At 41.4% G+C, this 72,089-nt stretch overlaps 2 protein-coding genes across 2 annotated transcripts; one reads left to right on the top strand and one right to left on the bottom strand.

Moving 5' to 3' along the window:
- The first annotated feature begins 16,111 nt into the window (after positions 1-16,111).
- LOC136942727 (VPS10 domain-containing receptor SorCS1-like) lies at positions 16,112-41,153 on the top strand. Its single transcript, XM_067235696.1, has 28 exons — positions 16,112-16,354; positions 16,616-16,831; positions 23,023-23,090; positions 23,746-23,845; positions 24,064-24,222; positions 25,476-25,549; positions 27,126-27,190; positions 27,958-28,076; positions 28,422-28,511; positions 28,862-29,041; positions 30,115-30,261; positions 30,371-30,473; positions 30,896-30,972; positions 31,416-31,507; positions 31,719-31,826; positions 32,022-32,139; positions 32,404-32,537; positions 33,624-33,737; positions 33,969-34,140; positions 34,474-34,660; positions 34,897-35,030; positions 35,531-35,654; positions 35,927-36,039; positions 36,843-36,977; positions 38,853-38,952; positions 39,606-39,714; positions 40,337-40,494; positions 41,095-41,153. The coding sequence occupies exons 1-28, from the start codon at positions 16,112-16,114 to the stop codon at positions 41,151-41,153; spliced, it is 3,498 nt and encodes a 1,165-aa protein (XP_067091797.1).
- Positions 41,154-44,902: 3,749 nt separating this feature from the next.
- On the bottom strand, positions 44,903-69,651 carry sorcs3b (sortilin related VPS10 domain containing receptor 3b). Its single transcript, XM_067235695.1, has 27 exons — positions 69,259-69,651; positions 61,909-61,976; positions 59,686-59,785; positions 59,035-59,193; positions 58,861-58,934; positions 57,694-57,758; positions 56,962-57,080; positions 55,275-55,364; positions 54,867-55,046; positions 54,495-54,641; positions 53,557-53,659; positions 53,076-53,152; positions 52,852-52,943; positions 51,822-51,929; positions 51,394-51,511; positions 50,757-50,890; positions 50,112-50,225; positions 49,763-49,934; positions 49,148-49,334; positions 48,698-48,831; positions 48,228-48,351; positions 47,786-47,898; positions 47,310-47,444; positions 47,068-47,167; positions 46,079-46,184; positions 45,692-45,852; positions 44,903-44,964 (listed from the first exon to the last, which is right to left on the bottom strand). Exons 1-27 carry the CDS (start codon positions 69,649-69,651, stop codon positions 44,903-44,905), a joined length of 3,435 nt encoding a protein of 1,144 aa, XP_067091796.1.
- Between the last annotated feature and the right edge of the window lie 2,438 nt (positions 69,652-72,089).

The following is a 72,089-nucleotide window of genomic DNA, read 5'->3' as shown; positions in this document are numbered from 1 at the left end:
GCTATTGTTCCACTTGCAGAACTTCAAATTATAAAATAAATACAAGAGGAACAAACTACACTTTAATTATTTAGTTCTTAAATGGTGCACTGGTACCCTTCATCAACCAGTACTGTAGGCAGCAACTTAATTGGGGACGAAAGATTAAACAAATTCTCTAATACTTACATCCACAGTGCACCAATTATTTTGTAAAAAACTAACAAAAGGAAAAACAGCAGTATTGTAAAAAAAAAAAAAAACGATCATACTTCTCTGCCCAGAGCCCGACAACTACGAAGCTATAAAAATGCTATGAAGATACAATCAACCCAGGTCCTACAGTAATTGACACCCTAGAACATGGCTGTTATTGGGGCTGACTTCGATGGACCGAACAGTCAGCACACTCCCCACACACTAGCATGGCTCTGGACAGGAGGACTGGCTTGCCTTTGTTGATCTAAATGGAGGAAGTGACCGTGGCTGAGGCTCCCCTGCTTGTGTTTGGATGTTGAGATGGGTGGGGCTGAGTTGAACTCGGCCTAAGGTACAGTAAGGGGTCTGGCAGAGTTGGGACTCCTGGTGGGTTATCAAACTGTATGAAGACAGATCATGATGAGACAGCAGCGCAACAGAGACAAGGCACTCTGACAGACTACTGTGCATGGACAAAAAGCCAACTCGGGTTATCAAACATGAGATGCCCTTGGAAAATAAAGCCGTTTTTATACTTGGTTGAAATGGTAACAACATTTTCTACTTAAAAAAGGGTAGGGAAATGCATCGGGTTGATACAAACGTTAACAATATGCCAGTCTGTACCATCCAATGTGCAATTTCAGATAGAGCAACATATTCTATTCCCACTCGCACCTCGGAAATGAATTGGCAACACAGAATTACAAGCGTAAAATACTGTGGGTTATGACCTAATTTCAATTTGATGGTTGCCTTAAACACACTTAGTGGGACACTCGTCTTGTGAAATCTCATAGTGTTCCAATCCCACATCTAAAGTCAACACATGCTAGCCCAGTGTTGTAATGTTACTGGAGGAAGAGACATTAATTGAAAGCAGCTGTTGGTAGACCAGCAGCTGGAAGTAATGTGAATTTGTGACGTCAGAGAGTGGCCAGCCAGACTACAAAAATACATTTGAACACTGATACAAAGGTGCAAGCTGCCAGGGCAACTAAAACAATTTGCACAATCAAACAGCCTGGATATACAGTGGCATTAGGAACATTGGCCTACATTACAGTGGTCGCATTAGACATGCACCTAGAATAATTTATAGAAATATATAAATCATATATAAGCCATGCACCTAGAATAGCTCTCAGAAATGGCTGGGTGAAATCAATAACATATTTGAAAAGTATCATGTAGGAAATATCTGAAGAAGTATTCCACTCGCATTTGCTCATAACCTCTTTCAACAACTTAAATACTTGGATAAAGACAACAGTAGAAGTAGTTATCTTGTTTTATCTTGCTTACCGTTCTAACAAGTCGGACCACCCGGGCATTTGTGGATCAGAACCTGAAGGAACTCAAAGCTGGTCCACCTCTTTGGGAGGGAATTCTTCACCTTCGAGGTCAAACTCCCACGGTTCTGCCAGTTGTCAGTCAGATCCCTGTTTACATGATCACACTGGGAAGGGTCGTCTCGCTCCAGCCAGGATGAGAGAATCTCATTTCGGACTCCATCAGTTCCTCCAGTGACATGTGCTGCCTTTTCTCACAGTCTGCCTGACATAATCTAGACAATTTGTCAGGGGAGGTTGGGGAGAACAGTCGGGTGCCTGAAACTATATTATTCTAATTTGGGAGGAGCAACAGTGGCATCAATCTTCCATTGCATATCCCCTCTAGTATGGATGACAGGTAAAAACTGTTGAACTTTTTTAGCCTCCCCCCCCCGTTTGTTCTTTGAGTTTGTTTTTGGTTCTAAGAGAAATGGCAACTCACTATTCAGGCAGTGCTTCAGGGAATACTGGCAGCTGTGTCAATATGCCTCCGTCTGTTATCAGTTTAAGCTGCAACCCACATCCATCCCCTCCCACCATTTCCATAGGATACCTATTCTCTTTCCTAGTCTCTTAGAGCAGGCCCGCGTTCGACATTCTGCCACTCGGAGGACATTATACAAGGAGAGTATGCTTGCCTGCTATCACCTCCTCCCACACGCTCTGAGAGGATGAGTAAGAGCACCCTGCTCTCCCTCTTCAGCAGTCTGCATGAACACATCCGTCATCTGCTGGAGAGCCATCGCCACGGGGAGGAGGACACAGCCGCGGCTCCAACATGGAGCCCCTTTATTATGCAGCGCACCGTGGTCAAAACTAGCGTCACCAGATGCTTCGTATAGAATAGGAAAGAGAGAGAGAGAGAGAGAGAGAGAGAGAGAGAGAGAGAGAGAGAGAGAGAGAGAGAGAGAGAGAGAGAGAGAGAGAGAGAATGGAGGAAAGTGGTTCAAAGGTAGTCAAGTGTGGGAGGAAACTATGAGATGTGTATTGTATGCTTGTCACGGATAGATCCAGGCACTTTTGATTGTCATGGGTAGGACCGGGCACTTTCAAGGTGTTAGCCTTGTCGTCATTGCTGTGTGAGAAAATATATTCCTATGAGTGGGTTGTTATACTCTATGGGGTCTATGAATATGTGCAACATGAATACAGTATTAGAGTTGGAAAATATTGCTTGTACAGGACTCATAGATTGTTATGGGAACATCTGTGTCTACATTTTCTTTAAGAATAGATTTTATTTGGCAGCAGCTGAGGAAATAAATTTAGTTTTTTTTTCTTCTGCCCACCATGTTGTTGTTGTTTTAAATCGGCTGATAAGATGTCATTTCCTGAGCATCATCAATGACACATGCACGCAGCAGGATACCAATCCAGCCAAAGAACACACCCGTGGAGGTCAAAGGCCAGAGTTGACCTCGGCCATGTTAATGTGAGGAAACACATTCTGGATTCAGAACTGTTTATGTTTCAGGCTCAGTTAAATACATTTAACTTAGGTTTCGGGATATGTTTCATTTGGGACGGTCCACCATCAGAGATGATTCTACTTCAATATGAAGACATGGATAAAAGTATAATCATAGAGCCCACTAGACTGTGAATCATTTCTGATTACAAACAGACTTTATTTAGGGTAATTAAGTCACAAGTATTGCAAGTAGAGGTGACTTCTTACTGTGTAAACAGTGCCATCTAGTGAAGACAGGAGGTACTTGAGTTCTCCTTTAATACTCTTGTGAAGACCATGAAAGATGGATTTTATTAAAATGCATTTCAGAAAAAAAAAAATGCCATTAACTCACAAAAATAATGTACACTTTATATACCATAGCTTTCAATTATGGAAGTAGCTGATCTTTGCTTTGTGAGAGATGCATGGTTCAGAGTCCTGGGTACCAGAATGGTTTGTCAGCTTGTTGCCGGATTAAGATACTTTAAACTGTTTCTGAATAGGCCTGAGCCAAGCTGTGATATGGATATTTTGGTTCAAAGAGAATTTGTACTTAACATTATCTACATTCTTAAAATTTAATTGTCTGAAGTCAAAATTAGAAAGGTTACAGGTAAGATTCTTGCAAAGGTTAGATGATGTGGCTTGGTATTCTCTCTCTCTCTCTCTCTCTCTCTCTCTCTCTCTCTCTCTCTCTCTCTCTCTCTCTCTCTCTCTCTCTCTCTCTCTCTCTCTCTGTGTGTCTCTGTTTCTGTCTGTCTCTCTCTTTCTCTCTCTCTCCTCTCAGCAAGTACATTTATGTATCCCCACTTGTTCAACTGATGGGAAATGTTGCAGGTCAGATACTGCTGTAAAGGCAAGGCAAGACAAGTTTATTTGTATAGCGCATTTAAACAACAAGGCAATTCAAAGTGCTTCACATAAAACCATTAAAAGCATCAAAACATAATGCAAAAGAAAACAAGATTTAAAAACAATTAAGAACATTCAATAAAACATTAAAAACAGTCAAAAAGCAAGAAATAAAATACAAGTTGCAGTGCAGTTTAAAAAATCAAATGCTGGAGTGAGATGCAGAAATATAGTGAGATGCGTAATTGTAAAGGAGGAGAGGCTGCATGATGATAGCATGTTCTGTACCTAATGTATGAGGAACTGGTCCCAGACACTGCTTCATGGGCAACTCCAAAGTCAAAATATACATTTAGATAAAGTGGTGTCTTCCATTAAAAATCTGATTGATTTAATAATTTAATGTAGCCCATCTGATGATCTGAACCAAGAGTTAAGTTTACTCTGAAAGAGGCGTAATTGTAATTAGCAGAATCAACATCTGCGTTTTCATTATTTCTGTGCTGCCTACTTAGAGGGGAGTAAATACCCTTTACTATTTTACTCTTGTCAGTGCAATTTCATTAAACTGAGACTAAATTCTAAAATGGGCCTGGCAATGCACACATCTGTAGATGTATGGCTCTTTTTGCTGCTCGCATAGGCAGAAATAGCCTGACATTTCCGGACAATTACAAGCATTTCATTACAAACAATATAAATATGGATGGACATGCTCACTCCAGAGGACACGGGGAACTTTCACCAACTCCAGCACTCACTCCTAGCCTGTCTTTGAACTCGGTAAAAGCTTGTCATTTCGTCACTCAGCCCACCTCCAGAGCTCTCCTCAGAACACCTCTAGTCAACAGCAGAGCATTTCCCCCCACCCCCCTTCTGTTCCACAGATTGCCAAAGCCAGCTAGTTCAGAAGAGCCCATTCCTCCTGAGGTGACTCGAGACCTTAATTACCCCTTGAACGAAGCTGTGGATGGATATCAGAAGCAAAGTCGCACCGCGCACTCCGTCTGATCCTCCTCAGGCAATTACAACTTCTGCCAAGGCTCTGGCGGAGGAAGTGAAAGGAGAGCAACAACTTAATTTGAAGAGCACATTCAAGCTCTGATCATTCGGCCTTCCTGTGGTGTCCTAAACTAAAAGTCTTTAAAATACTTTAAGAACAGGATATCTGATGCAAGTCCGAAATTCAGAGACAAATTATCGGGGTAGTGAAGACCTACTGGTCATTTCTCTTTCTATGGCATGTTTCTGTAGAGGGCCCATTCTAAATAGGTGTTGGGAAAAACTGAAACAAATTAACAATAGATCCAAAAGGAACCTTGTATTTTACAGTCCCCTGATGTGAAATGTATAATTCTATTACTGGACATGTGGGCTCTGTCTAGAAACCTGTTATAGTGAACTCTTGAGCTCTGTAGTTGGGGGAGTGTAGAGTAGCAGTTCCAGAGACACGCAAACCTCAGGCACGTTCAATGCACTGTAAAGAATCCCAGCATGTAAAAATCTCATACCCTTCTCCTGAAATGTTTCCCCTCTCTATCACTATAGGTGTCAGGACACCTGCAAACCAGAAGCATCATCACTCCACAACCTGTTTTCCACCTGCACCATCAGCACATTGCAGGTTCACTGCTGATCCTGGTCTCAAGCCTTGATGACATTGTCATGGTGGAGTTTATGAGGCCATTCACAGCTCAGCACAAAGACATATAAAGTTCCTGTGTCTGCATCATTCAGGCCCGGGGCAGTGGTTAGTGTGGGGGTCACGGACATAAGAGGTTGGTGTAACCTCTATTTGATGTTATCTGTTTCTTGTTATCTGCTGGGTGTCATTGTTCATCAAACTGACACTTGCTCAGAAACCTACTGGCCTATTAGGCAGCATACACACACAGATGCTCCTGTGTGTCAAAGCGAAGTGACATGTGGTAAAACATGTTGAAAAGAGCTCTTGAACTGGAGACCCTCCGTAGTAATTGCTTGTCAACTGTATTGAACAAACGGAACCTTCTGGACTTAGTAAACCTTACTAGCACTATTACTTACTCAACATTACAATTCACCTTCCCCCCCCCCCCCAATACATTTGATTTAGTAAAAAAAAAAAACTTTTGAGAGGTGACTTTTGAATTTGGGGATTGAGCGCCTGCAGAGCAACAATTCCCCTCTTCTACCTGCTGTTCAGCTTCACCTTGTTGACAGAAAACATGCTACAGGCCTGATGACTTACCACCAACCTGTTTTTGTGACCCTCTCAGAATAGTCCTGTCAAATTGGTGCACCGCATTTCAGGTGAGTCACGGTGGTGTAATTGTTAGATGATGGCACTCCCACCAGTGGTTACAGACGTGGTGACCCACACACAGTGCTCAGACTATAGATTCGAAATTGGTTGAATGGAGCCAGAGTGCCAGAAGGTAACTTGTTGTATTTCACAATGAGTCACACTGACCTTTTCCATGTAACTTTCAAAACAAAGACAGACCAGAGGTACCAGAGAGAGAGACAGTGATGTTTCCTCAGCTTGACGCCGAAAACCTCGAATGGATACAAGCCTCAGTCCAAGTTTGAAACACACAACTCCTTGGCCATGCCAGGTGATTTGAACAAAAAGACCAAATTTCTCTATCAATACAGTTATCCTGCATTCCAAAGTGGGTACAGAGAATAGCTTTAATAACTTTAGGACCTGAAAGGATTGTCCATTCAAGTGTGAAGCTAAAGTGAAGAATCTGAAAGTATTCATTATTTAAAATACATTTGATGTTCCAGTTATACTATTCTTGACATCAGACTTTTTTTTGTTGCAATGAATTAGCCTGTCCCAAAGTCACAGTTTAAAAATGATTTTGTATTCAATGCAGTCTTTAATAAAGACACTATATAACTTTGAATAGTCTATTTGAGCCCGCAGCTAGCAAAGTGGCTTGTCAAAGAATATTGCTGCTTCTCTAACAAGCTCTTTTCCTTACCAACTAAAGAATCCCTCCTTCTCTGGGTTTAATCCTTTGTGTACTTTTCTGTTGGCAGACTTTCTGGTAAGCTGAGGGTTTAGCTTTGCCAAACCTGTGTCCTGAATCAGCCGAGAGGACACTCAAGGCCTGCATCTAAATAGTTTGTTACAAAATATAAACCCTTTAAGTTTGAATATAGAAGTTTAGTTTGGATACTCATGCTGGAGTTGATGCCTCTCTGTCTTGGCTTCTTAGCCTATTGTGCCATGACCAATTGAATCATTATATTGTAGCTCTCTGTCACAAAATGACTTCCTTCAATCATCCTAATGTGTGCATCATATTGGAGCTGGGTGAGACATGTCTGAGCTCAGATGACAGACGCCACAGAAATGTAATCCATCACATTAATTATAGATTTTTTACACCCATCTTGCCTTGCATTAGTTAAAATGAACATAACTTTTTTATCTGTTATATACCTTCAAGATGTATGAATAGTTGTGTGTGAAGCTAAGCAGATTATGCATGGTCCAGCAAAAGACTAGTAGAGTAAACACACACAAAAATCCAACTCTCCAGAGAGCTTACATTTCCAACTTCAAACTCAGCACAAATGTTATGTTCTTCAAAAGGAACATTTAATTGACATCCCATTAGCAGTCTTTGGGTATCCATTTTGTTATTGGCACGCTGACCATTGGCCATAAATGTGAGGTTTCGTGAAATTGAATTAATTACATGCCAGAGGCAGAGGATCCCTTTATCAATTACACACCAGGCCCATCCAGCAAATAAAGAAATCAATTTGGACTGCATTACGCCTCAATCGAGTCATTAACTATTCAATTCAAGAATAATGAAGACCAAACACAGAGAAACTTCACTTTTGACAGGTTCCTTCATGTCAAAGTGGGTTTTTTTATAGCGCGGTGACCATTTCATATTTCAGTGAACCTTATCATTGGATAGTTACAATGATTACTTCTTTTTTAACCATGGCTCCATTTATAATTATGGCAGACAATCCTGCCAGCGTTTTCTTTTTTGTTGCTTAAGCATACCCATGTGAGTGGCCATATTTTATTCATAAGTCTGAAAAGTATGCCACAGAAAAGGCTCGGGCCTCCAATGCCGGGCTTCAAAAAACGCTTTTGGATAGCACTCATGAAAGATTTAACCGTTCTCTCAGAATGGAGAGTTCAGATGTGTCGTCTTTTAATTATTTCATTTTGCAAGGAGAGTTCCAAAACATTCACTTTGAATCCTAAAATGATCTATGTTTTTACGGTGCTGTCTAAGTATGTCTGAGTATCCCCAACTGGACTCCATCTAAATGTGGTAAATAGACAAACTTGGAGGTGGTCGACCTCTATACCTATGATGTTTTCTCAGACAAGCTGTCTGTCATTCAGGGGGTATGAGCAGCTGGAGTTGAGTAGAAGTTGGTTTCAAACTTTCCGGACTGATGACTTCTAATTAAGTGGCATACTTAATCATATGAAATGTGCCTCAAATGTTCTTTATATTGGAAGATCAGAGCTGTGGTGTGATTGACAGAAAAGTTTGAAACTGTTGAACCGCTTGAAACCTTGTGTGACAAACACTGCCATTTAAGTATATCACAAGTGCACATTTCTACATGTTTTTTTCTTCGTTAGATAGTCTCAATTGTTGCCTCTAAAAAGTGATACCTTTGATGAAGGCAATCATTCCAATACTTTCATATAGAAAATGTACAACCAAGATGAAAAATCACCATCCTCATGCATTCCATTTTAGCTTGACATCACAGGAAAGAGCAGCAGGTCTGTTCATTGTGTATAGTTTCATATTCCTTGAGTTCGGGTTGAATTACACAACATAAAATGGTCATGATTGTAGTCAGTCTGTATTTGATTGGCACAATAAAGGTATGGGGATCATGAACTCAATCTTGATAACAATAAGCCAATGGAGAATATGAATGTATACACAGATAAATACAGACACAGACAATATACATTTTCAGGACAGAAGATGAAAAGTAACAATGTGAAATTTACATTCAAGCTTCAGGAATATATTATTGTAGCCTTGACAACTTGTTTCAGAGCCAAAAACCGCTTCAGAGGAGTCAGTGAGCTTTTATGTGCGCTCTTCAGATTAATTCTCTAAGGATCCGCAACTCATGACTGTATGACAGTCGAGGCTAAGGCAAATTTTTCTCTCTTCCTACTTTACTTTCTCTCTCTTTCTCTCCCTCTTCCTCTCTCTCTCTCTCTCTCTCTCTCTCACTCTTTCTCTCCCTCTTCCTCTCTCTCTTTCTTCCTCCTCTTTTCAGAACAAGCAAAGACTCCAATTAGCAGGTTTTTGGGAAAGGTGTTATGACAGCGGCGAAATACAATTTACAGTTCTGAAGGCCTAGCTAGAACCTTCTGCCTTCTGTCGTTATCAGTGAGCTCAATTATAATCCACTGAACTTTATGAGTCAGACGACTGCCATGATTGAATTGACTCCTACGGGTCAAGGTTGGCCTAATCTACGTACACATCTGTCCAAACTGCTGAAATCCTTCCTAAAACTGTTGCTTGGTGCCAAAAATGGGGACCAGCCACAAAACACACGTGGTCATCCAAGTCTGTCCCAAAACCTTTCGCGGCTTACAGGAGAGCTGGACTGAGGTATGGATAGTGTGGGGATTGGCTCTTTCCAACCCTATGTGGAGCCAATTGCAGGCAATTGCAAACAACTGACAGTACAAAAAAACCACTATTCTACAGGATATATCTCTGAGACTATTGTTCTGATAAACAACCCAGAAGGAAGACTCAGGATTAAATATAATGTGACTGATTTGATGTGTTGTGTTCAGATCTTTTACACAGGTTACTCTACTGTACTGATGTACTGACGCAACAAGAGATCTGATTGAACATTGTACTAAATGAAAATGAATTCATTGTACCTCAAGGCCCTGCTTAGAGGCTGCCAGAAACATATCTTGCCAGTGGCATCGGAAGAAAAGTATTGATTTCTCATAGTGGCTTTAATGTGAAATGACTGCCTTGCATGAGAGCCATTATGTAGAAGCTGCTTCAACAGAAAGCATTGATTAATTTTGTCTTTTCAAATGGCAGCTCGAGCTATTCTGGGAATATTTCATTTATACTGAAACTTTGTCAATATGATAGCCTCTGCTCCACAGTTCAAGGTTTTATTCTTCAGAGTTTTTTACACCCGGAGCTGTGTTCTGTGTGCATCACACAGGGCTACATGGACTTCATTTTTGTCAACTGAATGCAACATGAATGACCTGTTCCTAATAGAGTCATGGCCCATCTCCCAGTATAGAAGTAACTGAAAAGCTCAAAGTAAATTTTTTCAAATGTAGTTTATGACGTCATTTTGCTTTCTTGAGGCTGGCAGGATGTGAGAGGTTCAGTGGTAACCAAAACACCAGCCTCTATAGCTGCTTCGTAGCCTAACACAATGCCTCACCAATTTTGCATAAATAGAGATGTTAAGCCTGGTGTACAAATCTCTGTTGTGCATTTCAGACTATCAATTCATGATGTGTTAGCCTTCATGGCTCAGGATTGACAGGCCTGCTGCTGGTGTGTGGTGGTGTTGGTGTGGGGGGATGTGGGTGGGGGGCAGGGGTCTGTCTTGTGGCGGCCTTAATGCCCACTGCTGTGAATGTGTCCCTGAGCTATAGTGCAGGGTCGTAGCTGGAGACGACCACCTGAGCTGGGTGTTAAATGGGCTGTAAATCACAGAGGATATGGGTGAGTGTATGAGAATGTGGGTGCGTGTATGTGTGTGTGTGTTTGTATGTGCGAGTGCCTGCATGAGTGCAATTTCCTGTGCATGTGTAGTGTCTCTGTGTGTGCCTATGCTGTAGATATGTTTGTGTCATTTGGTGTAGGCCTGTGTGCATACATTTGCATATGTTAGCGACATGGGTGTGTCTATGTGTGTGTGCGTGCTGATGTGCGTGCGCATGTGTCTGTCTATGGATGTGTGTGTGTGTGGATACACTATTTGTATATGTGCAGGCAGGCAGGCATGTGTGTGTGTGTGTGTGTGCGCAGGTCACCCTGGCTCTGCCAGACCAGATGTGCATAAGTCTGGATTGTGTGGAGTGATGAGTGGCTCCCTAGCTGACTCTGCAGACTTGGAACAATGCACACAGGTCTCTCGTCCTAATGAGCTCCTACACAGCACATGCACGGAGAGCAGCCACTCTGCCTTGAGTTTCAATCAGGGCCTCCATCATATCCGGGGGCCAGGGCTTTATTATCGGTTTGTTGGCACCACACCAAAGATCCTGGCACCAAGAAAATAAAATAAATAAGATCAAAAACAGAGTACAGCACCTGAGGTGGTGCTTGTGAGTTGATGTTACAGAGCACAAAGTGACAGGTCCTTCTGGATCAGGGTGGAAAAGGTTTAGCGATGCAGGAGGACAAACAAATGGGTGTTGTTTTATTCATAGCTTGATAACCTCACACAAAAAGGTTTAAACAGTTATCAGGCATTCAAAACATTTAAATATACCCTATTTACCAGATGGCATCCTTCAGTATTATGTTATAATTGCAAGCTATGCTTATCAGAACCTTCTTGCAAGAATTTATGTTTGGTGAGTTGGGCTTATTTGTATTAGGCTTGTCCAGATCAAGGATAACAATATGCTGGTTAGTTGTAGTCTGTGTGCAGGTGCGAGAACTTTATCCACTGCGAAGCATAGTAATTATAATCTTCACAAGCACCTAGTAAAACAACACGCTTCTACAAAGCTAATCGCAAAAGAACCCAGTGCTAGCTCCACTGATCAAGCAGTCGGAGCCACTTCATCAAAACAGCCGAGGCTTGATTTTAAACAGAAGTATTTCCAGTCTCTAAGCCAGGCAGAACTAAACAGACTGATTGCCAGGTATGTTGTCAAGACATGCAACCTATGTCAACAGTTGTGTCCGTTGCCTTCAGGCAACTAATTAGCAACATACAATGATATAACATTTTACAATTGTCTTGTCCCACACTGTGCCACTGCAACACTAAACTATTATAACTATCTGTGTGCGTTAATTTGATAATAGAAGCAGGGAATTAAAAGTAACGCAAACATTACTTTCCCTTGTAACTAATTACTTTTCTATGCAGTAACTAGTAAAGTAATGCAGTTACTTCTGAAATAAGTAACTAGTAACTGTAACTAATTACTAATTTTCGGTAACATTCCCAACACTGTGCATTAGTAGTCCATATACACAACATATGTACAAACATACAGGCACATGGAATGTTCCACTGCCCTGTGACTCAGCTGTCCAGATTCCTTTCTGAGGACTATTACATTATTCATTTCACCATGTCTTCTAAGTCTCTGGGGCATTCTTTGAGCAACTGGAGATCATCTCGAGAGCCCTGGAAGCCTATACAAACTAGGAAAAACAAGCAAAGTTTTACAGAAAATTCAATACATGATTTCAATCTACTGATATGAAGACATATATTTATATTCACCTCCAGGCAAATACTTGACAATGTACTTATTCATGCTTCATCTCAACGATTTATGAGATTTTCTTTATGGGATCTCCTGTTGTATCTAGACATTCTGCTAGACTCTTAATACTTGATTCAAGGTCTAGTCTTGCAGAGACTAAAATGGCTCCGATGAGTCATAGAATAGCTAGTGATTAATTGAGGGTAAATATTTTTACCTGCCTTGTGGTTTTTTACCTCGGGGGAAACAGTCACAAACTCTAGCCCACACCCTCTAAGAGTGTTAGCATTAGTACTCTTATCCAAGGTTGATAATGATGAAATTTCTGCTCAGGAGGCAGTTTAGAATGCAAATCTACTCATGCTTCCAATCATAGCCTGCTAGCAACGTCATAAAATATTCATTTTCACAGGAACCCTATTCTGTGTGGTGGTGCAAAATCTTCTGCCTCTCATGGAGAGGTACAAAGATAGATTCCGATACCCTACAGTACTTCTCTGCCATATCGTGTACCTGTCAGGGAAATTACAAAGGCTCTGCACTCGTGTCAGATTTCAAACGTCTAACCTTTCCGTCTTAGATTTGTGTTGCTTTGACAGTGCTAAATATAAAAGATGCCCCCCAGTATTTTACAAGTATGCTGTTTTGATCTCAAGGGTTGTGATATATGCTTTGGTTAATAATTGATATCTGGAAGGATGTTTCTCTCATACCCCTTCACAGGACTCAAAAACGACATTCCTGAAATGAGAGGGGTCTCCTGGAAGATTTTACTTTGTGAATGACTGATGCACTGTGTGGGAGTTTTTTCTCTGTTAATTGTGCAACGCTCGGTCGTTTTAGCCTGCTATGGCCTTTAGACTAGTCAGAAGAGACTCAGTTGACCTCATTAGACGCTAGCATATGGAGTTAGTTAGCGACCGGTGGACCTACTGGAGTTTCTATCTGCATGCTAAACAACAAAAGTGACCTTCTCCTTCTTTGTTGAATATGTCTCTTCATGACTAATTAGGCTGTGGACAAAGACTAGTGCCTATAACCTCGCCAAGAGGGCCATGACTCCATGCCGCCACCAAACACCACACACAGTAAGACCTCTCAAGGCAAGGTTAGGATGATTTCAAATCCACATGTAAACTTCGCACTAAAATAGATGGATAAGGGGACAAAATCAAGCCGTGCCCTAGGGCTGTTGTTTTAAGAATGGAGCATTGGGAGGGGGCACTGGGGCTGGCAACAACAGAATACCATAACACTGAACTCTCACAGCTGCGACCGCTGGGACACCGAGAGGCACAGAGAGACGGTAACAAGTCCTCCATTCAGAGACAAAAAGATTGAGGAAGGTATCCCTCCCTGTCTGTGGTACGTAAAGACACCCGACCTGACAGAATTGGATGGCCAAAGGCTGAGGAAAAATACACTACAATCGGTTGGACATTTATGTTTACATCTGTAACATCACTATTCATTCTTTTAATGCATAACTCAACTCGCTGTAATAGTGACATGTGGTAAAGACAGCTAATAGAAACTAAACTGCAGTGAATGAGACAACAGGATTTGCATCTTAAAACAGACATGTCCAGGATCCTTTAGTAGGGTGGAAACCTGTATGGCAATACACCTTATCTCTCAATACTGTAATTGAAATCACTTTTCGTGAAGGCAATCACCTCTACTTCTGCCCCAGAGGTGTGTTCCATGCTAATTGAACTGGAAGTCTCAAGTGTCTATCACTAAAATGAGGAATGCTTACAGAAAACTGCACCAATTCCACATTGAGGTTTTTCAGTGCCATGCCTGAGTAGAACTGAATCAATCATCCTTTATCTAGTCCTCTCATATTCAATCCTTCTTCAAAAACAACAGGATTACATGTCAGTTTGCAATCATCGCATAGTGAAGAAGAGAATTATCCTGGGAAGCGTATAGGCTCAGAGGTAGAGCTGTAGATGCTGTTATGGTAGACTCTAGAGCCAGAGGTTCTCTAGTAGCTGGGGCAGATGTTAGCTGAATCGGAGAGGAAGAAAAAGCACTATGCAGGACTAAGATCCAAATCCTGCTGACCTCCTGTGGTGACGTTTTGGTCCCTTTCTTCTTCAGAAACACCATTGTTTCTGGGAAGAATTGACAAGGCAGCTGGTACTAGTTGCTACATGAATCTTAAACACTAGAGCAAGATGTTCTGGTAATGGGGTATTCCTTTGTTCTTCGATACCGTTAAGCGTACTCCGGGTTTGTTAAAGGAACTAGGTAAGCCATTGGCTCTGTTTAATTCTGTTTCTTTCATACAAGTGTCTTTGACAGGGTTTTCTCTTAACTCTGCACAATAACAGCTTATGCTCAGGGAACAGAAATGCAGTTTGTATTCAGTCTGTGCAACAGCCAGCATAGCTGCAATTTTGTGTCCTGAAAGACAATGACGCCTAAAGGCCCCCTGGTGTGTAGCCTTAATATGTATCTGGCTCTGAAATCTGCCAGCTAACATGCCTTAAATGGTAAGGAAATTGCATTCAAAATACCCTCAGAGCACGACATTTACCTAGACCTTGGGTAATCTATGACTATAATCTATTTGTACAAGCATTATTAACTACATTGTCCAATTCACGTTATAGCATTATTAATAACAAAAAGGCTTTAAATGAACAGCTATGCTACAAACTCAAATTCTATAGCATTGTTTATCCTCAAATAATTACAAGTTTGCCTTTTATTGCCAACTGAGCCAAATGTGTTTGTGTGAAGTGGAAATTCAGCCATCAATCTGCATTATAGGCCGGTTTCCTCTTGTCTTGGGGGGGCTAACTGAAACAGATTGAGACAGCTACTGCACAGTGCATTGCTAATGGCTGCCAATGAAAGACATCTCTGTGTGACTGACCGCTTTGTGGAACAGGAACACAGTCTGAGTAAACCAGTGTGATGGGGAGTACTCAATATAAGGAATCTTTTTCTCCTAGTCTTGCTTTCTTACTGGGCATCAGTCAACAACAACACATGGTTAAATGTTCCTTGGAATAACATTCCATTAAAAGGTGTGGATGACTTCTAACCCAAGGGGATTTGTAATATGTTGCCCATGTCAGAAAATGCCCAGTGAGGCTTTATACAGTATATACATGTTGTGATATATTGTCTGAGGTGCTTTGGTTAAGCTGTAATTGTGCATAAAGTATGTGATGATTGTGCATAAACTATGTGTTAATACTATAATAGTTATAAAGTTGGTGTTTGTTTAGGGGATTAATACTTTCCTCTCTGGGCTGTAAGTAAACAATTGTGCGTGGTACCAGCAGCTAGTGGTTTCCTGGATGGTTAAGAGTACTGTCATGGTTAAAACACCAGTAACAGCATAAGGGAACATCTGAGGGAGATTGAATTGGTTGAAACTGTTAAAATCCCCCCCCCCCCCTCTCCACAAAAATAAATAAATAAAATATTTACGCTGCATAATTGTTCTACTATTTATAGACCAATTTGTTTATTCCAAAAATATTTAAAACCTTTGACGTCCTATACCAGAAGAAAAACAATATAAAAACAATTAATTTAAATCTGAAACGCAATCATGTAAATGTATATATTTTGTATTCATCATTTTGATGGTCATGTGAAGGCGTTAAAGGAATAGGAATAGTCCTTTTCTATCATCACAGAATCGCACCCCCAGCTCCTCCTCCGGTGCATCACTTGCATCAGTACTTCAGAGCGCACCGCAGCAACCTACGGGGCCGAGTTCACTTTACAACAGCAGAAATCAAGGACATCTCATTAAGAGGAAAATAAGCACGAGCACCTCTTTGGTAGGATATATTTCAAATCAACTAAGACTAAACAAGGATGGAGACCAACGTTAACTGCTGCCTTTTTTGCCACATTTCTTTGTGGATGTGGCTCTTCCTAACTTCAACCATGGGCATGACCAGAGCAGAGACAAGGTGCATTCCATCTTGCAAACAACCCGACAACAATTCGGCTCAGTCGAAACACTGGGCTGGGATGGGTCTGTTTGAAGAGACTGCAAAGGAGGGTCTAATGAACGAGAGTGACCACAGCGACAATATTGCGGAATATATCGACAGCGTATATGAAAGAAATACGAGATCAGTGACGGAATTTCCATCCGATCAGCGATATACTTCAAATAAAACCGATGAAAAAGATAACGACCAGAAGGAGAAACTTTCTAGTTCCGAAGTACTCAATCAATCTGAACATTTATCACGCCCGAAAATGACGCATTTGAATGCCAGTAAAGTTAGTGATCAGTACAGCAGTTATACAAAAAATAATAGTTTAGGAGGAGCTAAGATAATTCAATATTCTGTATTACCACAAAGCAAGGTTGCAACGAGTTTCAGAAGTCGTAGGAGGCGAAGAAAACGCAGCACGCAGACACCAGAGAGCAGAGCAACTTGGTCCGGATTTCGTTGGAACGCCGAGGATGATGCTTTATCGTCGGGACAACACGAGTTGAAATTAACAAGTTCGACATTCGCACTTGCTGGGGATTCAGCTCACAACCAAGCCATGGTGCACTGGTCAGGTCAAAATAGCAGCGTAAGTGAAACTCATAATGAAGTTGTGTTGTGCGTGGGATGTCAATGATCTATTGAGTGACATTTGATTTCGCAACTGTTAAAATATGGAATTCTGAGTGGATTCATTTTACAATTTCTTGCTCGTACAAAGTCATTCCACACCTCAATATATGCTCAATATTGTCTGACATGAGGAAAGTGCTGGGCAAGACTGCCATGGCGCAGGTTGGTGCCAGTGCACCAGACAAGGATACTGAAGAGCTGGAGCAATGACGAGTCTCTCTCTCTCTCTCTCTCTCTCTCTCTCTCTCTCTCTCTCTCTCTCTCTCTCTCTCTCTCTCTCTCTCTCTCTCTCTCTCTCTCTCTCTCACACACGCACACACACACTTTCTAACACTTGCGTTAGTGTTGGGAGTACAGGTATCATGTAATTATCACATCATGTAATTTACATTTAGTCATTTAGCAGACGCTCTTATCCAGAGCGACTTACAGTAAGTACAGGGACATTCCCCCGAGGCAAGTAGGGTGAAGTGCCTTGCCCAAGGACACAACGTCATTTTGCAGAGCCGGGGATCGAACCAGAAACCTTCTGATTACTAGCCCGATTCCTTAACCGCTCAGCCACCTGACTCCACCTGACTCTCACAATGGCTTAACTAGTAATTAACTAGTATCTTTAATTGACTAGGTCTTAACAACACTTAACAATAATAGAGCACCACTTATTAATAAAGTGCTTTGAAAATGGATTCATCACTTATCTTGAGGTGAACAGGGCTTTTGACCCAAGCTCCAACAACAGGCAGGAAAAGGAGATTCCAGCTTCAGAAGGGGAAGAGCATTGTGTTGTTTCCATGAACAGCTGCACCAGCCTCATTATTAAGGTGATGCTGCAGATGCAGTGCTGTGGACCTTGGGGTCTTATATAACTCACTGTCTAGGGTAACCTCTTCTTGACTATTTTTACACACCATATCGTATTTATGGATCCACTAAATTAAATTTGTTTTGAAAAGGTGTTTATTGTACTGAAACATATTGAATTTGGGTCTTTTCACAGGTCTGAGGTCCTTACGTTATGTTTGTGGGACAACAGAACAGTGCTCTAAAGAATAATGTTTTAAATATCAGATTAGAAGTCAAGGGCACATCATCTACATTGTCAGTGTCGCTACAATACTGCAGCAGTACAAAGTGTCATTCTGTCCATGTTATGGATAGGAATCTGCAGTGTTGGTATCACTATTCACCAGCTCAGTAAACTCCCATAGCAGCCTTATTCAACTAGGCATTCAACCCATACATCTCAAACTGTCACATCTGCTCGCTTTACATTCACAGAACATTGTACAGTTAAACTCTAGGTGTGGGTTCTGGTTGGTTGGTGAACATATTCTAACATTCAAAATGTATCAAAATAGTAAATATTCAATGTTTCTCTTAACTGTAACATATGGCTAGAATGATACATTTGCATCTCTTAAGCATGGTCTTCGGTTACTAGTTTTGTAACTGACCTGTTGCTTCAGTCAGTAATGTCTTGGTGCCATTTTGCTCATTCTGACTAGTGTAGATTTGGGCTAGATTTTATTGACTTCAGTCTCCCTCCCTCAAAGTGCTCTTAAGGACTGCCCAGGCTATAAAGCCCAACAGTTTATTTTGATGGTCAACCAATAGTCAGAATAGCCCTCAAGACACAGCAGAGATGCATTGCTGCGCCAATGTTTATTTCAATCTTTTAGAAAGCTCTGATTCATTGTTATACTTTCACGTCAGACGAGACTAAACAGCATTGTTTAGAGCCATTGTTAGTCACCACAGTACGGCTCCTCCATCTCTGAGCGCCCACATTTCAAAGTATTTAGAAGTTCCATGCAGCATCCTTAACTATGCTGGAGATACTTGTTGACAAGGACCCAAAAAAATGGAAACTGTCAATGACTAACCTTGGCAGAATTGATCATGCCTCCTCATGGTGGATGAAACTCTCTCCAGCACAGCCGGCTTCCATACTGTGGCCCACATCTGATCCCAAACTGAGGCACACACACATACATCCAGAGAAGAAGTTGTGCTTGGTGACATCTTAAGCCTGGAAAGGATAACAAAGAAATGGCATCCGAGCCTCACAAAGTTTGAGTTGTTCCTTAGGTTTGCATCATGGTATTATTGTCCTTTTGTACTTGGTAGCTGTGACTACAAAGGAGTATTGCTGCCCATTTGAAATGTTGTTGACAAGAGGCTCCACCACACGAAGTGTGAATATTATGTGGAGGTTGTGCTTGAGTTGCAGAGGCATTGTGAAAATGTATCTTTCTGTAAATAAATGTTTCTTGTTTGACAAAACCCTTAATCATAATATTCTAACCGGTCCAACTGATTGTCATTCGGGCGATATAGTGTTAAATGGGTAATTTAAAATTAAACTTTGTATAATTCATCGAGCTGTACTAGATGCCATTTGTTGGATGGATGATATTTCAGTTATTTCAACTGGTTTCATGGAAGGTAGCTTTTGTGAACTTGGACTCTAAGTAGGTTAGAACTAGGATATGCGTATCTTTGTAATACGCTATTGTGAAGTCGCTTCATAATTCATGACTGCATTGACCTGTTCCCCATGTGAGAGCACATACCTCTGACTTCAAACAATCTAGCCTCAGCCCAACATCTGCTCTACCAGAAAACATTGTCTTTGTGAATAAAGGGATATGAATTGACGTGGCAGACTAAAGCACATCAGTAATACACCTATGGTTGAGATAACACTCAGTCAGGAACGCCTCTGTCAGGAACAAGTCAGGTATATCCCTGAATCTCAAATACTCCACAGAGGATACTGAAATGGACACACTGTTTTGTATAAGGTGATTTTAATGTTGTTTTATGTGTTAACTCTGAGGCCTCAGACTCGAAAAAGTCGTATTTTCTCTAAAGGATTTCCGAAACAATATTATTTTCAATTTGGCTTGTAGGGTGTTCACTAGTTACTCAATAGTTAATTTTTAAAACTTAAATTGTCAACGTTTAGAATGTAGATCATTTTAATGATCTGTCCTCATTTCAACAGGTGCTGTTTCACCAATGAAGGTATTTCCATTCTGAGACTCAGTTTTCTGGACTAGCTCATTTAAACCTGACATTAACAGGGAGAAGTAGTCAGATGGGTGCTCCTAAATAAGGTCTAATAATCATTTCATGGTGACCTTAACTGAGCAAAATAAATGTTATGTCAGTAAGCTTTTAATTGCAAAAGTAAGGTAAAATTGCGAGAATGTTTTTTGTTGTACTTTAACATCTTGTTTTTAATAGAATTGTAACTTATATTGTTGATATTCCGATCATTTCCTTCAGTAACAATAGCTTTTATGGAATCATCCATCTATTTAATTGCACAGGCCAAATATGTCTATGGTGTTATTGATGAGGTAACTTAATTCCAACAGCTGATAAGGTTTGGATCAGGGAGGTGTTGAGGCTAGGAGTGAATTGTAATGTGTAGACTGTCTCGCGCTTAATTTGTCACTTTCAGGTGCTCTTCATCCTTCCGTAATATAAAGCACCTCCACCACCTCACCCCCACATTCCTTTAATACAATGCCCTCATGGCAGATGGGTAATCTCTTCAAACTAAGCCGTTTAAGTCCTCAATAAAACCTATTTTATTCCTCAATAATGACCAGATTCATCCAAGTGCATTCTCTCTTCAAGGTTTGAGATTTGCACAGGATTTAGGGCTTGAAAATCAATTTGCTTATTCTCGTATGTCAAATCATCTTTTTTGGAGACATTTGTCACACACATGGTACAAATCGTGTTCTAAATGTTAACACATCCTCTAACATCTCACCTCAAGCAAATAGGAGCTTGTTCTTTGCCTACACAATCCCCTTTGTATCTAGAATGAGAACTAGAAGAGAATATTTTCTCCAAGACAGTCATTCAAACATAAATGGTTTGCACTGGTGTGAATAGCTAGTTGACAGTTGTTATTTTTTTGACCTAGAAATGTTTTATACATAAGGTTCTTATATTCGGTATACTGTACCCTCAGCATAAACCAACCCTCTCACAGTGAAATATCAGCTAAATTAATACTTTATCACTATATCGATGCCTGGTCTCATTAACTATTCACATCAGCAAGGGAGTCTTACCTTAATTTTTAAACATCTGTCTCAATCCATAAACTGTCAGTCTAACTCTAAAGCTTTTCCTGCTGGCAGTTCAGAAAATGCTAATTATTATAGTCTAACCCTGGACCTTCTCCAAGTAAATGCATAAGTTAATTGCCCTACTGGACAGAAAACAATTTGTCCTAGTTTCCAAACTGCTGTGGGTTGTTCTATTGTCTGTTGCCATGTCCAGCAGGCTGTGACTTTTAAAAGCAATAAAGGCCATGTTATTAGTAGACTATAAATCACATACTTGTGTTTATTTTGTCAATTTATTTTAGCACATTTTATACACAACTAATAAAAAGCTGTATTTTTTCAGTTGATTAGATATACAACCGCAGCAAAAATGTCAAACAGGGAATACATTTGATAAATATTGCATTATAAAGATGTATTTTAACTACTGGAAGAGTTACCCAGCTTTCTCCAACATTGTCTTCAAGTATTAAGAACTCGGGGATAAGGACTTTGTAGTGAACTACATGTAAACATGAAACCCTGTATTATTAATGAAGAAAAGCAGAAGCTTTGATTTATGCTAAAACAAACGGGAAGGAAAAGACAGGACGTTCGTCTTTCATATTACATGGAGGAAAATAGACCTGTCCTTGGAGACCCATTAATAAAAAACATCTGGAACAATTTACAAGACAAATTAACAATTTATAGATCCTCATTCCTAATATGTAAAGAGTTGTATTAACACGGCGCAAGTACGTTTTTCTTTTACGATCCTCAAAAAAAGAAGAGACGTCCACAATATTTACGTGACAAGGCCTTGCCTGGGATGAACGATAGATGCATTGTTGACTTATTTATTCATTTATTTATAGAGCACTGGTGGTAAGCCTAATGTTCACCATTGTAGAAGCCCACTGGGTCCTTAAAAAAGAAACCAAAGCACATGTTCTCAGCATTACCTTTGCTGAAAGAAACTGCACCAAACTCAAGCACTCAGAGAGACGCCATGACAAGCCCTTAGAAGTTTGTTTTGGTTTTGCTTATGTTTTTTGGAGCTTGACAGAAATAAGCATTGCTGTTTTTTAGTGGGTAGATCCCTCCTCTTGTCCTGGGGTCATAATGACCTGAGGCAATACTGATAGGATATGTTTGGATTATATGGATATTAAAATCGACTTTTCTTGATTGAAGCAAAAAACTAAGCAAAGTCCAATTCACATTTCCATTGTGCAGTAGAGATGTGTTCATGGTAATATTACATAACCTGCACAACTTAGTTTAAAGGGAGTCAGGTGGCTGAGCGGTGAGGGAATCGGGCTAGTAATCCGAAGGTTGCCAGTTCGATTCCCGGCAGTGCTAACTGACGTTGTGTCCTTGGGCAAGGCACTTCACCCTACTTGCCTCGGGGGGATGTCCCTGTACTTACTGTAAGTCGCTCTGGATAAGAGCATCTGCTAAATGACTAAATGTAAATACGTCTATAGATAGTCTCTTAGGCATTCATAGGCCTATGGCTTTTCCTTTTTGGGACGCTAGAGCAGATGTTGTTTATGGCTATTTGGTTGTATTCTACACGTATGGCTGTAACATTGTGCCACATTTCACATTTGGGTACACAAGTTTAGTAGAGGTATGAGAAAAAATTGGAACCTGGGTCATCGTGACCCAAAGGTGAGGTGTCGGTGTTTCTACAGGAGGCAAGACAAATAGGAGTGTTAACAAACATCCATTTTAAGATGAGACTAACATGCTGTAAGCTAGCTGCTGATGTGTACAATGATGGCCTAAGGCCACCCTAGCGTGTCCTCATGAAAGGAAATTGCTTTTCGGATTGAGCATATAATGTTATTATCAATGATAGTACATACAGTTGATTATAATGAATCAACTGTATGTGCTCTCCTTTCTTACATCCGTTTTATGACCTTATTATTACATCACTTGTTATGATTGATGACGAGTTTTGACCTTCATCCAACATGTTTTAATGAGAATGCGTGTATTTAGTATGCAGGTTATCTTCTCTGTACTGAGGCTTGAGATCATAACTGTGTTGTGTTTTTTTCAGGTGATCCTTATGCTGACAAAGTACTTTGACTTCAGCACTGGCAGTGTAACAGAGAGTTCTCTATGGAGGTAAGCATCATTTCAATCTGTCTCAGTGGAGGTTAGTCTTTCTCCTGCGGCACTCACATGATGCTACTTACTGTATTTGCCATTAGGAGATGTACATGGGAGTTAAGATAAAAAGATACATTTTTCTGTACTCAAATAAAGCATTGCAGTTCTGTAGGCTTCCCAATCGCACTGTAACAGACAATCAGAAAGAGGCAGATGTCAGTGTCAAATATATACTGAATATCATTCTGGAGACAAGGTTCCCTGTTGTGCAAAAGGAGCTTGTCCAAATAGGATCAATATTGGATTCTAACTGATATCAACCGGTTATTAGGAAGTGTGTTTTTTTACTGTATGCTATTGGATAACAGGGTTTAAACTGACAATGTTTGGTGTCAACATTTTATATCTTGAATATGTCTTACATGCTGTGTAGAAGTTTACGGTACTCTTTTTGAGCATGTCATACAATATATCCATGTCTTTGGTAATTGAACAATTCTCCACTCATCTAGGAAATTGCTTTATGATTTTTTTTTCAGTTGCAATTTTATGCTTGCCTGGGTTGCCTAATTATTCTATCAGTATAGTAAGCAATAGGTGTTGCTACACGCCACCCACCAACCACACCCCTAACTTCTCAGCATTACTTAATACTGTAATTGAATTCTAGGTCAACAGACTATGGAACAACATATGAGAAACTTAATGAAAAGGTTGGACCGAAAACAATCCTAAGCTACCTGTATGTGAGTCCCAATAATAAAAGGAAGGTGAGTTCCTATATCGTTCCCTAATCGTAAACCATTCTGTATGTGATCAGAAACAAATATAAGCCTACCTCAGAAAACAAGATACTGCATAATACGTGCAAAGCCCACAGAGCACATCTGGCCTCCATGAGGCTTACGCACGTCATCGCCGTCTGCCTATCCGTCCGCTGTCAAGGCAGGAACGTAATTCCTGCGTCTCCTGTCTCGTCTCGTTCCAGATCATGTTACTGACCGACCCAGAGGTAGAGAGCAGCTTGCTCATTAGCCTGGATGAGGGGGCATCCTATCAGAAGTACCACTTAGCCTTCGACGTTCTCAGCCTCCTCTTCCACCCAGAGCAGGAGGACTGGATCCTGGCTTACAGCCACGACCGAAAGGTAACTACAAAAGGCAGCTGCCACTCAGAGCGGAGAGAGGGATCGGCAAGCACCAAACGGTCTGTGAAAATGTCAACAGAGCGTATTGACTTTATTAAGGTTGTTGACATCAACAAAATGCTCAGATAGTGATTGTGTGCCTTTTTATTATACCCTTTGAAGGCTAGTAAAGGGGAAACTTCTCATTTACCGTGTCGAGCGAAGCACCTGTACATCCAACTTGTGAAGGTCACATGAACGATGTGGTTTGGAGTAAACATCTTTCTACGCAGAACATTACCTCAGGTGTAACGTGAATACTGTGGTGAATTCTGATGTCATTTATTTTTATTTTTTGTGGGTGTCCACCAAACCTGTTCTTGCCATTACACCGCTGTCCGCCAGATGGATGTGCTTTTGATGGTGGGCATGTTGCTGTTCCCTCCTCGACACATCTGTCACCCAAGCTATGGCTGCCGATGCCAAGGCCCAGACAGCTCATCACCTGTTTCGACTAACCAAGCTACAGGGCCTGGCTCTAGATGCAAACAAATAGGGGCTAGTTCTATGTCCCAGGCAGGATAGGAGGTAGTCAACAGGGGAAACCAGCTGTCTGCTTTACTCAACGCAGCAGGTATCAAACCCTTCCTCTCAATTGACTATTGGGAGATCTAAATTCTGTGAGAGAAACCAGTCAACTCCAAAGAAGTGAGATAAATGGTGTGAAAGCAGAGATGAGAGACTGCTGAGAACCATCAATAGGGTGTTAAATTAAGATGCCCCGGAGAACATTGCCTGAAGGCTACTGGACAACTTTCTGTTAAATGAAGTCTCCCTGTTAATTCCCTTTAAAGTATTTTGATTGAATCAAAGTAAGTTGTTTTTTACATTCTAATATTCCAGCATGACATCACATCTTTTAAAAGTGCAGTAGATACAAACCCATTTAGGCTGGCTTTTGATGTCATAGATATTGCAAGTATATCTCTGTAGTCTGTTCGACATCTACTAACTGATGGAGTCGGGAAATTCCTAAGGGATATAATGTCATGAAAACTTTTCTGAAGTTTAACAGTCAACTTTTAGAGCATACCCAGTAGCAATTCTATATGACCTGTCATGATCACAACTTGAGTTGACAATCAGCTTGAGCATAGGTTGAAAACGACTCAGAATGTCAAAAGATTTGATGGAGGAAGAATTCAGGCTAGTGCACATGTGCCAAATGCTTGTTTTAAACTCTGTTTTATCTGTTATTGTATCCCCTTCCCCAGCTTTATGTCTCAGTGGAGTTTGGGAGAAGATGGCAGCTGGTGCATGACAATGTGGTTCCCAACAGATTCTATTGGTGAGAACAGGAGTCAATTCTTTTCATACACGTGTGCCCTACTCTGTTCTCTCTGTGGGCTGACTAGAAGTGTTTTACTTAGGGCAGAATTAATACCAAAATGTTTTGTTTAGGTTATCTTACAGTTATTCAATTTTAAAAGCAAAATACTATTTCTTAAGTAAGGGGTATTCCCCATATATGAGGCTCAGTTAGGCAGATGTAACGATGTGTTACGTCACTCCAGCCCCAACATGTGACTAGATTTCACACTTTCACATATTTTGTAAACTTTGACAGCCTGAAACAAATGATGACAAAGTGTTTTTGAGGCCAAAACCAGAGTTGGGGAAAGATGCAGCAGATGCAGTTCACTGTCCCAATAAAAACATTATTGGCTTCTTGTTCAGGGCAGTTGATGTTTTTGCCCTGTGGCAAAAGTAGACACAAAAACACTCCTATGGGAAAAGTGATAGCAGGAAAAACCTGCCTTAGGTATAAGATAACACTTAAGTTTTCCCATAACCATGAAACACAGCAATACAGAGTAGCTTGTATTAGCTTGTGTCAACAAAATACCTTGCCTCAAGATATGCGACAGCGAGGCCGAAGTCTTGTCCAAAATCTTGTCTTGTTAAGATGCTACAGCACCGAACAAAATGCAGATTCATATTTTTTTCTGGTGACAAGGAGAACTATACAGGATAACATATAAGGAGCCTGTTTAAGGACACTGCCTGCTGTTCACCAATAGAAGGGGATGAAGTATTTGACAGAAAGTCCATTAAAAAAGATGGAGCTCGAAGGCAATTACGGAGTGCTGAGGGAAGCACGATTGAACCTATTTTTTTTATTATGGCCCAGACCCTGCCATGGTATGGAAAATGAGGAGAAACCCATCTTCTGCCACAATAGCTGCTATTAATACAACAAGTGGTCACTCTTGTCGCTCTACACTTAAACCACGGCCACGAAGAAACTCCATCGAAGGAGGATGAAATGCAGCTTCCCTCCAAATGACACCGTGCCGCAGGTCGAATGATTGACAGGCGGATGTTTATGGGCAGCGTTGTTGTCTTGCCATATTTCAAATGAGAGAATGCAAGCAGCTGCATATTTCCCTCATAATTTCACACAATCAAAATGGAAATCATGACTATTGTCGTTTTTCAGGTGTGTCACTGCCTGACACGTTATATTGCTGTCTTCTGAAAGATGCCATTTTAAGAGAGGAAATAGCATGTTTGGACTGAGCATTTGGCATTTGGAAATGAACTCTTTTAGTCAAGATGAATGTCTTGGTTTACACCCCCCCCCCTCCCCCCCCTTTCATCGTTGCAAAAACACTGTCCTTGATCAGAGACTCTATGCTAAAGTATGCCAAAGCCTGTGACTTATTTTCATCGTTTCATTTGAGATCACACGTTTTAAAAGCTAATTCAGTCAAATAATTTCTCTATAAATATGTATGATATGGTGTATTTTAGATGTAGCATGTTCTTATCCCAAAGTTGACGTTTATATACTAAATAATGAACACCAAAGGTGGAAAGGAAAACATAAACACTGTTATTTATCTCTTTTTCTTGTGTGACAGGTCCAAACTGGGTTTAGACAAAGAACCAGGCATGATCCACCTGGAGACCACTGTGTCTGACGGACGTGAGTATTTTATCAAGACTCCTGTAAATTGTGATTAAACCTTTATCTCAAGACTTAGGGATAGCATATCGTAATGGGACACATTTTCCTGGTTATAGCCGCATCAACTTAACTTCCATTGATTCTCAGTGCTTAAACCAGGAGATGATTTAAACAGGTTTGCTTTTCAACCAGACAGTGATTGCACTTAACAGCATTAAACACAATTCTACCCTGCTGTTCTTTAGGAAATAATAGAACAAAGCTCACATCATGAAGCCGGTCTCATTTACACAGCTTCTCCTAACATAGTACACCTGTAGTTCTATTTACATCCCACAATGTATATAGAACAGTAAAAAGGACAAACCATTTTTTGGACTCTTGCCAAAAAGTAGTGTAATTTTTCAGTTTTCCTGAGAGGAAAGATTTCACTTAGAGTGTAACACCCCCATCTGAATTGGCTGCATAGAAACTCCCACTTACGATGAAGTTAGTTCATTTTTTAAGGGTTGGTAGCTCCAGTATGATTTGGCTCTTGGGGCTGTTACATTAGGCTTCCAGTGTTAATGCCTTGTCTCTGGGGAGACTAGCTCATTTGGCTGAGACTAATACACCAGGACAGTCATTTCAGCTTTTCTATTACTGAGAATAGAAACGGGTCTCCCAGGTCTCCTGTTCTCTGGCTATTACCAACGCAATTAAAGTTAAAACTCTGACTGAACACAAGTGACGTTTGTTGTTTCATCCCTGATGTATGTTTGCTAAGCATTAACTTTGGGTTGCAGGCTCACAGTATATCATGTGTAAGCTGCAGAACTGCTCCGAGGCAAACAAAAGCAAGCCTTTCCCAGGGTTTCTCATCCCAGACTCCCTGGTGGTTCAGGATGAGTATGTTTTCATCCAGGTGGGTCATTATGCAAGGTCCTTAAAAGGATACATTAAATGCTTCCACTGTTTTGTGTGTGAATGACGTCACAATCTCATTACCGACATCTACAAGGTGGATACGTGAGGGAATTCAGTTGCATAACCTACTATCGTTTGCAGTTCTACTTTTCCATGTTTTATGCTAGAATATCCTGAATACGTATTTATGCTGGCTTTGAAGTTGTCATATGTGTAAGCTTGTTGGCTTATTGTTGGTAACCTCGGAAAATTAGCATCAATGTTAATATTTTTAACTAAACTTGCATAATAGCTACTGTAGGCACATACATGCATAGCACAAAAAAATATCTTTGCTTTCTAGGTGCCTATCAGTGGCCAATCAGTCCATTACGTGTCATACAAAAGAAATGCTTTCTATCCGGTGAAACTCCCCAAGTACACTTTACCAAAGGTGAGTTCACAAGTAAAATTAATTTTGTAGTTTGATTTGCAAGGCATTTTGTTCTTTGTACTGCTCCATGGAGTACAATTGTTTTGCAAGTGTTGCTTACTCATACATAAATTGCTAATTGCTTAGCCCCTTCCAAACACTCAAGGTTGTTTTTGAAGAAGAAAAGGTGAACTGGAAGGGATAAATGAAAGGGAAAATTTGAATCAAACTAAATGATTCAAGGATTTGTGAAGCCTTTTATATGGAAATCAACACATCTAACAAACATTAACAAAGGCATACATATTGCAGTGTTTTAACGTGTCTTAGCCGGGTTAGTAAACCAGGTTAACGTGATGTTTTCCTCTCAGGACTTGCAGATCATCAGCACAGATGACAACCAAGTTGTGGCAGCAGTGCAGGACTGGCACCAGAATGACTCATACAATTTGTACATGTCAGACGCCAAGGGCCTCTTCTTCACTCTGGCCCTGGAGGACGTGGTGAGCAGTGGAGGACCAGAGGACAACGTCATGATCGATCTCTATGAGGTACTGAAGTGGACATACAGTCAGACAGACCTAATGATGATAATAATAATAATAACAACTTTAATATAAATTGCGCTTTTAAAAGGACCAAAGGATGCTTTACAAGTATCAACAACAAAGGCACCCACTAATGTTGAACAGTATCATGGGTTTGGTTGAACTATATCATTGTTGATAAGGTGGTAAAGTGTGTTTTGACATTAAGAAATGTATATATCATTAATGTCTATTATTTTCTATTGTTTTGAACATCACTATTGTACATGGGTAATTTGATGTTCTTAGCCAGCATTACAAATACAAATGTTAGGCAACCTGCTGCTGGTAAAGCAAGGCCTTGTCAACCACTACTTTTGGGTTATAGTGATTCTGTTGTTGTTTTAGATCCAAGGTCAACACACATTCACGGTTGACCAGTGATAAACTTACCAAGCAGTTGCACACACATCATATCTCTCCTGACAGAAAGCCATGAGGCAAATTCAAAGAAAACCCTGGAAACCAATGGCTCCAAATTGTCCAATCACATCTAATTAACTTCATCTAAAGATAGCAGGTAAAGACACATTAAATAACTCTCAGCTGTTATTACTCCGGTTGCTCATTGACCTCTATGAAAAGCGGCGCAAAAAAACGGAAGTGAACATTTCATGCGAGGTTGCTCGAGATTTGCTGCGGAGGAGTATGTTGTGCTGTGCAAATGGTTAAGCGAACCCAGCAATGCCATGAAAAGGTCAGCGTCATTTTGATAAAGATTGGTGAACTTTGAAGATTGAAGAGTGCAGCAGCAGAAGAAGCAGTGAACAGAGTTATGGTGCCGTGCGAGCACATGCACATTCACTTGTAAATACAAAGGAGAAGATGTCTCACGGCTTCACCATATGTTGTTTTCACGCTGCAGTCCTACAGATGGTCCAGAATAGTGCTCCTTGTCAGAATTGCTGTCGTGTAAAGGCTTCACTTCTTTTCCAAACTACAGCTGCACCTTTACTTAGTTTGAATAATTTACAGCTGAATATTTGACTCCTCTACAATTTTTTTCTGTCCTCTGACTCACTTTCTCGTGTTCTTAGGTGGCGGGGATTAAAGGGATATTCCTGTCAAACAAAGTGATTGAAAACCAAGTGAGAACGTACATCACATACAACAAGGGACGAGACTGGCACCTTCTACAGGCTCCCACCACTGATCTCCGTGGTAACCCAGTGGATTGTGTACAGGTGAGTGGGCTTCTGGATGTGGACACCATCCCAAACATCTCACCGGGTGAAATTTTTTTTTATTTTCTTTGTGTGTGTGTGTACGTGTGTGTATGTGTTGTTTTTCCAGCCTTACTGTTCCTTGCACCTGCATCTCCACGTCTCGGAGAACCCCTACACGTCCGGAAACATAGTGAGCAAGGAGTCAGCGCCAGGAGTTATTGTAGCATCAGGTGAGGATTATTTGATACCGTGTTTCCTTGACTTTGTTTACCTCATTAGCCGATACCGTGGAGGCTGCTGGGCCTCCTGCGCTTTCCTTTCTCGCGGTTGTTACACAACTCTCACACTTCTCACTCTATATTCTGCAGTGTCTGCAGCAAATCCATAGTTCTCTTCCCTTGCTTTAAAACCAAAGATCTTCTCTCTCAAGTGTGAGCGGCCTGCCGCTTAAATGTTGTGGGTTGTCTTCGCTTTCGGCTGGTTGAACGCCCGGTTTCGACAAAAACGGAGATTCCACTCGCAGAACTGCGCAAACGATCTTGATGTACTTCTGGCTATCGGTTGAGAAGCAAATACTGAATGAGCCCATTCTATGCACGCAAATGTATCCATACACAGCAAGGTAACTAAGTGCTTCCGTCCTTGCACGCAGGTACAATTGGACCTGAGCTGACGTCCAATAATGTCAGCATCTACATCACATCAGATGGTGGGAACACATGGAGAGAGGTACGCATGCACTCGGAACACAGGGGCGCTTGTGGGTCCTGAAGTGGGAGCCACTATCAAAGGCTTCTCACTGAGCTTCGCATTGACTCAATAGTCAATATGTCTGAAGCAGACCTGAATAGACAAGGTAGATGAATGTTGCAGTGAACGCTTTAGGATTTTTGCTGATTGACGGCTAAGCACTGCATTTACAGACTGTGTTTATGCCCTTTATTCCCCTCGTCTTATCCATCGGTTGCTATTGAAGTCATCGGTTTTTACGCCAAGGCCGCATAACTGGTGGATTTTGCAATGATGCTGTACTGTACAGTACAAGATACCAAGTATTGCACCAGGCTATACATTTCACAGTTAGGAATCGAAATGAAAAAGTCTGTGCCATACTGTATATTGCTATACCAGTGGATGAAATGTTTCTTATCTGTTTCTCGATTACGCTGCAGGTGTTTGAGGAGGAGTACAGTGTTCTCTTTCTCAACCAGGGAGGGGCACTCGTGGCCATTCGACACACTCCTCTCCCTGTCAGGCACATCTGGTGAGGCTTCAACAACCACACGCTCGGAAGTATCCGTCTTTTACAGGGCCTTCTGTCTTCCTCCATGTATCTCGATCGTCTATGGGCTTTATTTTTTCCGAACACAAAAGCGTTGACTTCTGTCAGTTTTTTGTGGTGTTGAAATGCTCTTCAGTCATGGTGGGTGTCCATTGTAGTCCATTGTGCCGGCCAACATTGATTTCTTCCCCAGGCTTAGTTTTGATGAGGGGAGGGAATGGAACCGATACAGCTTCACCTCCTCGCCCCTGTACGTGGATGGCGTGTTGGGAGAGCCAGGAGAGGACTCGCTTATTATGACGTAAGATCAGAGCCAAAGCACTCAGACAGGTCATCTTCAAGATTGTTATTTTCATCAACATGCGTCTTTCTTCCTAATTTCTTTGAGCAAAGCAGAATCATGACTTCATATGGGGAAAAAGCACATTCAGGGTGTTTCCTGAGACCAAGCGTTTCCTTGATATTTTGTCATCTGTCTTATCTTTGGTCTTTCCAGAATATTTGGCCATTTCAGCCATCGTTCTGAGTGGCAGCTTGTCAAAATTGACTTCAGGTCCATCTTTATTAGAAGATGTACCAGTGAGGACTACCAGACATGGCAGTTACATAACGAGGTAAAGAGAAAAGCAATAAGCACAAAAACTGCCTACATTTTGTCAAACATGAAGCTTACATTATTTAAGTGCAAGAAACTCCTTTCTGCTCCAATGAAGAATAATCCATATGCCAGTTTAATGCTAATTTCCATATATTTAAACAACACCTAAAGTGAAGTCTAACCAACAAAGTCTGTCTGCTCGTTTCTTTGATGGCATATGAAAAAAGAGACATCTCAGAGGCGTCTTTCATTATTCACAACCTGCCTTTTTTCCTCAAAGGGTGAAGTGTGCATAATGGGGGAGAAGAGAATCTTCCAGAGTCTGAAGGCCAATGCCAGATGTGTCAAAACCAAAGATCAGTACATCTCCCAAATGTCAGACTCCTGCCCGTGCACCGAGGCTGACTTTGAGTGGTGAGGACACCTGCCCTTACTCCCGGGACACTACAATACATTTAACTCTTAAAACTTTATTGATCTCCTCTGTGGTAAGCAAGAAAGTACAGCTGAAATACAAGTTCTTACCTTATGCATAATTCATAGATTAGCATTTACATTTAACAGATATTAAACACTTTATTTACAAGGAGCCTTCTAAGATCTCTGTGGTATTTTGCTGAGGCAGAGCTAAACTCCAACAAGCATTAGCAGCAAAAAGCAACGTATATAAACACAAAATCACGACTTTGTGGAAGTTGAGTGCTGGAGAAACACAGAGACAACGCCTTTTCAATAAAAGAAAATCACTTTGTTTATTGCTTCATCAACACGCATTCCTCCTGGGATGAATGTGAAACATATTTTACAAATCTGCTAATAATAATTCAACTGTACACACATAACATGGGTAAGATCACAGCTAATTACATTAAATACTAGTCCTACGTGCGAGTGGTCACCACAGCATAAAACAAATGTAAAACCCTTGTAAAGAACACAAAAAAACACAGACGTTATGGATATCTCTGACTTTTCTCATTGTGTTGTGCCATATATTTTGCGCTATACTTTTGTTTATGTATCTTTAATATGCAGCCTTTTTTTATTGCATTGCAAAATGCAGAAGATCCATTGTCTGGTCTGGTTCTGGTCAGCTTTACTTAGATTTCCTGGAACAAAGCTTTTACTCCCAGCTAATGCACCCTGGTGTGTTTTACTGGAACAGAGACAGATGTCAATCAGAATGTCATTACCATTTATGTAACATTGTGTCACTGAGTGCTTCACATTAAAAAGCCCTGCCCTCATAGTCTGTAAATAAGATAAAACATGTTGGAGAGTAAATGCATTATTACAGATATACATGAAAAGCCAAACAGAATCCTAAATCAGACTATTGAATTATTTTGTTGCTGTGGATTCTTTGGTCTGTAACCTCCAGTCTATTCCGCTATTTATACTGCTGGCTACCACAGACTCATTTATTCCAGTGTATTTATTTTCCTTTCAATCTCAGCCTTTTAAGACGGTTTCTTATTGATCTTCCCTGTGCCTGTCCAGTGACTACGGGTTTGAACGGCAGACTGATGGTGGGTGTAGACCAGCCTTCTGGTTCATTCCGTCTTCTGTGTCTAGAGACTGTATCAATGGAGACAGTTTCCTCAATACCACTGGGTAGGTTGAATCTTTAATCCCTACTTTAAATCTATTTTCCCCATGGGAAACAATGACTTCCTAGTAAATAGGGTCTGTAGTTTATGATCATCTTGAGAAAAAGATGATCATAAACTGAAGATTATCCCCCAAAAATTGATATATTGTTGTATATCTTATTTTATGTATGTGAGTGTGTGGGTGTGTGTCTCTGTGTGTGTGTGGCTGCGTTTGTGTGTGTGTGTGTTCCAGATACCGTAGGGCTGTTTCAAATAACTGCACAGAGGGCAGTCTGGGTCAGTACAGTCCACGGAGGCAGCGATGTCCCAGCCAAGCCCCCAGAGGCCTCCAGCTGGTCACCAGCGATGGGACCTTCACTGCCACTATGGGCACCAACATCACCTTCCTTGTTCTCCTGGAACAGGTGGGATTCTTACCTTTTGCATTACTTTAGCAGGCGTGTGTGGGATCTGTGCATGAATGCATCCGACGCAAGAGATTTTAATGACGTGTCGAAAGTAAACTGATTGAAACTAGTACAAAATTAACCAAATTCTTACAACGTTACTGCATGCATTTGGAACCATTCGATTATGTTACTAATTTATTCAGAGACGTAGATTTGACATATAATCAAAGATTTTGTGTAAGGAATTTTGGTGAATATTGAAGTCTTAAGGACTGAAAAAAGATCAGGTCTGATACATTGTACGGTCGTACACTTAGCAACATACAGTAAATGCTTCTCTAACTATAGGGAGATGGCTCCGCCACCAGTATAACTTTGGACTTTGGAGATGGTACTGCCATTTCCTACACTAACATCAGCTCCATAGAGGACGGGATCAAACACATCTACAGTAAAGTAGGAATCTACCTAGTGTCAGCTGCAGCCCTCAACTCTCTTGGCTCAGACAGAGTACTGCTCTACCTGCATGTCACATGTGAGTACCTGCTTGAGTGCAATATGGGTTAGAGTCCAGAGTTTATAGTGAATTTTCTTTGTGAATCGATTTTGAGGTGATTATTGTATGTCCCTGTAGCACGTATTTATTTCAATAACTTACTGTTACTCTCATGCGTTTTAGGACAATCGGTGGTGTAGCAAGATACATAGATGTGGTATGGTATTTGTCTACTGCTCTAAGAAGCAGCATGTTTGATTATTTGGTGACTGAAGGTCGACTCGAACAAGTGCGTCTCTCGGCTCCCTCTGTGGTGGTCAAGAACAAGGCAGTGAACCTCACCACAGTCTTGGTGCCCAGCCAGGTTGGAACTGTCATCTACTACTGGTGGTTCGATAACAACACTGAGGTCTGTCACACCGGAAATCTATCGAGTCAATAAATGTCATGAATTTGTATACCTTGTACAACTAAAGTATCTCTCCCTATTGTTCTCATTCTGTTAATCGCTCCCCTCCCGTTCTCTTGCATCCCCTCCCCCCCCCACCTCTGCTGCCCTGCCCCTCTCTCTCCTTATGCCCCCTTCCTCTCTCTCTTTCTTTGACTCACTCTTCCTCTCTTTCTCCCTCTCTTCATCTGTCCCATCTTCTCCCTCTTTCTCTTTATCAATCGCTCTCCATCTGCTCCCTTCCTCTCTCCCTCCCCCCGTCCCTCCGTCCCTCCCTCCCTCCCTCTTTCACTTTCTCTCCCCCTTTCTCTCCCCCTCTCTGTACCTACTCTCTCTTTATCTGTACCTACCACTCAATCTCCCTCCTCTCTGTCTTTCTTTCTCTCTGTCCATCTTACCCCTTCCCCTCTTTCTCTCCCTCTCTCGCTATCCTTTTCTCTCTGTCTCGCGTCCTCTGTTAGCCGGTAACAACACTAGTAGGAGGGGTGTCCTTCACCTTCACCCAGGAGGGAACTCATAGCATCACAGTGCAGGTGTCTGTTGGCAGCACTCTCCTCCAGGACAGAAGAACTGTGGCTGTTTATGGTGAGACCTGGCTGGAGCAGGGCATTCATATCCACACGACTCGCTCATCATTACAAGAATAACAACAAAATGTCCTTAGACAATTTTTTTCATCAAGTTACTGTTTAAAGATTATTTGATCTCCTTAGGCCCAGCGGTTCATTTATGTCCACTAGTAATAGTGGTAGTAACATTGCAACATACTGCCCTTTTTTGTCGGCAAATATGTAATCGATGTATTTGACGTTTCGGTATTCGTGAAGAGCGAATGTCCTGTCTGTGTTTTCTTTCAGAACATTTCCAGTCTCATGTCCTAGCTTTCTCCTCTAATGTGGATGAGCTCAACCCAGGCGTGGCAGAGTGGAGACAGGACATCAGCCGAGTGGTCAAGAACACCATGGTCCAAGTGAGTTCTCCAATATACTGGTACCAATCCTGTACTAGTAGGATCGGCTTCTACAAAACAAATTCAGACCATTCGTTTTTGGTCTAGATCCATTCTTTGTCCAGTAAACGAATTCCTACTGATACAAAACGTAGTAAGAAGATGTAGTTCCAAAAAAGCACATCACTAACGCTGACGATTACTTTCTAAGAAGCCACTAGACTCATCATGAGGTACTTACTAAATTACAAGGTCAGTTCTTAGGTCTGGCACTTTTATAATTTATAGATGTAAAAGAGAGATTTCTACTAAATTGCCCCACATGTCCTCAAAGTAAGGCTATGACCCTTAGGAAAGAACAGGTACAGTGAACTGTGAGGTAAAGTGCTTCTAGCTCCCTACCCTGCCCTCTCTGAGGATGTCAGAAAGCAGTTATATAAAAGGCCTGGCTTCCAGGCTATATTTATAACCCACCATGGCTCTCAGTATGAAACATTCACTGTGACCTTCTGTCTTGTCAGATATGACCACTGTCTGGACAAGAAAACTGACAACAGACCTCTGGTTATGGCATGAATGCACTTAAAAGGCCTGCCCTTAACCAAAGACTGTCAAATTGAACTTCCATGTTTCGCCTGATTTGTGCATTATACCCTGACAGTGACTGGTACTTAGTCAAATGACATCTGAAGCAGGAAACCAACCCTATTTAGCCTTATTTCACAGGCACATGCCAAACTGCACTATTAGACCAAACCTCATGTAAACGAAGCCTGGATGGGGATTCTACTGTGGCTAAACCAAGTCTTCATTTGTTCCTTAAGGTCACAGGTATACGAGGGGAGCAACTCCTGGTGTCTGTTTTCCCAGGTTTGCCTACAACAGCAGAGTTTTTCATCATCCCCGAAAAGAGGTCAACGGTGGGAACACTGGAAGGGAAAGGGACACACTTAGACCAGGTACTGTATTTACACTCTTAACTGTTAGAGACTCCATGCTTTCTCTTTAGTTAGTTGCTTGGAAGGTATATTCAATTGACTAAGAAAGATTCAATCCAAAAACATTTCTTTACATTTGTTTTCAAGTATGTTTTTGAAAGGAAATGAGAATGTGTCCCTTTAAAATGTTTTACATTGGATCAGGTATCAAGTAAGAAAACAAAATAAACACTGATCATTCTTTGTTGTCACATCGTCACATTGTCTTTATCCCCATTAGTGTCATGGTTTTCCTAGTATATTTCTGGCCATATAATTCCATTTGTAGACTTCATCACTATAATCAGAGCCAGAGTTATCTCATTTTCAATTTAAAAGTTTAAATAACAGCTTCGCTAGACAGCATGATGGGAAAACACATTTCCTCTTGATTATGTTCTTCATATCACAGCGGGTTCATGATTTGCTCATAATGAGTTTTTCTCTCTTCATTGCTTTAATTACACATGCATAGGGTTTTAATGTTCCTTTATTAGCTACGGGGAGCTCACAGGCATGCCTCTTAATATTTACCACAAGAGTAATGCTCAATTACACCACTAGAGGGCAATGCCATCTCATCTAAAACAATCCTTTTTCAAAAAAGTAACCACGATCCATCACAGCCCAGCTCTTCATCATACAGTGGAATATCCCCACATCTTGATTTAAATGCCCTCTAGCATTGCTCTCTCTGTTGTTATATTGCATATACTATCACTTATTACTCAATGTTATTAGTGCAAATATTTCTAATGGAGGTATTAGAAATATATTGCATGTTATATGTTGTTATATATTTCTTAGATAGCACCTGCTATTCAGGTAAGCTATTGAGGTAGAGTCATTTTTTTCTGATCCTAAAAACCTGTAAACTGGATTTGTTACAATCCTGAAATGGCTTATTTATGAAACACAGAACCAGCATGTGGCAACAAGCAAGCGTGTCCCTGGTTCACATTTAGTCTTGAATTGACTTAATAGGTATTTAATTACATTGATGCATCCTGTAATTGGACCCATCTAGAGAGGAGACTTATGGGCCAAGCTGAATTGGGAATTAAAGGGATGTATTTATCTAAAGGCTGTCTGATTACCTGGCAGAATCTCACAGACAATAGAGTAATAAATCTTAGTTCGCAGTGGCTTGTCTCCACTCCTTGTGTGGGTGTGTGCGCGCGTTTGTGTGCCTGTGTGTGTACGTGAGCATGGGTGTGTGTCCGTGTGTGTGCGTGCATGTGTGTGAATGTGTGGAGCAGCTTATTAAAATGTGTAATAGATTTACTGACCCTGATATGCCACTAGAATAAAAAGTAATTATTCATACTGTGTAGAGCAGTCTAATTTTAACCAGTGGAAAGATTTTAGAAGGAGCGAGATGGAATTAGTGAAGCATGGCTAAGGACTCAAATGGGCTAGGAGAAGGCATCATGGTCACTTGTTAAATGACTGCTTCATCTAGGTTTGAAAACCAAGTAAACTACGGGAATTTGTTTCCATATAGCTTTAAGTTCATGGGGTTTACAAATTAGCTTTTTTGAGGGAAATTCAAGAATCATCGAAGGAGTTGGCAAGGAAATATTAAAGGATAAATTAATTTCTCAAATGTCACTACCCATGCTTCATAGGTTGAATGCCCTTTTACCTGATAGGATTTCCATTGCTATGATTGGCCCGTCAGGCGTTCCCTGTAACTGAATTACAGTTGGCGTTTCCATATCATATCAACACTTGGCCCCTCTTTAAAAGGAAGCAGAAATTATGATTCATAATTCAAGCTTGTGGGTGAAATGACTTGGGTTGAAATATTGATGACTGTGAAATGGTGCTGCTAACCACGGACCTTCTCCTCCCAAGCTCTCTGAAGTCCTGCTAAGTGCTCTGAACCAGGACCTCATCCGGTTCACTCTGAGACCAGGGGTTCAGGTCAACGTGTATGCCACTCGCCTATCTCCAGGTACTGACCAGGGTTCAACCTCGCAGCCCTCCTTTCAGTCTCTCTCTCTCTCTCTCTCTCTCTCTCTCTCTCTCTCTCTCTCTCTCTCTCTCTCTCTCTCTCTCTCTCTCTCTCTCTGTCTATGTCTCTACGTATCAGTCTCTCCTTTTGTATCTATGTCCCTTTATCTCTGTCTCTCGGTCGACCCCTCTTTTTGTCTCTATCCATCTATATCTCCATCACCCTCTCATTGTCTCTATCTCTATCGGTCTTTATCACTCTCGAGCTCTCCGTCTGTCTCTCCCTCTCTTTGTTCCTCTGGCCCCCTCCCTCTTCGTATTTCTCTATTTCTCTCTCCCTCCCTTCCACATAGGCGCTGTTAGAACACACAATACTCACGCTCGCTCACACATGAAGGCACGCACGTACACACAGTCATTTCTGGTCAAGCTGTCCACCCTTATGCCAGGCAACAAAAGACATCGTCCCATTCCTGGACCATTATTTATGAGAGTAATGGGAGTAATTACACTTTACGATATGTTAACTTGAATACACAAGTGACATTATGCAATGGCTGACACATGTAATGGAAAGGCAAAGCTATGCCTCTTTTGTCGAATCTTAAACTTTCATTCATTTTTCTCTCTAATGTCTCTCACATCTTTTCTCAGCCCCTCTCGTGGACACCAGTGACAGCAGCCACAACGGAGCCGCAGTCATCATGCTGGTGTCTGTCGCATTATTGGGCTTGGCGGTCTTCGGAATATATAAGTTCAAAAGGTGTGACCTCTGTGGAACTCCTGGTGAAAGCCTCGGAACTGGACTGAGGAATCACTCGTCTCCATCTCATTTCGCACAATATTACCGAGAACGACAGTGTAATCAATTCTCACAGTCCTGAATGGGATTCGATGTCCTGCAGTTATCAATATTAATCTTTCTGACAATGTGAAAGCTGACCTTTCGGAAAATGCTAAACACAGCCATTCCGGGGTGAGACGTTCAACCGAATGGCAGGAAAGGTTGAGGAGATAAGCCCTGAGACAACATACATTATACAGTGCCATAGCATAGGAAATGAAGACAGCTTGAGCTCTCAGTGTACACACCCTCCTTTGCGATTAATCAAAAGGCAACCGCTTCCAAGAAGGATTCAAAAATTCCATATAGTGCCTTTCTTCTTTTTTTTTTTTTTTTTACGTAAAAAACGTAAAACAACGTTGTACTTTATAAAACAGCAGATATCGTTCACAACATAATTGACTGGATAACAATAAAGTATCCTTTAAGTATTGAATCAAGTCTAGAAATGAAGTCTACCTACATTGGCAACCTACTAAATAGTCCCATAGTTCATGTTTCACCTCTACCTCTGACTCCTCTTTGTATCCATGCCCTCCAGAAAGATCCCAGGCATCCCTACGTACACGGAGGAGCAGTCTGAGAAGGACCAGGAGGTCATCCCCACCGTGACCTCCATAGCGGTTCCCAACCCTGAGGGAGAAATGGGGGCGACCCCGATGGAGCACGCGGACATCCAGGCAGAGCCACAAGGCAGAGGTATCGTACTGCAGCCGTTCCCACAGGACAGTCTTTTATATGTATATATGCAGAATATGGAAAATAACAATTCGGCTTGTATTTTGGAACCCAGTGGACACACATCTAGGCATGAGACTGCTCCAAACGACTAGGAATGCTCCCAAAAATCTCACAAACTAAAATAGGATTGAAAAGATTGCAATGGTCATGAGCATGTCCTGCCTACTATGTTGTCGTTTTCCTTTTAATGTTACATGACATTGTCTGTCTGCTGAACTCACCCAGTGAGAGTGTAGAAGTATTCTTAGTGTGCTGGCTCAGGCAAAAATAAAGTGAAACGTGAGAGATGGTGGGTGACAGTTTCTTTGTATTTATGAATTAATTAGTGCAGCAGGAATGCAACGGTGCATAGAAAGCTGTCCGATAAAGCAAATCCTGTGCTGCTCTGCTTGAGTTTCTCCAGTGTGCACTGATACAATAACACACTTGCCAGCCTATAGCGTGAAAGATAGATATGGCAGCATGCAAAAAAAAGAAAAAGAAAAGATAGATATGCTGGTATGCAAATGCTGACATGATATTTCTCTTCTGTCTCCTTCTTTACTTCCCCTCTGCCAGGCTACCTGCCATCTCACCCAGACATCAAGCTCTCTGATGAAGCGCCCCATGTGTTTTAATGTTGGGAGTCTTCGGCCGAGTCGTAAGCAATACATCTTCTTTGGCAGTTTCTTCCAGCGAGCTATGAAACCATGGACTCAATGAATGGTCTCGAGTGTTTTTCTACCCATGCATGGACAGACCAGTTCACACTGTGCTGCCCGGACTCTCCCAAGGAGACTAGACGTATTTTTACCTGTTCCTGGAAATAAGCTGTTTTCGATTGAAATACTTGTATTTTTTGCAAGGGGTGTTCCTTGAGACCTCTTTTTAAAAATGGTGTAATTACGACATGGTTTGTTTCAGTGTGGCTCAGCTGTTGACAGTGGTGTTTCTTAGCAGAAGTATGAAAGCGACAAATATATTTGAGCATTTTCCGTCCAGTTGTTCCTGAGAAAGTGCTCAAGAAGAGCACTTGGTATGTGCACTCAGACTTGGCCCCATTGAAATATCATTTACTATGAGAAAACAGCTAAAGTTTTCAAAAATACTTTTGAATTATAATTATCAGTATGTTTTCTACAATCAGTAAATATCATCAGTGAACATGGTCATGTCGTGAAAGCTTGCTAAATGCAGTTGCCCAATGCGTGCTCTAGTCTGATCACAGATATCGGCAGTGTTTTCCTTCTTTCAAACTCCCTGCTGTTGCAGCACCAACCATGACAGGTTGGTCTGAGGGGTTGGATGTAGAGCATACTCAAGCTGTGCCATGCCGGGAGAATTTTGGGGCCATCGTCTGGTTACAAGGGACAGATCTGCATGCTATCCTATCGTCAGTGCTACTTCTCAGAAGCCTGAGAAGGAAAGTCATCTTCATACTGGATATTCTGTACTACGACATCACTCTCTTTGAATTCTGCTAACACGTCGGGCAAGTCCAGACCATCAACGGAGACTGGTGTGTGGGTGCTCCCCCTTTGCCTCCAAGGACTAATGGGAACCCTCTGTGGACGCTACATAACCTTGTCACAGGCCGACAGAGACAGACACTGCAGACATCTCCCTTGGCGACTGGATACTGCCTAGCAACAGCACCATGGCAGATTTTGGATTGTCTACCGTCCCTTTGGGAGAAGCACAAAAGTTCTTCATCAAACTGACTTTTTAAGTGTTGTCAGCATCACATACCAGTTAGATAAATGTACTACAAGTTGCCCCGCTCCTGTATACTTCTGGGGTTGAAAGGGAAGCAGAAATAAACGCACACCTTTTCTGATGAGTGCCGTAGAAGTCTCTCAAGGTCGACGTCGGAACATTTCTTTTTATTCAATGCTTGTTATTTCTCGAGAAAATTTGGTTGTGCTTTGTAGAGCAACGTGTAAACTGTACATATTTATTTGCATGGTATTTGCTTTGCTCCTTTTAAATACAGTACAGTATTTACAGCGTGGCTTCAAAAATAAACTGCGGGACTTGCAGAACATTTTATTCCATTTGCAAATAGCTGTCTAGTAATGGCATCCATCCTTTAAGTGTGATTTTCCAGTCAGTCCTTTAATGAGGGAGCTTATTTGGTTTTTGCGACACAGAATGTAGTCTAACAGAATAAACAAGAGACAAAGTAAGGATTGCACAATCTCTCAATTCATGATTATCATAATGTTCCAGTATCTCTCGGTATGTTAATACACTCAGCGATCAAATCCTGTGATCTGTATACTGTAAGGGCTTCTTATCCATGGCTGTACAATATGCTTGTATTCTGTCCGCCTGTAACACGTGTTACTTAGTATATCTGATATTAAGAGCCAAACAACCATTTGCATATGCTAGGGGGCCCGACTGGGAGGACAATGAAAGCTCCAAGCTGCCTGGAGTGCATCTAATGGGCTCGTTCCCTGTTTCTTCCCGCTGTGCAACAAATGAATTATCCCCTCTCCAGGAAATCAACACACACTCAGGGAGGGTATTCATAGGCAGAGTAGCACCTTGAATGAAAAATGGCCCATAACAAAAAGCTAAGAGCAGTATTGTGTTAGCCGCAGAGGGAAATGGATGAACATTGAGAACCGTATTAGAGTATAGTAGCCTATCTGTCCCTGCAACGAATCATCCATTAGCGATTGTCACCGTTCAATTTGAACTTGGCCAGCGCAACATCCCAGGGCTACGGGAGAGGGAAGTTTCAACGTCAATACATAGAGAGAAACAGAAGGAAATTGAGATGCTGACTTGGGGTCGATGGATTTGGTTGGTTGTGATGAGGATTGGTGTGTGGCTGCGTGGACACCCTACATGGAGGACAGAACAGTGCAGCCTGTCTCCAGTAAAAGTCAGCTCAATCACTCTGTACCATGGTGTTATGGCATCTCTTCCAGATGGATAACCTCCTCCTCCTCTAGCTCAGCGTGATTCACCAGGCACGTCTGAAACCATATGATGCTGAAGTTGAGTGAATTACGCCCTCTGATGCAAGAGGGACCACAAGCAAGTCCACACCTGCTCTGAGCTAATGGTAACTGTTATGTCAGATGGGACCAGATCTGACACCAAACTTATCAGACCTCGGGCAAAAACAGATTACTTTCCAGCCTTGCCGGATCATGAGGATCCAGAATTGTGTCCAGCCTCACACCTGGCAAACTAAAGGAGTATTGGTTTCTGCCAGGATTGAAGCACTGCTGCGTCTTATGGGGATTAGGTAAAACAATGCCTCACAACTCTGAAGGATGTTGGGAGGTTGTGTGAAGACAAGACAAATACTGCCCACAACAAACATCTTCAATCATTTCAGTGCTTTAGCTCTTCTGCTGCAAACATACTGTACCTCAGACAAACAAGAGCTCAATCTGTCGGGTAAGGATTGTGTGATTTGTGAACCAATTCTTTAAAAAAACATTAATTTAGTTTCATTGAGGAACTTCAGACTAAATACATGCAAGCGTTAACACACCTTTGTAGAAAAATACATTTATTTTTGAACAGTTTGAAAATGGTATTTAGTTTACAGTAAGAAACATGAATCTAAATCAAAGTTAAATTGTAGCTAATAAAATCAAAAATATGACAAACTTGTGCACTACAGTAAAGTAATCAGAGACAATACTTAATAAATATTAGACTATGTTTATAAGCTTGGAAATCACTGTGAGAATAACTTGCTTAGCTCACTAGACATTCTAAAATGGCATTGGTGAAATATGGCATGCTAAAAAATATAAACAACATTTCACGTACAACATTGTAAAATTACTATTAGACTTCTAAATGTACAGCTCCATTCATTTATACTTCTGCTTGATATACAGACTTTTCTTTTGTAAATAGCCATTTATAATAAAACACTTCTCACTGTACACTTCTTGAACAGGTCTAGTTCTTACCTATTTCTTTCACCAAGTGAATTAAATGTATAATTACATTCAATCTATGTGCAGTGGTATAGTAAGTCAACTTACAGTTAGTAAAGTGAACATTAGAAAGACAATCATAGTCATCATAAGTATTTTTTTCACAAAGCTATCTGACATACAAAACACTTTTCCTTGTAAAGCAAACCTATTTGTTCAATAAATTTTTCAGGATCATATCAGACAGAAAAATCCACAATGTAGTGACTTCTACATTCTTAAATAATGTATGTACATAAAAGACTCACAATCTAGATACATCTTTAGAAAGTATAGCGAAATACATATTGAGCATATACCGTATGGGTTAAAACATGACTCGATACAGTAGCAGTTATCTGGGTGAAACATAAATATTGTCAATTAAGCGAACCAAACTGGCACAATTGAAACATACTTGGAACTGAGTGATGGCCTCAGACATTAGTACAGTTAGGAAACTCCCTTGTGATCACTCTCTCCACATTACGGGCCATTCCTGGAGAGGGAATATGCAAACAGACAATAAATGGAACTGACGTGTACCTTCATTTTGGTCTAAAACTTTGTTTGTCAGAGCCAATAACAAAAGGCACAGCAGACTCAGGTCTTGTTCCGTTCTTTCATGCTAAGCAGTGCACATCTTGTTCACTCCCTGGCAAAGAGCTTTTACCCGCACCATTACAGAGAACCCCTACTATGAATCTGTCACCTATTGGAATAAGATGGATATTTTGATATTGGCTAAAGTAACACCAAATGAGAAACACCACAGGTATCAAACAAATCATGAAATCTCTAACCAGGTGGACCAACAGATGGTCAAATAACGTAATGTTGAGACAAAAACCAAAGCTACCATAATGTCACACCTTTTGTGAATACACACTTTAGTAGATGACAAAAACCGAGAATTGTTTCATGCTTCAAATCAGCAAGGTCAGCTTAAGATGGGGACTGCAGAGAAATGAACAATGGCTAAAGTGCTGACCTGCCACAAAAGCCTGCAGCCCACATGTCTGTCAGGGCCACTGCAATGGCACTTTCATCAGGCACAATCAACTGCTCTCCCAACTCAGAAGGTCCTTCTCCCAAATGAATCGGCTGTACCGCGATACATTCTGTCTGCAGAGCTGCCTTGTGTGTGTGCTCAGCACTAAGGAAGGCACTGCTATAGCTGTTCCAAAAGAATACAATGTGGTGAGTAGATAGAGGAGTCGGCTTACCTCTGCTCCTCGCCTCCAGGTCCTTCTCCATGATCTCCTTGGGTGAGGAAAACTCGCTGAGTTTGACCTTGGACATGTTGTCATTCTGACCGACCGTGCCAATCACTTCTGGCTCTTTCTCGTGGCTGTCCTCTGTCTGCACATGGATCCAGGGAATTTTCCTAACAGCACAAATAACCGCCAGAAATAATTAGTTGTTTTTACTCTGGGCTTGAATAATGTGTTGACTTTTCACCAGACATAATATATGCCTCACAATGATATACAAGAGAGAAAGAGTAAATCATGTTTTTTTTTAAAGAATTGGCTCACCACCTACCTTCAGTCTGTCACTGGGGACACACTTACTGTATCTGATAAGCTAATGTTTAATGCAAGGGAACACACCTTTTGAACTTGTAGATGAAGAAGGCGGCTAAACCTACAAACACCACAGACAGCAGCATCAGCATGGCAGAGCTGTTGTGGATGGGGTTGGAGTCAACCAGGGGCGCTGAGAAAGGGGAGACAGAAAGGTAGGATCGCCGTCATCCACCGGACCATTTTATGGAGGGAAAAAGAATGACACGTATTGGTCATTTCTTCCCACTGTGCTTCGCAACTGTCCATTCGCAAGGCATTTAGAAGAAGACTAGTGTCAATCAGGTTACATTTTAAGATTGCGGATAAAATAGGACCTCTGGGAGGTTTATTATCTTCTCCCTGTGGACCAGGGTCTGCTATGCTTAGTCATGACTTAAAGCGCCTGGGTGCATTATCCAGAGTATATAACCTCTTCCCAGCCCCTTTAAGCCATCTTTCTCTCTTCTAGAAGGAAACCTATGAAGGCTATGACCTTTCTGCTGAATTTTAAAGGCATCCCAGACCTTTCCATGTAGACACAAATGAAGACAGATCAGTCAGAGGATGAAAAGGGTAAAGTCATGCTGAGTTGATCGACACGTTTTCGCAGTATGGTAATGTTCGACTGACCTCACCAATTTCCAAGGTGCATCCCAACTACGGTCATTGTTAATCTCCACATTGATCGCAGCAATTCAATGCAAACCTATGTCCAAAGCTTGCTCCAAAATTTGTGAGAGAAGAACAAATTTACGTATTTTTTAAAGCTTAAAAACCCCTAATCAAAGAAGACATCTCTTTGACTTCAAGGACCATGGTCAAACAGAACAGACAGCACCACATGATTGGAGATAGTCATTAAGGCACCCTTCAACAAGGTGTTATACAGTCCAAAATGTCTACACTATACGAGTTGACATGTAGAGTTAGATTGGGAAGTGGGTTGGAAGGTGTTACAGAGAGCTTGGGCATTTGTTAAGAACAGTACAGACTAGGTCGATATTTTTGGCCAAGGACACTGGAGATTGACTTACCCAAGGTCAGCTGTGTGATATAAACGATGATCCGAGTGTCAGCTTTCAACTCAAACTGGATCAAGCCTTGGTTCAGCGCGTTTACAAGAATGTCCGATATCTACGGGGGAGTCGAAAACATTTGCGATAACCCAATATAATGTTTGTGAAAACTACGTTTGAAACTGACTGGGTTAGAAGCCCTGACTGTAATTCATTAGCGTGTTGATTGAGTGCATGAATAAATGAAGAGGAATACGCACACTCACTAAAGCCTCTTCGCTCTTCTTCCTGTGTTCAGGCGGTGTGTGCGAGTCAGGCAGGATGAACAGTTCTGCTGCTGTGTGAAGGCCAGGAGACAACGCCACTAGCAGCTGCTCCTCGGGAAAACCAGACACCTGCAACAAAATTCAGACCCAAACATAGACCACAGGCTCCCCAGGGAAAACCATATAGGGTTTCTTCAAGCTCGAATCATAAAAATGTGACTCTGGAACTCTAATCGTTAAAGTGTGGAAAATCTGGAGAAAGACATGAAAATAGTGAATGCTTCTGACATTAAAGTGTGTACTGTTTGGCTCATTAGCGCACTAAACATGACTTCAAAAGATAAGACCAAAAGATAAAGGAAATACAAATGGATGTTATGTCACATATTATGAATAATAACGCCCATAAGAGTGAGTGATGGACCACAGAGTTCAAGACCAGGTCCCTGAGTGGACAAGAGACTGTGTACCTGTGATAGAGCTGTCCTAACTACACGGCCCACATCTTCTCTCCACTCGGGGATGTCAGGATTGTGCTCGTCAAGCATCGGGGAGAATGACAACAGCAGAGATTTGAAGAACTCTGTGGGACATTCAAGAGAGACCACCAAACACCATTTCGACATATCTAAGATTAATTCATGGCTAGATGAAGTTAAGCTATTAAAGCAGATTCTGATCATTGAAAGATCTGAGTATGCCATTTATCAATAATGGTTTTTAGCTCATTACCTTGACATTTAAAAACATTAAATATCTATAGATATTACTTAGGCCATGCTTGAATATAGATGGTCAGCGAAATAATTAATATATGGATGCACAGTGTTGCATTTTCATGTTGAGTGCATAGCCCCAATTAAAAATACTTAACATTAACCTTCAAACTAGACAGAGAATTAGAAGGCCTACCTTTAACAGCAATGACTTTGGTATCCTGCAGTATGAAGCCTCCAGAGGATACCTGGACTGTGACTTTTGTCATTCCTTCTCTCGCAAACGTATACGAGATGCTTCCCTCCAAGGTTATTATCGGCTGGATTTCAAAGGTAGGCGAGTGAACAACATCGGCATGAGAGGTTGTAAAACAATATGACCTTCTGATGGGTATGGATATTCATAAAGGAAGACGTTGTGAAGCTACTGTATGGTAACCATAACACTGACACGATTACATGCTTAAACCAAGGTGAAGATTTGAACCATAAACCGAGGTGATTTCAATGCATAGCGTGTATTGTAGGTACACAACAATCCGAACACGGTTCTTCATGAGGCTCCAGACCATACGAATATTACATTTAATCCGATCAAACAACCGGGTAAGGAAGCGAGGGAAAACATGGGGAACGTTTGGGAGAGCTGTGAGAAAAGAGTCTCACCTCAGAGCTGTTCTCAAACCACCAGAAGAAAGTTACTGTTCTGGACTGGCTGGGCCACACCACCGCTGTGAGGTTGGCCTCCTTTCTCCTGATGGCCACTATGGGAGCTGACAGATGCACACGCTCCACGGGACCTGAGTCCACAGCAATGATACATGAATCAACACAGCACCAAGTCGGGCCCTGTCCTCCACGGTAGCTTACACAAGACAGACAATATTCAGGAGTGCAAAACAACATATCCTGGAGCACTTCGGGGACAGGGGATTGACATGTCTCAGCATGTTGAGCTATGGTTTTAGGGTAGACTAGCATACTGGACATGGCATTCGATTATTCAGTGTTCTTCACCAGAATGCAGTCCTCATTCGGACGCTCTGGCTGCCAATCAGACCAAAGTAAACATAGACATTTGACCTAAGGGCACAAAGAAGCAGTTATTTTACATACTGGTGATGTGCAGGAATAAGGAGCTGGTGACCGAGCCCTGGCTGTTTTCCGCGTGGGTCGTTACTCTGTAAATCCCAGCGGACTTGTACGTGTGCTTGATTCCATCATCCGTCCGGCTCAGATTAGAGTAGGTGACCGTGATCCCGTCCCCAAAGTCCAGCTGGATATTGGTCCTCGGTGAGTCTCCCTGCAGACAGGAGGCAAGACACAGCATCCCTCACAGCGGCTTGGGTGTGACATTGTGCTTTTGCTCTTGAAAGAGAACTTCAGTGAACTGAGGTAAAATGAAGTTGTTGGCTGACATTTCTCATAAGAAATGTTTAATCTGCTTTATATGAATATTGAGGGTCAGCAAAAAAAACACAATAAAAAAGAGACAAGGGTAAAATAGGTTAGGGATTAAAGTTTGAGGAGTATAGAAACATCTCAAAGAGTAAAAAGCCTAAGTCATAATGACCAGAACGTGTCATTTTTCAGAAGCAGGCTACGGAAGTACATTCTCTGGGGATGTGTCATCACCTGACACTTCAAAGGGACGGAATGATCCGGAACAAATGTACAAACAGCACTTAATTAAGAAACGCTAGCAGCAGGGGCACTCAGTGGTGGACTCACGTCCTCCAGATGCACTAGGAATGTCACGTTGCTTCCCACAGGAGCCATGAGCTCCCCCTGACTGGTAGCCAATCGGAGGCCTCGGGGCGGTCGAGGGAGACACGGCTGTTTCCTGGGTGAGAACACCTCCTTCCCACCTTCTTTGCAGTTATTGGACAAAACCTTCCTGTATCTGTCAATGAAAACAGGCAGAATACAAAAGTAAGATTGTCATGTGGTCATTTCAAACTGAATGAGGTATCTTGCAGCACTTAAAAGCTACATCTTTTCATTCCACACACTCCATCTTTCCGGCTAGGAATTCTAGAGATGTTTGTGTTGTGATGTATGATGTAGTATGGATCCTCACCCGGTGCTGTTGAGGTAACTCTGACTTGTGCTACAGCTTTTTGTGGCCGTGTTTGGGTCAAACCAAAAAGCGGAGGAACACTTTCCGTTTGCTTGACGTTCGTAGCCATAGTCACTGCCAAACAAAAGAACAGATATCATAATCACTAAATCAAAACTCCACAAACCATTTTTTTGGACAGTGGTGTACAAATACATGTTTAAGGTAACAACTCGAAGTAGGGTTGTCAGACAAAGGGGATCAAAGAGAATTTCAAACCGATTGATAAAAGACATTTAAAATTAATGTAGTAATCCATGACTTATTAATTTCATGCAAATAAATCATTTGACATTATGCAAATTAGCCAAGACTCTAACAATTTGTAAACTATAATTGGACTCTCTAAATGCACACACAGGGGCAACAGCCACTGTACATTTTGAACACTGTACATTATATGACATGTCACATATCGTTTATGATGGACATAATCTGTGCAAAATGATACATCTTGGCCAAATAATCAATTTACCGTAATTTAGTAATATCCAACCTTGGGTATGGAGATCGACAGTCTTATTGTGTCTTATTTCCAAAACACCAGGCTCACCTTTCCCGATGCCAAAACAAAGATAACCCGGAGTCCCCTAGTCCCTCACCTACCACTCAAAGTCGTAGGCTCTGCAGAGGCATGGCTCCGAGGAGGAGACCCTGGAGTAATCCTGGGTCAGCATGCAACGGTTCCCAGGCCGACGCTTCATATAGATCTGCTTCTCGCCCATCACACACGGCTCTCCCTGCCAAACAACACAGTTCGTTCATTCCCTGGGGTGAAAGCCATTACATCAAATACCAATGTTTAGTGCTCGGCGGCCTGGAATTATATGAATTTATAATGTCACTGTGAAAATGAATGGAGAAAGAGAGGGAGAGAGAGAGTCAGAGAGAGAGAGAGAAAGAGAGGGAGAGTGGGAGTGAGTGAAAGAGAGAGAGAGCGAGAGAGAGAAATGAAAATCATCGAAAGAGAAAATAGAAAGAGTAAAAGAGAGCGTAGACTGTATGTTAGAGAGGGACAAGGAGAGATGTAGAAAGAGAGAGAGAGCCTGCGTTGGAAAGAGGGGCAGAGAGAGTAATGGACGGAGCCACTCGTTTGTGCCCTCGTTTCGTGCTCCTAGAGAATGTACACTTACCTATGTATGAGCATGCACTGCATGCATGCTTGTGTGTTTGGAGTGAGAAAAACAAAACAAATTTGCTCATCTTGATGTTGGCATTTAATCAATAGGTGTCAACAGGATACCTTGCTGTGTAAGTGCCATGTCTGGTAATCTCCATCCATACATCTCCTGCTGAAGATGCCCTTGTAGTCAATCTTTATCAGCTGCCATTCTGACCGATGGCTAAAGTGGCCGAAGAATCTGTATAATGTGAGTAAACCAACATTGGGCAATGTCAGGCTAACGAGAATAATCATTGTGTAATAGAAATTGGACTTCTCATGTTCTTCGGACCTAACAAAGCTGCAGTCAAAATACCGCATCTGTATTTGCCATGTATTTTCACCAGTGAAAAGTGTGCTTTTTATTCAGAGTGGAATACACTTTGTTTCTGTGGATGAACCTGCTTATTTACACTTTTACCAGCTGTATTTCTCCTCTTAGTCCTTTTTCCACCTTTTGTCCAAGACTGAGTGTTGTATTCCTTCTGGAATATGCCTTCCCCACTCACGTGATGATGTGGTTCTCTGACTCGGGTTCCATCAGGACTCCGTCCACGAACAGGGGGGCCAGGGAGAAGCTGTGGCGATCCCACTTCTTACCCTCATCCAGGCTGATCCTGTGACACAGAAGCAGCATCACTTACAGTAATGGAGCATGTGGTTCATTGCTTTCCCAGTACAATTCTAACGTATACAGACTCTCGTAAGAAATTCCACACCTCACATCCACAAGTGTGTCTCTGAAATAATGTGTAAAAATGCCATGCTGCTATTAGATTAAAATAGAAACGCTAGGACCGCTGTTGGAACCAGTTTGGAAAATACAGCAAATGTTTTGGGAAATAGGGTTCCACTGTTAGAAAATCATGTGTAGTTATGCCAGGGATGACAAATGAAGTACCTTTATCAGTCTTTCTGTGTAGGACATTATCACAACTACACATGCACAGTACACAAAATAACAAATGTTCCACGGGTCTAGGTAAATGTTGAGGGTGACTAAACTAAAAAGAAGTATGACTCAGTGGAACATCAGCAAAACATTTGAGAAATTTATGTCACCTTTCACAGATCTTAATCAATTTTGACAGTGTTTCAGTGCGGAGGACATCAAAGTAGCTAGTGTGACAGTGCTCCAGCAACACAAGGACCAAGGCCTTCACAGTCCCTCAATACTTCAAACCTGCACTTCTCCACGTTCGCATAAAAGCTCTCGAAAATACCCAGCAACAGTACAAAGCTCTAACAGACATTTTTTTTGAAAGGGTTCTGACAGTTATGATGTAAGGGGGAAAAAAACCACTTGCTGTTGTTGAGATAGGCATGCAAACCTACCTTGCCAATCAGCATTTCAAAGGCTTAAATGTATTTGTATGCAACAACAACAAAACCGTAAACCAAATTTTGTGGAATGTGTGCAGAAATTAGGCTAAGGTTTTACTCACCTGAGTCTTAAATCATTACCAAATGTATACTTTTACTCTGACTTTTAAAACATTACTACACTGCAGTAGATGAACAGAAATATAGTGTACATACCATAAGTGTCTAATGGGAGCAGTTGCATGTAAGACGGCCAGTAAAGCACCTCCATTGTCAAGGAACCAAACGTTGTGTTCTTCTTCAAAAATCTAAATGAACCGACAACAAACGTATTTTTATTTCAACAACTAGTGTGCACTCTGAAAATGCAACTGGCATGTCATTTATTAGACTAAAACAAATGTGGCCCGGTCCTGTTTTGTTGTCCAGATGGGGCTCACCTGTCTCCAGCTATTCCCCGCATCGGATGTTATAAACATCCCAAGGTTGGTGGAGGACAGCTCTGTACCAATGTTGCCTGAATACAAAAACAGAAAGATATTCCTGATTATTTGCATAGTAAAGAGGCCTAGCTCCTTGCAAAGCGCACAAGCCCCCACAACGCATAATGTGCAATTTGATGTTTATTCCTCTGCAACATTTCATGTTCATCATAAATCCAATTCAGATTCAGAAAAGTAATTCTGATATAGTGTCACTCAACATCTACATGGAGAGAATATGTTAATTGAAAGCAAATCACCAGTAGAAGCATACCTATTGTACATAGTACTGTACAACACTGTACTGTATCATGTATTGTTCTGTGTACAATACGCACGCTTCCACTGGTAAATCTTTTTGGCAGTATGAGTTTTTTTGCCAAAGAATATCTCTTCATGTCAAATTCTGAAAGAAAAAAATGATTCTCTCCAACTGTACCTGTGGCTACGATGATCCCTGGTGCCAGGTCTTTGCTGGAGATGCGCCCGGAGGTGTACGGGTTCTCAGACATCTCCAAGTGCAGATGCAGAGAACAAAATGGCTGACAGCAGAAACACAACATGATTAGCCCACAACAACAAAAAACGACATTGTATCGAACATTTCTTGAACGACGCATTTACAATTAGTGCCAATCATTCTACACAAAGCAATCTCTCTGTAAGGAAAAACAGGTAGTTCAGAGGACAATTTAACTTTTATCTTCTCTTCCACAAGCAGTGGAAATGTTTAAAAAGGACACTGGGCACATTAGAAAAGACTTTCATTCAACAGAAAACAAACCACGCAATCAAAATTCCCCTCATGATACAAAGATAAGCGTCGCCAAAATTGTTTAATTTGCTGATAAAAGGCTTTCAATCATCTCTCCAAATCAGCAACTTTGTAAAACATCAATAGGGGAGACAGATTTGAGTAGCTGCAATGGTCATTTGTATGATCCAGACAAGAACATTGCGACATCAGTTCTTGCTCTCAGTGCTTCAGCTCAACTTCCTTTCAATACACGTGAATGGTTTAGTAAAACCCATATCCAAAGATCACGATGGGGGTACTACTGTAATTTACTGTAATCTAACATTCATTAAGGTGTTGCCTACAGCGATTACAGGTAGTAAATTGAAATCACCGTGGTTGATGAAAACTCTGATGCCCTTCATAGACTGGTAAGTGTGTAGCTGTGCTGCATGCTGACATCCAATAAACACAGATCCCTTTTCAAGGCCTTGGCTCGACAATCAAATGGGAAATGAAAAACGCGGCGGATCTTAAAACCGTTGGTTTTCGTGTTCAATTGGGAAATCACACATCAAAGTTTCACTGATGACTTTAAAACATGAGGTATTGGTTCTTCCAGAGCAGCAGAATCCACTTACCAGGACACAGTGGAGGTTGTTTCCTGCTACATCAGTGTCGGGGGCTGGCAGCAGGGCCCAAGTTTGCCCCTTGTTGTAGGTGATGAAGCTCTTTACCTGGTGTTCCACCAGTTTGTTGGCTAGAAACATCCCATTTATCCCTTCAACCTGGAATGAATAAATAAATACATAAAATTGTCAAAGCAGCTGGAATGCATTACGAGTATGTTGTGCAGTTGCATGCGACAGGGGTCAACCTTTAGAGAAAATCTTAATATTTAAAAGAATACTTTAAATTGTGCATCCATAATACATTAGACATATGGTATTCTTCAATGTTTTCCGTAAAGATAGATGCAGATAAAGTATGCAGGAGATGTACTGTACATGGACCTTATAAAAGTCGACCAGGAGGTTGCCGGCAGAGCCTCTGCTGGTCCTTAAGTTCTCCAGAGACAGGGTGAAGTAGACCCCAGAAGGATCGGATATATACAAGCTGTAGGTGTTGTTCTGGTTCCACTCCTGGACAGCTGCAAATACCTGCTTCTCATCTGTGCTGATGATGTGCATGTCCTGTTAGATGGGCCACAGCCGGAAACAATGCATATGTCGAGAATTAGAAAGAGAGAGAGAGAGTCTACATAACTACTAGGCTACTATAGATCTATAGAACTACTACTGCTTTGAGATGTTCATCTTCATGTCTTTCCAACATTAGACAACGACACCCCTCCAGCTGTTGTTGTGGTGGGTGCATGGTGCATTTTTCAGAGAGTTTGGTGCTCTGCAGATAGATCTTACCTTGGGTAGACAGTATTTAGGCAGTTTCATTTGCTGAAACGATTCTCCCATGTAAGACACAAAGTAGCTTGCTCGTCCGGATTTGGTCACCTGTTCAAATGAAGGCTTTGTTACTGCTACTTCGGTCAAAGTAGAAAAATAGCTCAATGATTTAAATTCTAAATTGTTCTGTCGAAGAGCGTTTGGATGACTACGACAACATAAAATACATGTTCATTTAGAGACCTAACACAAACTCTACATCTCATCACAGACACTGAGAGACCAGACTAATGGTCCTTTTCTAATACTTTTTTAAATGTCTCAGACATCTTTATACACTCCGGCTTTCCCAGCCACTCACTAGCATAGCCTACACCACTTGATTGCTTATTTTCTAATCAACTAGAGGGATGGTGTTTGTCCCTCAGCACACTACATTAGATCTCTAATGGAATAATCTATCGAAAATCGATGGGCTGCATTTTCCCAGGCCACATTTCTGAGGATGTTGCACTTGGCTGTTCCTTCGCTCCCAAGAGACAATCGAGGCGATGAGGACTGCTTATTTCGTTGTAACCCAATCGATAACCTCATTACTCTTTGTCAAGTTAAATCCAACTGCCCCAAGCAATGAAAGTCACAAGAAAGTCATCTGTGCCGGCCCAGCTCAAAGCAAACCCGCCAGCTGTGGCCAGCATGGCTATTTTCATCAACATCTATACCTCATACCGTCAGGGTCAGGGTTGATTCCAATCTCAACTCTGTTCAATTTCTCAATTTGATTAAATCCCTAAATAAATCTTTGTACAAATATGACAGTTCTGAATGTGCTTTTTCCCCCGCAGTTTAAGGATTGCATTCCTATTTAATTCTCGAAATTAATTGAGTTGGAATGAACTGACCCAGGCCCATGTATTGCACTACAAGTCTAAAAATGATTCATGGACAAGACATTAAGCCAACATATTGGAAACGTAAATATGATAATTTGATGATTCTTTGAGATATAAAAGGACATTTAAAAAGCATTGTAGCCCAATGAAATCCCTAGAAAATAATGAATTGGGGATGAACAAGGCTCAAAAGTCACAGACATATGTCCTCCAATCCAAATGAATGACAACATGGAGAACCTAACAGCACTCACTGTCACCACAATGTCAGTACGGTATGTGACAAGGACTCCAAACTTTGAGAGTGAGCCTAGTGAAAGTGTCATGTGGGAGAGGAAGCAATACTGGCAAACCACACCGTGACACCTGTGACAGTGGTGTCATGGCTAAGATTTACAGTTAAGCTCATGTAGACCAGCTGTGTTAGCTGTAGAGAAAGTGGGGAAGATATAACCAAGATGAAAGGGCTTAACCTCATTCAGAGTAGATAAGTGACCACCAACACAATCATATTTCACTTCTTTTCGGGTGGTGGTCACGTGTTTGCAAGTTCGAGGACCTGAGATTATGGTTGCTGAGGCGACAGTTGATTCTCAATACTAAAGGGAGACAGTGACACCTGCGACACCTCAACATCATACACCAGATAACAAGTGAACAAAAGAAAGACAACTTCAAGGAAAAGGCATGACTTGAATGCAGAAAAAGAAAAAAATGAGAAAAATCCATAAGGAAACAGACAAAAGAAAAGCCCAAGCCTTAGACTGAGGGTTTCAAACATCTTGAACAAACATCCAGTAAACTGTACACACCTGCACAAACACATATTCATCCTGCACCACCAGTGAGTTGGTGTCTACATGACCGGGGAATAAGTACTGCCTGTTAGCTTCTGTACAGCGTTGAGCTCTGCACTTTACATAGTGAGCTCCTGCAACAAACAGAGGAAACGGTAGATCAGCAATTTTCCTGCTCTTGTGTCAAATCCACATTAAATGCACTTTGGAAAATCATATTTATTTGATTTGTTTCACCGATAAAGTTGTATGACAGAAATACAATAAGTTTACTGTAGAAAATAAAACCCCATAATAACCTGACTTTCTTCAATGCAATAAAGTCACCATATTTTAGGCACACAATAAAAGGAAGTACTCCTCTTGCTGGGACAATTAATAAACGATGCTATTATATGAAAACAAAGCATTTTTTTTTTGCATATTCATTCAAATGGACATTTTAACTGTACTAGAGGGATGTTAGATTTGCCAGGAAACCCCGTAATTGCTTTGACAGAATAGAGATTTATTTTGGGTGTGGGGGATTGAAGTTCTGGTACGAGGCACAAGGGACTGATTAAGAGGAAAATACATCTATCAATCTACTATTAAGTCCTGTATTTGTTAAGAGACTCATATTGTGACAGTACTTCTGGGACCCATCCTGAACCATAGAAGGGGCCTCATCTTTCCTTTGACCTCGTTCTAAATGAGAGCCAAGGGGTCCGCTGGGTGATAGTATGGGGGTGATTCTACAGCACTCACGTCCTTTGGCGATACGGGTCTCTATGTGGACCACATCAGATTCTCTGTCCAGACCCATTACTGCCCTGCAACACAGGAGAGGAGTGTGGGCGAGGGGGTGGGGGGTGTGGGGGGTAGGGGTGGGGGGGAGGGGGACAGAATGGGGTAAGGGAAGGGTAGAGGCAGGAAGAGACAGAGATGTAAACACAGCCAAGAGGGACGGAAAGAACAGAGGCAGAGGGTGAGGAGGAAGATGAGGAAGAGCAGCGGTGATTGAGAACTAGTTATGCTACGTGAGGACAGTAGCTGCCGATGATGGACAACCCTACTCTGAGCTACCTTCAACAGTATAAATAACACATGGTGGTGTGCGGTTTGTCAACATCCAACTTGTTCCACCCGTGACTATTAATCTCAATGTGCGACAGTCAATACAGAGCACCACACAGGAGCTACACATAAACAACACTGGCTGAGCAGAAGAGAAAATGTCCCTCTCAATCGAAATTGATGCCAAACAATAACGCAATGGGCAGGCTGTATGATCTAGTTTGTGTTATTACGTTTTTCTAGAAATGCAACAAAAAAAGTGTCAAAAATCAAAGATACTGTAAAAAAAAAAAAAAAAAAAAAAAAAAAAAACATTTCAAAGAGAAGGTGTCATTTCTAAAGTACATATTTGTTGTGTCACAGTTGCCATTACAGCTCTCACACTGCCCTTATTAAATGTTTCACTTCTCATGTGGAGAGAGTGTCCTCCAAACGGCGTCCTTTCTATCTGCTGAGGAGGCTCTCTGCTTTGACACCCACCATGACAACATGGGACAAACTGCATCACATCAATATTCACTGCTTTGTGCCCATGCACTTGAGATTACAGGATGACAGCAACAACAAAATCAGCATGTCATACTGGGCTATAGAGAGAGGACAATATTTCAAACTCAGTGAGAGGAGTGCGATATCGAGTCACATTTCACATTTCATTTGTCTGTTTTGACAAGCTACAAGTGACAAGCTATGACACTAGGTAGCGGTCATGCGCACCCAATTTGAAAATATAAAATACAGCATCTTAGCAAACTTGGCGGTAAAAAAGGTGTGGCAGTGAGTGTGACTCAAATTAAATCTCAGTTACAATATTCACAACAGTCTATAATCTTGACAAGACAGGAAGTGAGGTCATACCAGTAGAATCTTCCAGGCATCACATTCTCGTGAACAAGCTGCCATTTTCTTCCAAAGTCCATTGAACTGTACAACTACAACAACAACAAAATCCAAAATAATTGTTGAATATTTCATCAGTACATTCCTTGCACTCCAAACAGACACTCTTGTAAGAACAAGTGCGCATATTACCTTGCTGTCATGACTGTATGCCAGTATCCAGTTCTCTTGTGCTGGATGAAAAAGCAGACTCTGAATGTAGAAGTTAACTGGAAACTTCTCAAAAGTTGCTCCTTCGTCTGAGCTGATGAGTACGCTGCTCTCGAGCTCTGGGTCGCTAAGCATCATTATCTAAATAACAGAGGCAGGAGGAAAAGAGAGAAGGGAGGGCAACCAAGAGGGAGGTAGAGCAAAATGTATAATGTGTCTACCTGTAGGATTGTTCTAGAGACGGAAAGAGACGGAGCAGGGGAACACAACACAGGGATTTAGTTCAGTAGAGGATGTGATTGTCTGCTGCCATTGAGCAACATCAATACTGGTCTTGCTGCATGATTTCCATGAGAACATCAGCGATGATTAGGTGTCATACCTGTGTAGCTTGTTTGTCAGTCAAGCAGTGAGCTGAGCCTGAATGTGACGGGGTACAGAAGGGGAGGTATACAGACACTACTGAGCAGTTTAGCTAGAGTGGGATTCTGTTTCTAATTTGCCCGTCCAGGCTGGCACCTTGGATGTCCTACATAACTCCTGGATCTACAGTTCTGATCAGAGAGATAGAGGACGGAACGAGAGATAGAAAAAGAAAGAGAGAAAACATATCGATGCTTTACAGGTACATACCTTTCTCTTGTTAGTTGGACAGACATAAAGATAGCTCAGAACTGTCCGTGAACCAACTTTGTCGTTCAGCTTTACGTAAGTGCTTCCAAAGTCCACAGATCTAACAATGAAAAAGGAGATGAGATTTGTTCTGATACATTGGTTTTCCTTCAAGGCTACAAACTCTTCATTGATCAGGATATGGTCAAATATGTGGTACTTTTGGAACAGAATGTTTTCACTTCCTAGTGTATTTCAGGGAATGTCCCTGTACTTACTGTAAGTCGCTCTGGATAAGAGTGTCTGCTAAATGAGTGTCTACTAAATGTATTTCATTGTGCTATATTCATCTTTTTGAGTCTCAGTGTTAAGTATATTAGGCTATGTATAACTGTGTAAAGTTCAATATATCGTTTTAGAAGCCACTGTTACATATATATAATTAAAAAAAATTCGGTTATAAATGATGTTAGCACGTACTGAATTCTGGAGTTTCCACCATTAGAAAAATATATGAACATTTATTTAAGCAAAACATTTTCCATGCTCTTGTGCAAGTTCTTAAATCACTCCTGAAGAGCAAGGATACATGGGTTTACATTTAGCAGACGCTCTTATCCAGAGCGACTTACAGTAAGTACAGGGACATTCCCCCGAGGCAAGTAGGGTGAAGTGCCTTGCCCAAGGACACAACGTCAGTTGGCATGACTGGGAATCGAACTGCCAACCTTCGGATTACTAGCCCGACTCCCTAACCGCTCAGCCACCTGACTCCTAGTTCCCTTTATTTTTCATGGTTATATTACACCTCACCAAACAAGCGCTCATGTCTCTCAGTTCTACCTGGACGCCTCCAAATGTAATTTCAATGAATAATTGGATAGATACCAGAGGGTGCTATCTCTGCCTATGCATTTAGGTGAATCATTCCATTTGCTGTTGACATTGTTTTTTGCGGGTCTCCTTGCTAAATACTTTTGTGTTGGTGTTTAAGTATTCTACTCAGAGACATATCTCCTCGTACTTTGGTGGCACGGAGACAGCTTTTTCAAATTAAGTTATTATGGCATGGAGTTACTTCACCGGAGGAAAGCAGGCATCACTTAAAGAAACACCCGGGAGACGCTTGTTAGATACCTTTCGGGAGACAACCATTGATCTTCACATTGCTATCAAGAGTGGCCCGGGGCATTATTCATAAATCATTTATCGTATTATTACAGAGATCATTTACTCTGTTTCTTTTCATAATATTCAAATGGTTTCTTTTTTCAACATCACACTAAGAGTCTTCCAGCACCCTGGAGGTACACTCTAATTTACTTGTGGAGCCATTGTTATCCAGACACCTTGATGATGGAATACCTCCTGTACACAATATGGGATTTCAAAACGTGTCAAGTCGGGTGTAAATCTTAGCTGTGCCTCTAGTGAAACAGAAATTAATTTGAGACTCTATGCTTGGTGAACTGATGGTCTTTCTGTCAGGTGTATTTCAAAATGAAATGAGTTTCCTGTGGGCTTGGGGAAAAGGTGAGAGAAAAAAAGTGTATCTGTATCAGAGTGTGGATCAGACCCTGTATAATCCTTAATGAATTCTCCATTCTTATTTATGATGTGACAGCACACTGTAACTCACCTCTCCATCCATAGTAAATGGTATTGGTACGGCCATAGCAATTGCATGTCAATTGCTTCCGAAACAATGGGTTGTTGGCTCTATTCAATCAAAATCAACATTGAGAACTTTCCGGAATGAGGGGACATAGCATTGACCCCATAAAGCAAGAGAACTTATATTCTTCGTTCAGTAAATCATCATAAACACGGCTCCCTACAGAGTAAATATGTGAGACAGCAGAAAACCAGGTCTTGCTTGGCATCACATTATATTTTCGCCAGGCTAGAGTCTCTCACCTTTGAACCTGTGGTAATGATTGTGCTACAGAGGAAAGATTGGGTTGTTGTGAGCACATATTGACTTCCAGAGTGGATACAGCTGTTTTATGTAATCTACTTTATACTGAAGGAGAATGCTATTAATCATACTATAGTAAGGTTGAACATGGTACCTAGGAATAGAATATTGTCCGATTGCTGTATTTGAAACTGCTACATTTTCATAGATATCCTGCAGTGTTGACATACCCTCTATATCAGTTTCCTGGTGATTGATTTGAGTCCACAAACAGTTTAGAGTTCTACCCGTTTTACGTTTACACAAATGCTCATTAAGACACTTACCTCCAGAGAGAGCTCTCTGTGACAGCTCCCAGGTTGAAGTCATAAAGCTTGGTCAGGATCAGGATGACCTGAGCAGAACAACAACAACAGGCAACATAATTACCCCCAGTGCTGCAGTGTCCCTAATCACCCTGACTTCATCCATGGATTTCCTGTCGAAACGCATGTATACAAGCCCAAAGTGTGATTTGCTACATTACCACCAAGAATCATCCACCTCTGCATATGACAGCCCAATGACAACAGATCCTCATGCTGTCAAGAGATGCCAGTCTGCAGGCTGCAGTGATCTGAAAAGCCATGCAGGCTGTCAGAATTTTGTGTCAGTACCTCATGTGGAATGATACTTACATGACAGCAGAATCGGAAAATCGTTCAGTGAACAACAAAATGAAGTATGAATCAGTTCCTCCTCTCTCCCTGACTCTCTCTCTCCAATTTTCAACCCATGACAGCCATTGCGGTTATAATTGAACGTTATAAAATTGTGGTGCTTTTTGCCACATGCTTTTGCATTGATGTGGAATAGACATTGCACAGTCAGTACTCCTAGGCCGTGAGTGGCCTAGTCATAGAGGACAGTGCGAAATGGTGTGCAAAAGTCTACTGTCACTTGGACGGCATTATAAACGACTGCCTACAGGGATGCTTGGAGTGCATGAGGGGGTGAATGGGCAGAGAAAGACTGAGAGTGTGTAAGAGAGAAAGAGAGGCAGAGAGTGTGAGATAGAGATAGAGAGACAGAGAGAGAGAGAGAGAGAAATCAAGAGACAGAGAGCGTGAGAGAGAGAGTGCTGGTGGAGAGGTAGGGGAGTGGTGATGGAAATAAACATCAAACGAAAAGTAACAATAGCATCACGGATTAAAAATGCTGACTGAAAGGCAGGTCGAAAGCTCAATTACAGTGAGTTTAAACACATTAACCTTATGGAACCCTTAGAACGAGTCATTAAACAAAAAACGCCACACATGAGTTAGAGAACAATGCCATGCCCGAAGCCCGATTCCAAAATGCTAAAAACCCAATTGACCCACAATTTACCCATCAAACACCCGGTCTGCTTGGCTTGGACTATCTCCATTACAGGTTAATTAACCAATCAGACAGAAAGATAACTATTTGCATAACTGAATGCACCATGTCTGCAAGGACCAGCAGCAGAGTCAGAATCAATTTAGAATATAGATTTAGCTAAATGGGTGTGATGTTAGAACTAATTGCCTCTCAAAACATAGAGGAGATAGAAACTCCACCAAACTGTTTGTCATTAGTCTCCTGAGCTCACTTTTTCACATGATGACGGGTCAGTGGCATGGGAGCCTACAACACAGAGCGTGGTAAATTAAATCTGCCTCTAATAAGGGATTAGTGGCAACCGGGGATAGCTTCCACTGACATCATGAACAGCCAGAGCTCTCTGTCCCTCATCCCCAGGCTATATTGCCGCCTAAAGCAAAGCATTGAAGCATCATTGCACAGCCACGTAAACGTTTAAGATAGGCAGTTTTACGACTTCAAACATCATCACCCTGACAGGGTAACAAATTCAAAATCAGTGTGAGAGCCTGTTGACGGAGGTCTCCTCTGCTTGAGCTGCTGAGCTGCTTCTACCAAATTGTTCCTAAATTCCTTTGTTCTTTTTTTTTGGTGGGGGGAGAGAATCAAAACTCTGATTACCATTGTTTTTTCACAATTGACTCATTAGCAAAAGATGACCCACAGAAGTGGGTCTGTGGCTATGCTACCCCCTTAGGGACACAGGCTGGCAAGGCAGACGACTGGGAGTCTGATTTGTCCCTAAGTGGATTCATCAAGGGGACATCATTAGACACAGCGTTCCCACACGGTTCCCGTTATCAGTAGGCAGCTCTTGTCAAATAAAGAGCGACTACTATACATGCAAATATTGGAGCCATGAGGGACTTTTCAACCAAGCAGCGCACATATTCCACAGTACTATAAAGAAACATTCCATTCCAACCATTCCAACTCCAACTTTATGGTGCAGTATTGCATTTATGTAGATGGGAAGGGGAAAAAACACAGAAGAATGGCAACGGATATTATTTTGAGCCTTCTAGGTAAATACCATTTTCCATGCATATCATCGCTCACTTGTGTACATGAAATTAAGTAAGGACCCTGGAAGGCCTAAAGCAGTGCATTTATTCATGTTTATGTTTTATTGATGTGGAGAACGCTGCACTGCCCAAGGAAAGTCAACCAATCATTTTTAGATTGGCTCTCTCCCTCCAAGGAGTTCAGTCATCCCTTTATCTTAACATTCTGGTCTTGACTTTTTTTTTCTTCTTTCTTTTAATTGACTCTCTGACTGCTCGATTTTGTTATGGAACTACGTATTCCAATCCCATATATTTTGTGAAATGCCAGTGCCCACAGAGGAGAGAGAAACATAAAAGCTATATTAGGCCAAAGTGGTGTTTGCCTACGAAGAGACTCTTTTGATTCTTTGGACATGCTTGAATGAACAGCTTCCATGGCAACAGAGGTATTTGGTCCCTAATTTAATTTTGATCTATAATCTGATACCAACTGGACACATATGTCAAAATACACACACCTCATATACACACACACAATCACACCCCAAGATTTCAGTCCGAAATTAATTTTACTGCCAGACAAATGAATTAATCAGCAAGGCCAGAAATTTAAGAAATTCAAAGGGATTTTATTGAAACAGACAATGTAACACTGCATAGGGCAGGTGTACTGGAGGATAGATATTAGACTTGTCTCTCATCTTATCACAGACTTACCCAGATGCTCACAACTCAAGCAATGAGCATGTCATACCATCAACAGACTATCTGAAGTTCCTTCTTTCATCCTCTGGCATGTCAAATTCTTTGTTCTCAAGTCACACAGAATACGTTAAAAAACAAGTCGGTTACAACCCAACCCCATCTCCACCACCCCATGCATAGTAGTGATAGTAATACCGCTGACAAGCGATATCAATGTATTTGTTACAAATGGAAGAAGGTACTGTTATGCAGGCTATACATAGATGAAAGAATCTTGATTCTTTGGGGTGGAGGAAAATGGCTCCACTGTAGCTCAAGCAGGATGGGCAGTCCGACATAAAGTGCCTCTGTGAATGACTCACACAGACACATCTGTCCAAGTAAATAAGTAAAGCTCGTGTGTGTGTGCTGCGGGACGAGACCTTACCAAACCAACTGCAATCCTTGCTAATTCACACATCCAGTGCCGTGCTTTCAAACTACAATCTCAGCTAATACGTTGTCCTCTTCTGTCAGTGAAGCGTATGACTGCATGCCTCCAATACTGTCTCGTTTTAATTGTGTAGGCTGGGTTGAAATGGGATCATTAATCTCAACACATGCCCGACTGTGTGGAGAGAGATGGTACAGTTGCTACTTAGCGGGGAACTGTGTCTGGATAGGAGACCACAGACACTTTTATGCCAGACTGATGCACTGATTCAGCGTACCCTAAAGGGACAATATCAGGATTTAAATTAATTTCTCAGGGACACCTAGTTGGCATCAGGCAATGATCCAAGGTCCTTTGTAATATTCCTAATAAAGAATTCCATTAAATATTGCATAGACATACGACTGTACTAATTTACCTTTGACATCCACTGAAAAGTTTGTGTGATGTGTACCAGTCTACTGTTTGTATTAGGATTTTCATGAATATGCATTAGCTTTTTTATGTACAGCCTTCTCATGGGAGAGAAAGAGATACTCATTTGTATGTGTTTTCCAACCATCAATGTCGGCTGCAGAATGTTACTGTGTGATCAATGATGTGTTATCCTTGAGCCAGTCTACTCATCAACAACAATTAAATCGATGACACGTCTTATCCTTGAGTCAGTCAACTCATCAACAACAATAAAACCATTTCCTGATCCTCAACCATCTCATGGAGACATCTCACGTCACATCACCGGGTCATCAACGTCAATTCAAAACCAGGAGTAAAGGAGTCAAGACCAATAGTGGCTAGACTCAATGAAAGCCTGTTGTAAACATGATCTGATTTCATACAGGATGGGGAGATGGAGTTTGAGTCAAAAGAATAACTCAACCAAGTGAACAAAACGTGTCTCAAAGGCCTAGACATTGCCCAGAACATATTCGTATAATTGGGCCCCTGACACACAACACACAACAGACACGGTGTGCTCTGTAACTGCAGTGGCACTGAGAAAGAAAGCAAGGAGAGACAGTTGAGAAGCAGTCCTGTATTACAGCACCATCGCATCACAGAAAACAATCGGAGGAGATGGTGTGACTGTCAAACAACACAAAGCTGCCAGGAGCCGCAGCTAGCAGACAGAAGAAAGCCTCTGTCTGCACCATTGCTGTTCTTTTCATGGCTCTACTCCCCTTTCACAACAGTGGCAGAACCAGACAATTCAGAGCACACGGAAATAAATACACCTAAATGGATTTGTGATTAAACAGCTCGTTTTGCTTTCGTGGATTTGGATGAGGGGAGCAGTGCAGTTAGACGAAAGGTGTTGTTCAGTTATAGTAGTTGAGAAATCTGTTAGCAGAATAAATTACTGGAGTTTTTAGGCATCGCCATGGTGGGGGATCATCTCAGGATGTGTTTATGATATTCATTTTTTTCCAACCCTTTGAAAAGATGGGGGAAAAACTCTCCAGGCCAAAACAGTTGACTGTAATCATGATCATGAAGAATATTTTCCACTAAGCTATGATTTTCAGTCAAATATGATTCAGATCCAAATATCCCTGAGGGTGACAGGGAAAACCTAAACATCAAAATGATGGTCACGTTATGGACAGAACCTTTGAAGTTGTGCGACCATAAATCGAGACACCAAAGACAGGACAACAGTACGGCATGTGCCACTTGTTTTGTTCTCATGATTAAGTACTAATGTATTCATGTATTCATTAGAAACCATTTAAATCAAACACCTGCCGTGAAATAAGGGATGCAAATTTGCAGTCGTGTCTTCAACGTTTGACACCCTTGTAATTTTTATTTTTATTTGGAGTGGGTTGAAACCCATCTTGATTGTGAGTCTATGGGGGCATGCATGAAGCAGGCCATGAGCAAGGTAATCCCTTTCCCTATAGGAAAGCTTTTTCTCCTCCTCACTAATATGGATTGAATTGATTGTTTATACTCAAATGATGGAAAACATCCTTCCGTGTAGATGTAGTTTTCATCCGAGCAAAAGTCTAAGTGAAAGTCCCCATGTGCATTAGTGCTCCCTCTAGTTGTTTACCTGCCCCCAATATGTACTTAATCCTCGAGTGCTCTGTGTTCAGAGAGCTTTCAACAATCAACTCTGGCTATATTCATGAAAATAAGGAAAATAGACAGAAAGTAGTCTAAATATTGGAACAAATATCACATCCTTTGCCAGGGACTGTTTGTGATTGTATTGACCCTGACTTTGTCAATGCTGACAATTGCGAAAGGATGTCATGTCAACAAACATGTTTATGTCATCTATTTGACAAAATTGGAATTCTGTCATGAGGACGGATTTGTTCAGGGCAGGATTTGGCAAACGAGGAGGGGATAATGGAGGCAATGCTGCCCAGGCAACACAAGTCTCCTGGGTTCAAGACCAATGCTTCTGGTCTCCTCCTACTCCATCAGGAAAGGCATCGCATATGTGTAGCAACTTACTGCCGTGAGACCATCCAACCCTATTCCCCCCACTGATACATAAATATGAGTATACAGTAGTTGGTCTACTGTAGATGAATGTTTGCAAATCCTGTGTGTGCACAAAGTGTGATAAATGACGACACACACGTTCATTCTTCATGTGTTCAACACACTTAGTCAAACACCTGTGAAGCCATGGCTGTGTTCTCAGCAAAACAAGATGATCAGTCAAACAGGGTGGACTGCGGTCCCGCTATCCTATCCTGGAGGACCTTACCCCACTTAAGACAAGATAACACTATTCGTGTTGCTTCGGGCAGTGCTCTACGGTTAAGAGATGGTAAAAGAAGAGTGACTTGGAGGCTAAATGTATTGAGTATATTTTTTTAATGTAGACTTTCAAATGAATCCTGAATCATAACAAATCGTAGTCTGTTGTCATACACAGTGTGTGTCGTAGCAAATGTGTGTGGAGTGTTGAGTAATAATATGCATAATACATGCACTGTTGAAGCGTTTTCTCACAATCTTAATCACGTGCAAAGATCTATTAACATAACTTTAAAGACTGTTCCTATCACCTAGTATCAGGGTTTAGAAATACTCTACATGATTACACTGTGACAGTTATAAATCTAATTAATTACATGGAAGCTTGTCAAATTCCAAGCCAGCTTAATCAGCAAGGATGTTCACTAAAAGGATGTGTGTGTTTGTGTGTATATATCATAATATGTGTGCATATACATGAATAGTCAATTGAAACCAATATTTCACTACTTGCATTGCACTCATCAGGTCCAGCGAAACTCTGAGTGCTGTTAAAGTGCTAAGGTAAAATAAGTTGATATTGATGTGAGACTTGATGATCCCTGCACACAAATGATACTGCATTTCTGGGGTGCATTTTCTAAAGAGTAAATGTGGATCAAACTGAATTATTACCATACAAAGAAAGAGCATTGGAATGAATAGACCTACTGGAGTAACAGCGTAAAAATTGTTTTCACAGAAACATGCAGGGGATGCAGGGGAGTTGTGAATACATTAGTAGTAATATGCTCTTTATTTTCAATCCCAGTGTTACATACTTCCTCTCAGTTTATTTGATCAGTTCATCTCTGGAGGTAGATTACACCCATACAGGCTAGAACGAAAAACAGACTGAAGAAAGGTGTGAAAGTAGTCCAGCTTCCAGTCCAGCTTCTCTCTGACAACTGCAGTATGGTCTTACATTTTGCAGAATGTAGCCTATTATTTTCATAGGCCCTAACACCTTGTGGTTGGATCTTACCTGAGGTAACGATGTGAGAATCATGTCTTACACACTGGGACTTAATTCCATTAGTCCTGACATTGATCGACTTTTCTCATGTATATTAATTACACTGTTAATTTATTGTCATAGTAAATTATAATCCCTCATTATATTCGAGATTTTTTATTGTGATATTATTTAGGCTTAACATCTTTGAATAAATTGTGTCATTTTGAACTTTTATTGGAAATAAACCTATGTTGCGCTTTGGTACACATCTGTGCGTAAAAATACGCGACTATATTGGCGATTGGAAATCGATTAATAAGTAATCTAATAATGTCTACGATATAAGTAAAAACGCTACATATAATATCTATTTTTAAACTGCTCAACCTCTAACAACAGTGGTTTGGTACATTTTAGCCATTTAACTCACGCTGCTGTTGTGTCCGGACCAGTGCACCATCGCTTGGTTATGCGCTGAGTCTCCGAAAAGAGCGAAAGTGGAGCTGACCAGATGCGGCTCACTTTGCCTCGAGCCAGTCCCTCTAGCATCATCTCCGGTACGCCGGTATTCGGTCCTCGATCCGTAAAGACCATGCACTGACTCCAAAAGCCGCTCACTTGAATGCGTCTCTCCAAAGGTACTCCTATCCGAATCCTCTGCCAGTTTTGTACCCGAACTTCGTTTTGTCCTCGCAAATGTAAGGACATCGATTTTGTCATATAACTTTGTGGGATTTTCCAATTTTTTTACGTCAAAGAAACGATGGTACTTTCTGAAATCCACGAAAGAATACTTGGAACCTTTTCTTTGGACGACTTCCATAGAGCCGTGTGCTTCATTCCCAATTACTCCATCTAAGTTTGCTCGAGCTTCAGCTTTTGGAGGCATATTTTCATTTGACTCCATATTTGGATGTCTAGAAAATTCTGATTTGTGCTTGTTCAGTTTAGGGACTTTGTCTGTTTTTGTATTAGTATTTTTTTCCGAAGCAATTACTCCCACACGATGCCAAACGTTCGTTTTAGGGGAACGTGTTGGCAAACTTGTTTCCACAAATGCTCTTATTGTGGGGTAAATAGGAGTCAAAAGACAAGCAAAAAGACAGAAATGCCAAACAAAACCCAAGCAGAACATCGTGCACCTTAACTGTTGCAAAAATCAAAAAGCAAGAAATATAGGCTACGTCCTGTAAGACTAAAGTAGCCTACTTTAGTAGTTGAAGTAGCCCCAATACAACTTCTGAAATATTCACCGCATAACCACTGTAATCTCCAGCAGTTTTAGCTGATGTGTTCACGTCCAGGATTTTGTAAAAGTGAAGATCGAGTTGTGAGGCACTGCGCACCACACCAACTCGCTAGACAGAGACAGACGGCGGGAATCACTGTGTGTGTGGGGGGGTGGGGAGGGTGGCGGGGGGGGGGGAGTATAGGTGGATAAGACTAAGGATAATTGCCTATACATTTGTGCGCTGAAAACAAGGATAAGTTTGGCTGCACTTGTTGCTGATTTTATTTGCTTTATATGAATGGGCGTATAAATAATAATCCTGCACATTTTTTACATGGCATAAATAAAAACTATTTCCCATAGACACACCATCCAATTATTTAGTATCTTAGTGCGTTTGCATATGTGTGTGCGAGGTGTGCCTGTGTGTGTGTGTGTGTGTGTGTGTGTGTGTGTGTGTGTGTGTGCGTGCGTGTGTGTGTGTGTGTGTGTGTGCTGTAGACTGTGACCTTTAAGAACACAGGGCAGAGACAGCAAATCACCCTTAGCTGATAATGCTATGCACAGAATAATTGGGAGGCACTTGGTAATCCATCAAGCTATGTCTAATGTAAGTATCTTGTTAATTTTGTGTGTGTATGTGTGTGAGAGAGACAAAAATTGAGAGAAAGAGGGGAATTGAAAAGAGAAGGATGGAGATGCGTCCTGAAAAGAGATTCTGAAAAGATTGTTTCCTTTGGAGAAGAACAAAGGGTCACCAAACTTCTGCTGTGTTTTGGTAGAACCAAAGACATGGTGTTGATATATCTATGGATATATCTATGGAGATGCATAATAAACCATAAAGGAGAACATCCCTAGAACGCATATGTGATGAACGATTTACAATTAAAACTCTTGTAATGTACACTAATGGACATTTTAGCCGTAATAGACACATCACAGACTTGTGCTTTGAAGTTAAGAATGGAATTGATTCTGTCATTTCTATGTTACACACTATAATCGTCCGAGCTCTTACATTTTCGAGTTAAGGAAATTGCACTTGCGATTATTAAGTTGGTGCACAATACAGGAACATTCACTTTGACTGACATACCAGTGTACACATATGATGTACTTATAGGCCTACGGTACATGCACAAAATGGTCAGCATGCTGAATTTGGAACAGCTAATATTTCTCTTACAGCCCATCAATGTGATAATTAGATGGTATGACTTTTAATTAAAGTAGCACAGCAAGATCAGTAACCTCAAGTTTACTAATGTCATGGTGTTCCTGTGAAAGTTGGCTGTAATTGTAACTCTTTCTAGGGAGATGGAGGAATTTATTAGAGTCCTCACCATGTTATTACGTGAACAGTAATGTGATTAATTTACATCCTGTCAGGCTACCTACGTACCACTCAACACGGATGTCAAGTGATCTATCACTGTGCTAATGTGGTACATTCCTAGATGGTGCACTTAAAATAGCAATTGGAAGTGTGGCTGGTCGCGCTACCCTCGGCAGTTGGTCCCGGCAGTTGGTCTCGGCAGAGTCTGGTTTGTGCATGCCTGTACAAACAAATTGAGATTCATGCAACTGGAGTCTCAGGGCAGCAGGTGCTACTGTTGCTGCTCCACACCCCACAGACGGCACACTCTCCACGGGCCAATCCCGCCAGAACGCCCCTACAATGAGAGGGTAATTGAAGTGATCAGACTCTGTTTACCTATTATACAGCCGAAATGAAGTGGGTCGCTTACTAACCGGCTATGACAGGCCAGGGAGAGAATTCACCCTCTGTCAATGCCACTTGTTTTAATCTGTACTAACCTTCAGTCATAGTGGGGTGTATACGTTTGTGAGTGTATGTGTGTGTTGCCCGAGAAACAATGCCTTTCTATTAAGCTTACTAGGGGCACATCGTCATACTCTGTGTGAGGGGGAGGACAGACAGAAAGACGAGAACAAGCTAAGAAAGACTATCTCTGTGTGTGTGTCTATATTTTGGTAAACACGGTGTGTGTGCATCCCCCTCCTGT

The sequence above is a fragment of the Osmerus mordax genome, chromosome 5 (genome assembly GCF_038355195.1).
Source record: "Osmerus mordax isolate fOsmMor3 chromosome 5, fOsmMor3.pri, whole genome shotgun sequence".
Lineage (NCBI taxonomy): Eukaryota > Metazoa > Chordata > Actinopteri > Osmeriformes > Osmeridae > Osmerus > Osmerus mordax.
The sequence above is the reverse complement of the archived record's forward strand: the minus strand, read 5'-3'. Positions and strand labels throughout refer to the sequence as shown.

Excerpts from the sequence above, each read along its gene's own strand:
- LOC136942727 (XM_067235696.1), top strand. The coding sequence starts at position 16,112 with ATGGAGACCAACGTTAACTGCTGCCTTTTTTGCCACATTTCTTTGTGG. Across the intron at positions 28,077-28,421 it reads ATGAGTATGTTTTCATCCAG|GTGCCTATCAGTGGCCAATC; the intron begins GTGGGTCATTAT and ends TTTGCTTTCTAG. Across the intron at positions 32,538-33,623 it reads ACCGAGGCTGACTTTGAGTG|TGACTACGGGTTTGAACGGC; the intron begins GTGAGGACACCT and ends GTGCCTGTCCAG.
- sorcs3b (XM_067235695.1), bottom strand. The coding sequence starts at position 69,651 with ATGGAAGTCGTCCAAAGAAAAGGTTCCAAGTATTCTTTCGTGGATTTC. Across the intron at positions 51,930-52,851 it reads GCTCCCATTAGACACTTATG|GATCAGCCTGGATGAGGGTA; the intron begins GTATGTACACTA and ends TCTGTGTCACAG. Across the intron at positions 51,512-51,821 it reads TCAGAGAACCACATCATCAC|ATTCTTCGGCCACTTTAGCC; the intron begins GTGAGTGGGGAA and ends CACATTATACAG.